General features: G+C 53.1%; 1 protein-coding gene across 1 annotated transcript; it reads left to right on the forward strand.

Annotated features, from left to right (window-relative positions):
* The first annotated feature begins 26,680 nt into the window (after positions 1–26,680).
* LOC142486462 (tau-tubulin kinase 1-like) lies at positions 26,681–34,953 on the forward strand. The gene is made up of 2 exons (XM_075585057.1): positions 26,681–28,302; positions 31,898–34,953. The coding sequence occupies exons 1-2, from the start codon at positions 26,681–26,683 to the stop codon at positions 32,310–32,312; spliced, it is 2,037 nt and encodes a 678-aa protein (XP_075441172.1). The 3' UTR covers positions 32,313–34,953.
* Positions 34,954–70,341: the final 35,388 nt, after the last annotated feature.

A 70,341-nucleotide genomic window follows, 5' to 3' on the forward strand; every position in this document is an offset into this window, starting at 1 on the left:
AGGGAGAGGCTCCGGTAGGGGATTTCCCCTGCTTAGAGCAGGGAGAGGCTCCGGAAGGGGATTTCCCCTGCTTAGAGCAGGGAGAGGCTCCGGTAGGGGATTTCCCCTGCTTAGAGCAGGGAGAGGCTCCGGAAGGGGATTTCCCCTGCTTAGAGCAGGGAGAGGCTCCGGTAGGGGATTTCCCCTGCTTAGAGCAGGGAGAGGCTCCGGAAGGGATTTCCCCTGCTTAGAGCAGGGAGAGGCTCCGGTAGGGGATTTCCCCTGCTTAGAGCAGGGAGAGGCTCCGGAAGGGGATTTCCCCTGCTTAGACCAGGGAGAGGCTCCGGTGAGGGGATTTCCCCTGCTTAGAGCAGGGAGAGGCTCCAGTAGGGGATTTCCCCTGCTTAGAGCAGGGGGGAGAGGCTCCGGTAGGGGATTTCCCCTGCTTAGAGCAGGGAGAGGCTCCGGTGAGGGGATTTCCCCTGCTTAGAGCAGGAGAGGCTCCGGAAGGGGATTTCCCCTGCTTAGAGCAGGGAGAGGCTCCGGTGAGGGGATTTCCCCTGCTTAGAGCAGGGAGAGGCACCGTTAGGGGATTTCCCCTGCTTAGAGCAGGGAGAGGCTCCGGTAGGGGATTTCCCCTGCTTAGAGCAGGGAGAGGCTCCGGAAGGGGATTTCCCTGCTTAGAGCAGGCAGAGGCCCCGGTGAGGGGATTTCCCCTGCTTAGAGCAGGGAGAGGCCCCGGTGAGGGATTTCCCTGCTTAGAGCAGGGACATGCTCCGGTGAGGGGATTTCCCCTGCTTAGAGCAGGGAGAGGCCCCGGTGAGGGGATTTCCCCTGCTTAGAGCAGGGACATGCTCCGGTGAGGGGATTTCCCCTGCTTAGAGCAGGGAGAGGCTCCGGTAGGGGATTTCCCCTGCTTAGAGCAGGGAGAGGCTCCGGAAGGGGATTTCCCCTGCTTAGAGCAGGGAGAGGCTCCGGTAGGGGATTTCCCCTGCTTAGAGCAGGGAGAGGCTCCGGAAGGGGATTTCCCCTGCTTAGAGCAGGGAGAGGCTCCGGTGAGGGGATTTCCCCTGCTTAGAGCAGGGAGAGGCTCCGGTGAGGGATTTCCCCTGCTTAGAGCAGGGAGAGGCTCCGGTGAGGGGATTTCCCTGCTTAGAGCAGGGAGAGGCTCCGGAAGGGGATTTCCCTGCTTAGAGCAGGGAGAGGCTCCGGTGAGGGGATTTCCCCTGCTTAGAGCAGGGAGAGGCTCCAGTAGGGGATTTCCCCTGCTTAGAGCAGGGAGAGGCTCCGGTAGGGGATTTCCCCTGCTTAGAGCAGGGAGAGGCTCCGGTGAGGGGATTTCCCCTGCTTAGAGCAGGGAGAGGCTCCGGAAGGGGATTTCCCCTGCTTAGAGCAGGGAGAGGCTCCGGTGAGGGGATTTCCCCTGCTTAGAGCAGGGAGAGGCACCGTTAGGGGATTTCCCCTGCTTAGAGCAGGGAGAGGCTCCGGTAGGGGATTTCCCCTGCTTAGAGCAGGGAGAGGCTCCGGAAGGGGATTTCCCCTGCTTAGAGCAGGCAGAGGCCCCGGTGAGGGGATTTCCCCTGCTTAGAGCAGGGAGAGGCCCCGGTGAGGGGATTTCCCCTGCTTAGAGCAGGGACATGCTCCGGTGAGGGGATTTCCCCTGCTTAGAGCAGGGAGAGGCCCCGGTGAGGGGATTTCCCCCTGCTTAGAGCAGGGACATGCTCCGGTGAGGGGATTTCCCCTGCTTAGAGCAGGGAGAGGCTCCGGTAGGGGATTTCCCCTGCTTAGAGCAGGGAGAGGCTCCGGAAGGGGATTTCCCCTGCTTAGAGCAGGGAGAGGCTCCGGTAGGGGATTTCCCCTGCTTAGAGCAGGGAGAGGCTCCGAAGGGGATTTCCCCTGCTTAGAGCAGGGAGAGGCTCCGGTAGGGGATTTCCCCTGCTTAGAGCAGGGAGAGGCTCCGGAAGGGGATTTCCCCTGCTTAGAGCAGGGAGAGGCTCCGGAAGGGGATTTCCCCTGCTTAGAGCAGGGAGAGGCTCCGGTGAGGGGATTTCCCCTGCTTAGAGCAGGGAGAGGCTCCAGTAGGGGATTTCCCCTGCTTAGAGCAGGGAGAGGCTCCGGTAGGGGATTTCCCCTGCTTAGAGCAGGGAGAGGCTCCGGAAGGGGATTTCCCCTGCTTAGAGCAGGGAGAGGCTCGGGTTAGGGGATTTCCCCTGCTTAGAGCAGGCAGAGGCTCCGGTAGGGGATTTCCCCTGCTTAGAGCAGGGAGAGGCTCCGGAAGGGGATTTCCCCTGCTTAGAGCAGGGAGAGGCTCCGGTGAGGGGATTTCCCCTGCTTAGAGCAGGGAGAGGCTCCGGTGAGGGGATTTCCCCTGCTTAGAGCAGGGACATGCTCCGTGAGGGGATTTCCCCTGCTTAGAGCAGGGAAAGGCTCCGGTGAGGGGATTTCCCCTGCTTAGAGCAGGGAGAGGCTCCGGTGAGAGGATTTCCCCTGCTTAGAGCAGGGAGAGGCTCCGGAAGGGGATTTCCCTGCTTAGAGCAGGGAGAGGCTCCGGTGAGGGGATTTCCCTGCTTAGAGCAGGGAGAGGCTCCGGAAGGGGATTTCCCTGCTTAGAGCAGGGAGAGGCTCCGGTAGGGGATTTCCCCTGCTTAGAGCAGGGAGAGGCCCCGGTGAGGGGATTTCCCCTGCTTAGAGCAGGGAGAGGCTCGGGTTAGGGATTTCCCTGCTTAGAGCAGGGAGAGGCACCGTTAGGGGATTTCCCCTGCTAACAGCTGAGCTGGCCATCAGGGGTTTCCTTAACAGCTGACAGATCGGCAGACTGTCCGTAGAGGCGGCACACCGACGCCGCGTGGGGTGAGGGGGGGGGGGGTCACGGAGGCCGGGAGAGATTGGTGTGAGGGTGGGGGGGTGGCGGATGGCCCGATGCGAGGGGGGGGGGCGGATGGCCCGGTGCGAGGGGGGGGCGGATGGCCCGGTGCGAGGGGGGGCGGGTGGCCCGGTGCGAGGGGGGGGCGGGTGGCCCGGTGCGAGGGGGGGGCGGGTGGCCCGGTGCGAGGGGGGGGGGGCGGATGGCCCGGTGCGAGGGGGGGGGGCGGATGGCCCGGTGCGAGGGGGGGGGGCGGATGGCCCGGTGCGAGGGGGGGGGGCGGATGGCCCGGTGCGATGGGGGGGCGGGTGGCCCGGTGCGAGGGGGGGGCGGGTGGCCCGGTGTGAGGGGGGGGGGCGGATGGCCCGGTGTGAGGGGGGGGGCGGGTGGCCCGGTGCGAGGGGGGGGGCGGATGGCCCGGTGCGAGGGGGGGCGGGTGGCCCGGTGTGAGGGGGGGCGGGTGGCCCGGTGTGAGGGGGGGCGGGTGGCCCGATGCGAGGGGGGGGCGGATGGCCCGATGGGAGGGAGGGGGGGTGACAGATGCCCTGCAGGGGCCTGAGGCAGACAGGGATGGAAGCTCCTGGCTGCCGGAAGGGGGAGGAGTGGAAGCGCTGAGGAGGGAGGCCACTGCTCAGAGAGCCGGAGGCGGGTAATCTCCCCCAACAACATGAACCCGCCTCCGGCTTTTTTTTTTTTTCTCCAGCGCGAGCGCGGGAAAAGCAGCAGCGCGAGCGCGGGAAATTTAAAAAACACACTTGTGCTGCTTGGGCCAATATTTACTCGCCCGGGGGTTAAATCTACCCGCCCCGGGCGAGTAAATGTATATAATTGTCGAACACTGTATATATATATATATATATATGTAACGGGTATTCCACCCCACCCAATCTCATATATAGTGTGGGTGAGTAGAACATGTAGTGTTACCGGTGTGGTGCGTATACCTGTAGGCTCACAGGAGGTCTGAGCCTCCGCTAATGAGAGCCTGGGGTGAATCCTCTGGAACGTTTCTTGGTTCAGCGCCTCCACCTATGTAGGATTCTAGGGAAGTGTAGAATGACCCTACATAGGAACCCACTCAGAAACCACATACACAGTGATTTATATTATAACTAATGACTTTACTACAAAGAATAATAATAACCTGTGTCCCTCTCACGAGGGGACACTGACAGTGACGTCTCGCAGGACGATTCCCCAACACCAGGTGATCCCACCCAGTGTCCCAAGAACCCCACCCAATGTCCCGCACTCCTACAGAGATAGTCACTGGGTGACTGCGCAGTCACTAAACCTCTAGGCCTGTTGGTGCACATGTGATGACATAATACCTGCGCTCGGGTCAGCAACAAGCTTCTAAAAGGATCAGTCGAGCGATGCATCCGTCTGATCCTCCAACCGAACTCCTGCAGACAGTAACACAGTCTCTGTGGACCCCAACGTGGGTCCAACCGCTTTCCGGGAACAGCAACGTGACACACCCTGCACTATAGGCCGTCCCTATAGCACAGCATCCTTAAGTGGCTTAAGGGTCACTCTCCTAGGGCATTCGCGGTTGCCTATCCTATATAGGTAGGTCTTGTACCCACCCTACTCATAATACGGGCCCTGGGCCATGGATCCCCGGACTGGTTACCGCTATGAACCCCCCCCAGTTGCCTCGTACTACGCGCAACGCCGCCCTGGGCTATGGCTCCCCGGATTGGTTACCGCTATGAAACCCCCCCAGTGGCCTCGCCACTCGCGACACGGACCCTGGGCTATGGCTCCCCGGACTGGTTACCGCTATGAACCCCCCAGCTGTCTCGTGCCACTAATCCACCTAAACGCCTGCCGCAACGCTCTGCAGACTAACCTCAAACCCCTAATCCCTTGCTATTCCCCAGCTCTGACTACCATGAGTGACAGGGAACCTCTCTAGGACTATCCCTGGCAACACTCCCTAACCTGGGGTAATACAGGGTTAACTAGGGCCTTCGTGCAGGGAGTCTCCGGCTCCTGCACCCTACCTCCTTCCTCTGTCTGTCTCCTTGCCCTGCTTCTTCCTGACTGACACGCAGCTCCAGCCCGCCAAATGTATCTATATCCCTCCAGGGCAGTCCTGCAGCCCTATTGGCTCCTATCAGGCACCTGGTGCCTGCCTCGCTATGCCTCATGGGAATTGTAGTCCCGAGGCCCTTACAATAACATTGGGGCCGCGTGCGCTCCTCCCCTCTGCCTACACTAGCTCCCAATGGCCGCCGCAATCTCTCCCTATGCTTCCCTACTCTCGCGCGACCTCCTAAGAGCTGCCTTAGCTCCCTACCCCTATCTGCGCATGCGCGACCTATCTGGGGCTCTCCTGCCCTCGCGCGATCACTGCGCATGCGCGACTTGAAGCGCAATGGCGGCGCCCTGCGGGAGAAGCAGGCAGGCAGGCAGGAGAAGCCGCGCTGCTCCCTGCTTGGCCCCCACCCTCCGGAATGGCCGTCGGGTCTGCCTCTTGCCGCTGGCAGTACCCGACAGCGTCCGTGGCCACGGAGGCGCCCGGGGGGGTCGCAGGGGGAAAAAGATGACCTGGCTACATATATATATATATATATATATATATACAGTGGTTGACAAATCACCAAAAAATCTACTCGCCACACAAAAAAATCTACTCGCCACACAAAAAAATCTACTCGCCACCTAGTACCAAACGTGTGCTTCTTGGGCCAATATTTACCCACAGTGGTGTGTGTGTGTGTGTGTGTGTGTGTGTGTGTGTGTGTGTGTGTGTTTAATACAATGGAAGAAATACTACAGAAACAATCAGAAAGTGGCAGCGTACCCTGTAATATTATCTGTTGTTGTTTTATCAAGGAAATAAAAATACAAAGTTGGGGGGAAAAATTGCTAGTGTAGGACCTGTGGATAGGGTGGCAGCAACGTGACGTGGCAGCAGCTTGACGTGGCCGCACATTGACGTGGCAACAACCGGACGTGGCCGCACCTTGACGTGGCAGCAGCTTGACGTGGCCGCACCTTGACGTGGCAGCAGCTTGACGTGGCCGCACATTGACGTGGCAGCAGGTTGACGTGGCCGCACCTTGATGTGGCAGCAGGTTGACGTGGCCGCACCTTGACGTGGCAGCAGGTTGACGTGGCCGCACCTTGACGTGGCCGCACCTTGACGTGGCAGCAGATTGACGTGGCCGCACCTTGACGTGGCAGCAGCTTGACGTGGCCCCACATTGACGTGGCAGCAGCTTGACGTGGCCCACATTGACGTGGCAGCAGCTTGACGTGGCCGCAGCTTGACGTGGCCGCACCTTGACGTGGCAGCAGCTTGACGTGGCAGCAGCTTGACGTGGCAGCAGCTTGACGTGGCCGCACCTTGACGTGGCAGCAGCTTGACGTGGCCCCACATTGACGTGGCAGCAGCTTGAAATGTTTTCACTAAATGATTGAACTAAATAACCCAAAGTTATGAGAAGAAAAAACATTTAGTAATGAACTAAATAAGCTGTCCCATTGGACGTGCGTTGGGGCGCCTCTGTTTCCTGTTGGGGCACCTCTGTTCCCTGTTGGGGCGCCTCTGTTCCCTGTTGGGGCGCCTCTGTTCCCTGTTGGGGCGCCTCTGTTCCCTGTTGGGGCGCCTCTGTTTCCTGTTGGGGCGCCTCTGTTCCCTGTTGGGGCGCTTCTGTTTCCTGTTGGGGCGCCTCTGTTCCCTGTTGGGGCGCCTCTGTTTCCTGTTGGGGCGCCTCTGTTTCCTGTTGGGGCGCCTCTGTTCCCTGTTGGGGCGCCTCTCTTCCCTGTTGGGGCGCCTCTGTTCCCTGTTGGGGCGCCTCTGTTCCCTGTTGGGGCGCCTCTGTTCCCTGTTGGGGCGCCTCTGTTCCCTGTTGGGGCGCCTCTGTTTCCTGTTGGGGCGCCTCTGTTCCCTGTTGGGGCGCCTCTGTTCCCTGTTGGGGCGCCTGTTTCCTGTTGGGGCGCCTCTGTTTCCTGTTGGGGCGCCTCTGTTCCCTGTTGGGGCGCCTCTGTTCCCTGTTGGGGCGCCTCTGTTCCCTGTTGGGGCGCCTCTGTTCCCTGTTGGGGAGCCTCTGTTTCCTGTTGGGGCGCCTCTGTTTCCTGTTGGGGCGCCTCTGTTCCCTGTTGGGGCGCCTCTGTTCCCTGTTGGGGCGCCTCTGTTCCCTGTTGGGGCGCCTCTGTTCCCTGTTGGGGCGCCTCTGTTCCCTGTTGGGGAGCCTCTGTTTCCTGTTGGGGCACCTCTGTTTCCTGTTGGGGCGCCTCTGTTCCCTGTTGGGGCGCCTCTGTTTCCTGTTGGGGCGCCTCTGTTCCCTGTTGGGGCGCCTCTGTTCCCTGTTGGGGCGCCTCTGTTCCCTGTTGGGGCGCCTCTGTTCCCTGTTGGGGCGCCTCTGTTCCCTGTTGGGGCGCCTGTTTCCTGTTGGGGCGCCTCTGTTTCCTGTTGGGGCGCCTCTGTTTCCTGTTGGGGCGCCTCTGTTTCCTGTTGGGGCGCCTCTGTTTCCTGTTGGGGCGCCTCTGTTTCCTGTTGGGGCGCCTCTGTTCCCTGTTGGGGCGCCTCTGTTTCCTGTTGGGGCGCCTCTGTTCCCTGTTGGGGTGCCTCTGTTCCCTGTTGGGGCGCCTCTGTTTCCTGTTGAGGCGCCTCTGTTCCCTGTTGAGGCGCCTCTGTTTCCTGTTGAGGCGCCTCTGTTTCCTGTTGAGGCGCCTCTGTTCCCTGTTGAGGCGCCTCTGTTTCCTGTTGAGGCGCCTCTGTTTCCTGTTGAGGCGCCTCTGTTCCCTGTTGGGGCGCCTCTGTTTCCTGTTGGGGCGCCTCTGTTTCCTGACAGACTGCTCTCACTGACACTTTCTGATACTCTCTGATTGCTTTACCCACTGATATGATGTGGCATACCCCAGGCTGGGCAGAACTCTCTCTCTGTGCACCGCACTCGCTGACGGTTCCTACAAGTGCTCTGTGGTGTGTTTTATGTGGGTGCTGGCTAGTGTACCGGACATCTCCCTAAGTACGGGCGTCTCCTACTTTTGGCCACTCATAGTGTGGGCCCTCGGCCATGGTCCCTGGACTAGTTAACAGGCTAACACCCCCCCAGTTGCCTCACACTATCTGCCTCAAGGGACTAGGAAACCCATGATAACTACTGGCGGCCTGCCCTTAGCAGGACTTACACCAGTAGGAGAAAGATATATAGTCCCCATTTCTTACCGGGGCTACATGTACATAGCGCGTCACAGCAGTAATACACGTGTATGTATGTATGTATGTCAGTATATAGCGCCATTACTGTACATAACGCGTCACAGCAGTAATACACGTGTATGTATGTCAGTATATAGCGCCATTAATGTACATAGCGCGTCACAGCAGTAATACACGTGTATGTATGTCAGTATATAGCGCCATTACTGTACATAGCGCGTCACAGCAGTAATACACGTGTATGTATGTCAGTATATAGCGCCATTAATGTACACAGCGCGTCACAGCAGTAATACACGTGTATGTATGTATGTCTTTGTTTATATAGCGCCATTTATGTACACAGCGCGTCACAGCAGTAATACACGTGGTAATCATATAAATAACAAATAATACAAATAACAGATCATGAGAAAAAGTGCTTCAGGCTTAATTTTTAACATTTAAGAACTTAACTGTGAGACAAATGAGAACAGTGCGTAAGGAATGAAAAGATGTTCCAGCCATCGTTGTCACTGCGTCACCCTGTGTCAGGAAGTACAGACTTAGTGAGATACAGGTCCTTCCTGTCCGTGGAGCTGTCACCCTGTGCCAGGAAGTACAGACTTAGTGAGATACAGGTCCTTCCTGTCCGTGGATCTGTGTCACCCTGTGTCAGGAAGTACAGACTTAGTGAGATACAGGTCCTTCCTGTCCGTGGATCTGTGTCACCCTGTGTCAGGAAGTACAGACTTAGTGAGATACAGGTCCTTCCTGTCCGTGGAGCTGTCACCCTGTGTCAGGAAGTACAGACTTAGTGAGATACAGGTCCTTCCTGTCCGTGGAGCTGTCACCCTGTGCCAGGAAGTACAGACTTAGTGAGATACAGGTCCTTCCTGTCCGTGGAGCTGTCACCCTGTGTCAGGAAGTACAGACTTAGTGAGATACAGGTCCTTCCTGTCCGTGGAGCTGTCACCCTGTGTCAGGAAGTACAGACTTAGTGAGATACAGGTCCTTCCTGTCCGTGGAGCTATCACCCTGTGCCAGGAAGTACAGACTTAGTGAGATACAGGTCCTTCCTGTCCGTGGAGCTGTCACCCTGTGCCAGGAAGTACAGACTTAGTGAGATACAGGTCCTTCCTGTCCGTGGAGCTGTCACCCTGTGTCAGGAAGTACAGACTTAGTGAGATACAGGTCCTTCCTGTCCGTGGAGCTGTCACCCTGTGTCAGGAAGTACAGACTTAGTGAGATACAGGTCCTTCCTGCCCGTGGAGCTGCGTCACCCTGTGTCAGGAAGTACAGACTTAGTGAGATACAGGTCCTTCCTGTCCGTGGAGCTGCATCACCCTGTGTCAGGAAGTACAGACTTAGTGAGATACAGGTCCTTCCTGTCCGTGGAGCTGTCACCCTGTGCCAGGAAGTACAGACTTAGTGAGATACAGGTCCTTCCTGTCCGTGGAGCTGCGTCACCCTGTGCCAGGAAGTACAGACTTAGTGAGATACAGGTCCTTCCTGTCCGTGGAGCTGTCACCCTGTGCCAGGAAGTACAGACTTAGTGAGATACAGGTCCTTCCTGTCCGTGGAGCTGCGTCACCCTGTGCCAGGAAGTACAGACTTAGTGAGATACAGGTCCTTCCTGTCCGTGGAGCTGCATCACCCTGTGTCAGGAAGTACAGACTTAGTGAGATACAGGTCCTTCCTGTCCGTGGAGCTGTCACCCTGTGCCAGGAAGTACAGACTTAGTGAGATACAGGTCCTTCCTGTCCGTGGAGCTGTCACCCTGTGCCAGGAAGTACAGACTTAGTGAGATACAGGTCCTTCCTGTCCGTGGAGCTGTCACCCTGTGTCAGGAAGTACAGACTTAGTGAGATACAGGTCCTTCCTGTCCGTGGAGCTGTCACCCTGTGCCAGGAAGTACAGACTTAGTGAGATACAGGTCCTTCCTGTCCGTGGAGCTGTCACCCTGTGTCAGGAAGTACAGACTTAGTGAGATACAGGTCCTTCCTGTCCGTGGAGCTGTCACCCTGTGCCAGGAAGTACAGACTTAGTGAGATACAGGTCCTTCCTGTCCGTGGAGCTGTCACCCTGTGTCAGGAAGTACAGACTTAGTGAGATACAGGTCCTTCCTGTCCGTGGAACTGCATCACCCTGTGCCAGGAAATACAGACTTAGTGAGATACAGGTCCTTCCTGTCCGTGGAGCTGTCACCCTGTGCCAGGAAGTACAGACTTAGTGAGATACAGGTCCTTCCTGTCCGTGGAGCTGTCACCCTGTGTCAGGAAGTACAGACTTAGTGAGATACAGGTCCTTCCTGTCCGTGGAGCTGTCAGGAAGTACAGACTTAGTGAGATACAGGTCCTTCCTGTCCGTGGAGCTGTCACCCTGTGCCAGGAAGTACAGACTTAGTGAGATACAGGTCCTTCCTGTCCGTGGAACTGCATCACCCTGTGCCAGGAAGTACAGACTTAGTGAGATACAGGTCCTTCCTGTCCGTGGAGCTGTCACCCTGTGTCAGGAAGTACAGACTTAGTGAGATACAGGTCCTTCCTGCCCGTGGAGCTGTCAGGAAGTACAGACTTAGTGAGATACAGGTCCTTCCTGTCCGTGGAGCTGTCACCCTGTGCCAGGAAGTACAGACTTAGTGAGATACAGGTCCTTCCTGTCCGTGGAGCTGTCACACTGTCAGGAAGTACAGACTTAGTGAGATACAGGTCCTTCCTGTCCGTGGAGCTGTCACCCTGTGTCAGGAAGTACAGACTTAGTGAGATACAGGTCCTTCCTGTCCGTGGAGCTGTCAGGAAGTACAGACTTAGTGAGATACAGGTCCTTCCTGTCCGTGGAGCTGCATCACCCTGTGCCAGGAAGTACAGACTTAGTGAGATACAGGTCCTTCCTGTCCGTGGAGCTGTCACCCTGTGCCAGGAAGTACAGACTTAGTGAGATACAGGTCCTTCCTGTCCGTGGAGCTGTCACCCTGTGCCAGGAAGTACAGACTTAGTGAGATACAGGTCCTTCCTGTCCGTGGAGCTGTCACCCTGTGTCAGGAAGTACAGACTTAGTGAGATACAGGTCCTTCCTGTCCGTGGAGCTGTCACCCTGTGCCAGGAAGTACAGACTTAGTGAGATACAGGTCCTTCCTGTCCGTGGAGCTGTGTCACCCTGTGCCAGGAAGTACAGACTTAGTGAGATACAGGTCCTTCCTGTCCGTGGAGCTGTTACCCTGTGTCAGGAAGTACAGACTTAGTGAGATACAGGTCCTTCCTGTCCGTGGAGCTGTCACCCTGTGCCAGGAAGTACAGACTTAGTGAGATACAGGTCCTTCCTGTCCGTGGAGCTGTTACCCTGTGTCAGGAAGTACAGACTTAGTGAGATACAGGTCCTTCCTGTCCGTGGAGCTGTCACCCTGTGCCAGGAAGTACAGACTTAGTGAGATACAGGTCCTTCCTGTCCGTGGAGCTGTCACCCTGTGTCAGGAAGTACAGACTTAGTGAGATACAGGTCCTTCCTGTCCGTGGAGCTGTCACCCTGTGTCAGGAAGTACAGACTTAGTGAGATACAGGTCCTTCCTGTCCGTGGAGCTGTCACCCTGTGCCAGGAAGTACAGACTTAGTGAGATACAGGTCCTTCCTGTCCGTGGAGCTGTCACCCTGTGTCAGGAAGTACAGACTTAGTGAGATACAGGTCCTTCCTGTCCGTGGAGCTGTCACCCTGTGCCAGGAAGTACAGACTTAGTGAGATACAGGTCCTTCCTGTCCGTGGATCTGTGTCACCCTGTGTCAGGAAGTACAGACTTAGTGAGATACAGGTCCTTCCTGTCCGTGGATCTGTGTCACCCTGTGTCAGGAAGTACAGACTTAGTGAGATACAGGTCCTTCCTGTCCGTGGAGCTGTCACCCTGTGTCAGGAAGTACAGACTTAGTGAGATACAGGTCCTTCCTGTCCGTGGAGCTGTCACCCTGTGCCAGGAAGTACAGACTTAGTGAGATACAGGTCCTTCCTGTCCGTGGAGCTGTCACCCTGTGTCAGGAAGTACAGACTTAGTGAGATACAGGTCCTTCCTGTCCGTGGAGCTGTCACCCTGTGTCAGGAAGTACAGACTTAGTGAGATACAGGTCCTTCCTGTCCGTGGAGCTGTCACCCTGTGCCAGGAAGTACAGACTTAGTGAGATACAGGTCCTTCCTGTCCGTGGAGCTGTCACCCTGTGCCAGGAAGTACAGACTTAGTGAGATACAGGTCCTTCCTGTCCGTGGAGCTGTCACCCTGTGTCAGGAAGTACAGACTTAGTGAGATACAGGTCCTTCCTGTCCGTGGAGCTGTCACCCTGTGTCAGGAAGTACAGACTTAGTGAGATACAGGTCCTTCCTGCCCGTGGAGCTGCGTCACCCTGTGTCAGGAAGTACAGACTTAGTGAGATACAGGTCCTTCCTGTCCGTGGAGCTGCATCACCCTGTGTCAGGAAGTACAGACTTAGTGAGATACAGGTCCTTCCTGTCCGTGGAGCTGTCACCCTGTGCCAGGAAGTACAGACTTAGTGAGATACAGGTCCTTCCTGTCCGTGGAGCTGCGTCACCCTGTGCCAGGAAGTACAGATTTAGTGAGATACAGGTCCTTCCTGTCCGTGGAGCTGTCACCCTGTGCCAGGAAGTACAGACTTAGTGAGATACAGGTCCTTCCTGTCCGTGGAGCTGCGTCACCCTGTGCCAGGAAGTACAGACTTAGTGAGATACAGGTCCTTCCTGTCCGTGGAGCTGCATCACCCTGTGTCAGGAAGTACAGACTTAGTGAGATACAGGTCCTTCCTGTCCGTGGAGCTGTCACCCTGTGCCAGGAAGTACAGACTTAGTGAGATACAGGTCCTTCCTGTCCGTGGAGCTGTCACCCTGTGCCAGGAAGTACAGACTTAGTGAGATACAGGTCCTTCCTGTCCGTGGAGCTGTCACCCTGTGTCAGGAAGTACAGACTTAGTGAGATACAGGTCCTTCCTGTCCGTGGAGCTGTCACCCTGTGCCAGGAAGTACAGACTTAGTGAGATACAGGTCCTTCCTGTCCGTGGAGCTGTCACCCTGTGTCAGGAAGTACAGACTTAGTGAGATACAGGTCCTTCCTGTCCGTGGAGCTGTCACCCTGTGCCAGGAAGTACAGACTTAGTGAGATACAGGTCCTTCCTGTCCGTGGAGCTGTCACCCTGTGTCAGGAAGTACAGACTTAGTGAGATACAGGTCCTTCCTGTCCGTGGAACTGCATCACCCTGTGCCAGGAAATACAGACTTAGTGAGATACAGGTCCTTCCTGTCCGTGGAGCTGTCACCCTGTGTCAGGAAGTACAGACTTAGTGAGATACAGGTCCTTCCTGTCCGTGGAGCTGTCACCCTGTGTCAGGAAGTACAGACTTAGTGAGATACAGGTCCTTCCTGTCCGTGGAGCTGTCCCCCTGTGCCAGGAAGTACAGACTTAGTGAGATACAGGTCCTTCCTGTCCGTGGAGCTGTCACCCTGTGTCAGGAAGTACAGACTTAGTGAGATACAGGTCCTTCCTGTCCGTGGAGCTGTCAGGAAGTACAGACTTAGTGAGATACAGGTCCTTCCTGTCCGTGGAGCTGTCACCCTGTGCCAGGAAGTACAGACTTAGTGAGATACAGGTCCTTCCTGTCCGTGGAACTGCATCACCCTGTGCCAGGAAGTACAGACTTAGTGAGATACAGGTCCTTCCTGTCCGTGGAGCTGTCACCCTGTGTCAGGAAGTACAGACTTAGTGAGATACAGGTCCTTCCTGCCCGTGGAGCTGTCAGGAAGTACAGACTTAGTGAGATACAGGTCCTTCCTGTCCGTGGAGCTGTCACCCTGTGCCAGGAAGTACAGACTTAGTGAGATACAGGTCCTTCCTGTCCGTGGAGCTGTCACACTGTCAGGAAGTACAGACTTAGTGAGATACAGGTCCTTCCTGTCCGTGGAGCTGTCACCCTGTGTCAGGAAGTACAGACTTAGTGAGATACAGGTCCTTCCTGTCCGTGGAGCTGTCAGGAAGTACAGACTTAGTGAGATACAGGTCCTTCCTGTCCGTGGAGCTGCATCACCCTGTGCCAGGAAGTACAGACTTAGTGAGATACAGGTCCTTCCTGTCCGTGGAGCTGTCACCCTGTGCCAGGAAGTACAGACTTAGTGAGATACAGGTCCTTCCTGTCCGTGGAGCTGTCACCCTGTGCCAGGAAGTACAGACTTAGTGAGATACAGGTCCTTCCTGTCCGTGGAGCTGTCACCCTGTGTCAGGAAGTACAGACTTAGTGAGATACAGGTCCTTCCTGTCCGTGGAGCTGTCACCCTGTGCCAGGAAGTACAGACTTAGTGAGATACAGGTCCTTCCTGTCCGTGGAGCTGTGTCACCCTGTGCCAGGAAGTACAGACTTAGTGAGATACAGGTCCTTCCTGTCCGTGGAGCTGTTACCCTGTGTCAGGAAGTACAGACTTAGTGAGATACAGGTCCTTCCTGTCCGTGGAGCTGTCACCCTGTGCCAGGAAGTACAGACTTAGTGAGATACAGGTCCTTCCTGTCCGTGGAGCTGTTACCCTGTGTCAGGAAGTACAGACTTAGTGAGATACAGGTCCTTCCTGTCCGTGGAGCTGTCACCCTGTGCCAGGAAGTACAGACTTAGTGAGATACAGGTCCTTCCTGTCCGTGGAGCTGTCACCCTGTGTCAGGAAGTACAGACTTAGTGAGATACAGGTCCTTCCTGTCCGTGGAGCTGTCACCCTGTGTCAGGAAGTACAGACTTAGTGAGATACAGGTCCTTCCTGTCCGTGGAGCTGTCACCCTGTGCCAGGAAGTACAGATTTAGTGAGATACAGGTCCTTCCTGTCCGTGGAGCTGTGTCACCCTGTGCCAGGAAGTACAGACTTAGTGAGATACAGGTCCTTCCTGTCCGTGGAGCTGTTACCCTGTGTCAGGAAGTACAGACTTAGTGAGATACAGGTCCTTCCTGTCCGTGGAGCTGTCACCCTGTGCCAGGAAGTACAGACTTAGTGAGATACAGGTCCTTCCTGTCCGTGGAGCTGTTACCCTGTGTCAGGAAGTACAGACTTAGTGAGATACAGGTCCTTCCTGTCCGTGGAGCTGTCACCCTGTGCCAGGAAGTACAGACTTAGTGAGATACATGTCCTTCCTGTCCGTGGAGCTGTCACCCTGTGTCAGGAAGTACAGACTTAGTGAGATACAGGTCCTTCCTGTCCGTGGAGCTGTCACCCTGTGTCAGGCAGTACAGACTTAGTGAGATACAGGTCCTTCCTGTCCGTAGAGCTGTCAGGAAGTACAGACTTAGTGAGATACAGGTCCTTCCTGTCCGTGGAGCTGTCAGGAAGTACAGACTTAGTGAGATACAGGTCCTTCCTGTCCGTGGAGCTGTCAGGAAGTACAGACTTAGTGAGATACAGGTCCTTCCTGTCCGTGGAGCTGTCACCCTGTGTCAGGAAGTACAGACTTAGTGAGATACAGGTCCTTCCTGTCCGTGGAGCTGTCACCCTGTGCCAGGAAGTACAGACTTAGTGAGATACAGGTCCTTCCTGTCCGTGGAGCTGTCACCCTGTGTCAGGAAGTACAGACTTAGTGAGATACAGGTCCTTCCTGTCCGTGGAGCTGTCACCCTGTGTCAGGAAGTACAGACTTAGTGAGATACAGGTCCTTCCTGTCCGTGGAGCTGTCACCCTGTGTCAGGAAGTACAGACTTAGTGAGATACAGGTCCTTCCTGTCCGTGGAGCTGTCACCCTGTGCCAGGAAGTACAGACTTAGTGAGATACAGGTCCTTCCTGTCCGTGGAACTGCATCACCCTGTGCCAGGAAATACAGACTTAGTGAGATACAGGTCCTTCCTGTCCGTGGAGCTGTCACCCTGTGCCAGGAAGTACAGACTTAGTGAGATACAGGTCCTTCCTGTCCGTGGAGCTGTCACCCTGTGTCAGGAAGTACAGACTTAGTGAGATACAGGTCCTTCCTGTCCATAGAGCTGTGTCACCCTGTGCCAGGAAGTACAGACTTAGTGAGATACAGGTCCTTCCTGTCCGTGGAACTGCATCACCCTGTGCCAGGAAATACAGACTTAGTGAGATACAGGTCCTTCCTGTCCGTGGAGCTGTCACCCTGTGCCAGGAAGTACAGACTTAGTGAGATGCAGGTCCTTCCTGTCCGTGGAACTGCATCACCCTGTGCCAGGAAATACAGACTTAGTGAGATACAGGTCCTTCCTGTCCGTGGAGCTGTCACCCTGTGTCAGGAAGTACAGACTTAGTGAGATACAGGTCCTTCCTGTCCGTGGAGCTGTCACCCTGTGTCAGGAAGTACAGACTTAGTGAGATACAGGTCCTTCCTGTCCGTGGAGCTGTCCCCCTGTGCCAGGAAGTACAGACTTAGTGAGATACAGGTCCTTCCTGTCCGTGGAGCTGTCACCCTGTGTCAGGAAGTACAGACTTAGTGAGATACAGGTCCTTCCTGTCCGTGGAGCTGTCAGGAAGTACAGACTTAGTGAGATACAGGTCCTTCCTGTCCGTGGAGCTGTCACCCTGTGCCAGGAAGTACAGACTTAGTGAGATACAGGTCCTTCCTGTCCGTGGAACTGCATCACCCTGTGCCAGGAAGTACAGACTTAGTGAGATACAGGTCCTTCCTGTCCGTGGAGCTGTCACCCTGTGTCAGGAAGTACAGACTTAGTGAGATACAGGTCCTTCCTGCCCGTGGAGCTGTCAGGAAGTACAGACTTAGTGAGATACAGGTCCTTCCTGTCCGTGGAGCTGTCACCCTGTGCCAGGAAGTACAGACTTAGTGAGATACAGGTTCTTCCTGTCCGTGGAGCTGTCAGGAAGTACAGACTTAGTGAGATACAGGTCCTTCCTGTCCGTGGAGCTGTGTCACCCTGTGTCAGGAAGTATAGACTTAGTGAGATACAGGTCCTTCCTGTCCGTGGAGCTGTCAGGAAGTACAGACTTAGTGAGATACATGTCCTTCCTGTCCGTGGAGCTGTCAGGAAGTACAGACTTAGTGAGATACAGGTCCTTCCTGTCCGTGGAGCTGTCACCCTGTGTCAGGAAGTACAGACTTAGTGAGATACAGGTCCTTCCTGTCCGTGGAGCTGTCAGGAAGTACAGACTTAGTGAGATGCAGGTCCTTCCTGTCCGTGGAGCTGTCACCCTGTGCCAGGAAGTACAGACTTAGTGAGATACAGGTCCTTCCTGTCCATAGAGCTGTGTCACCCTGTGCCAGGAAGTACAGACTTAGTGAGATACATGTCCTTCCTGTCCATAGAGCTGTGTCACCCTGTGCCAGGAAGTACAGACTTAGTGAGATACAGGTCCTTCCTGTCCGTGGAGCTGCATCACCCTGTGTCAGGAAGTACAGACTTAGTGAGATACAGGTCCTTCCTGTCCGTGGAGCTGTCACCCTGTGTCAGGAAGTACAGACTTAGTGAGATACAGGTCCTTCCTGTCCGTGGAGCTGTCAGGAAGTACAGACTTAGTGAGATACAGGTCCTTCCTGTCCGTGGAGCTGTCACCCTGTGTCAGGAAGTACAGACTTAGTGAGATACAGGTCCTTCCTGTCCGTGGAGCTGTGTCACCCTGTGTCAGGAAGTACAGACTTAGTGAGATACAGGTCCTTCCTGTCCGTGGAGCTGTCACCCTGTGCCAGGAAGTACAGACTTAGTGAGATACAGGTCCTTCCTGTCCGTGGAGCTGTCACCCTGTGCCAGGAAGTACAGACTTAGTGAGATACAGGTCCTTCCTGTCCGTGGAGCTGTCAGGAAGTACAGACTTAGTGAGATACAGGTCCTTCCTGTCCGTGGAGCTGTCACCCTGTGCCAGGAAGTACAGACTTAGTGAGATACAGGTCCTTCCTGTCCGTGGAGCTGTCACCCTGTGCCAGGAAGTACAGACTTAGTGAGATACAGGTCCTTCCTGTCCGTGGAGCTGTCACCCTGTGTCAGGAAGTACAGACTTAGTGAGATACAGGTCCTTCCTGTCCGTGGAGCTGTCACCCTGTGCCAGGAAGTACAGATTTAGTGAGATACAGGTCCTTCCTGTCCGTGGAGCTGTCACCCTGTGCCAGGAAGTACAGACTTAGTGAGATACAGGTCCTTCCTGTCCGTGGAGCTGTCAGGAAGTACAGACTTAGTGAGATACAGGTCCTTCCAGTCCGTGGAGCTGCATCACCCTGTGTCAGGAAGTACAGACTTAGTGAGATACAGGTCCTTCCTGTCCGTGGAGCTGTCACCCTGTGTCAGGAAGTACAGACTTAGTGAGATACAGGTCCTTCTTGTCCGTGGAGCTGTCACCCTGTGCCAGGAAGTACAGACTTAGTGAGATACAGGTCCTTCCTGTCCGTGGATCTGTGTCACCCTGTGCCAGGAAGTACAGACTTAGTGAGATACAGGTCCTTCCTGTCCGTGGAGCTGTCACCCTGTGTCAGGAAGTACAGACTTAGTGAGATACAGGTCCTTCCTGTCCGTGGAGCTGTCACCCTGTGCCAGGAAGTACAGACTTAGTGAGATACAGGTCCTTCCTGCCCGTGGAGCTGCATCACCCTGTGTCAGGAAGTACAGACTTAGTGAGATACAGGTCCTTCCTGTCCGTGGAGCTGTCACCCTGTGTCAGGAAGTACAGACTTAGTGAGATACAGGTCCTTCCTGTCCGTGGAGCTGTCACCCTGTGTCAGGAAGTACAGACTTAGTGAGATACAGGTCCTTCCTGTCCGTGGAGCTGTCAGGAAGTACAGACTTAGTGAGATACAGGTCCTTCCTGTCTGTGGAGCTGTCAGGAAGTACAGACTTAGTGAGATACAGGTCCTTCCTGTCCGTGGAGCTGTCAGGAAGTACAGACTTAGTGAGATACAGGTCCTTCCTGTCCGTGGAGCTGTCAGGAAGTACAGACTTAGTGAGATACAGGTCCTTCCTGTCCGTGGAGCTGTCAGGAAGTACAGACTTAGTGAGATACAGGTCCTTCCTGTCCGTGGAGCTGTCACCCTGTGTCAGGAAGTACAGACTTAGTGAGATACAGGTCCTTCCTGTCCGTGGAGCTGTCACCCTGTGCCAGGAAGTACAAACTTAGTGAGATACAGGTCCTTCCTGTCCGTGGAGCTGTCACCCTGTGTCAGGAAGTACAGATTTAGTGAGATACAGGTCCTTCCTGTCCATAGAGCTGTGTCACCCTGTGCCAGGAAGTACAGATTTAGTGAGATACAGGTCCTTCCTGTCCATAGAGCTGTGTCACCCTGTGCCAGGAAGTACAGACTTAGTGAGATACAGGTCCTTCCTGTCCGTGGAGCTGCATCACCCTGTGTCAGGAAGTACAGACTTAGTGAGATACAGGTCCTTCCTGTCCGTGGAGCTGTCAGGAAGTACAGACTTAGTGAGATACAGGTCCTTCCTGTCCGTGGAGCTGTCACCCTGTGTCAGGAAGTACAGACTTAGTGAGATACAGGTCCTTCCTGTCCGTGGAGCTGTCACCCTGTGCCAGGAAGTACAAACTTAGTGAGATACAGGTCCTTCCTGTCCGTGGAGCTGTCACCCTGTGTCAGGAAGTACAGATTTAGTGAGATACAGGTCCTTCCTGTCCATAGAGCTGTGTCACCCTGTGCCAGGAAGTACAGATTTAGTGAGATACAGGTCCTTCCTGTCCATAGAGCTGTGTCACCCTGTGCCAGGAAGTACAGACTTAGTGAGATACAGGTCCTTCCTGTCCGTGGAGCTGCATCACCCTGTGCCAGGAAGTACAGACTTAGTGAGATACAGGTCCTTCCTGTCCGTGGAGCTGTCACCCTGTGTCAGGAAGTACAGACTTAGTGAGATACATGTTCTTCCTGTCCGTAGAGCTGTGTCACTCTGTGCCAGGAAGTACAGACTTAGTGAGATACAGGTCCTTCCTGTCCGTGGAGCTGTCACCCTGTGTCAGGAAGTACAGACTTAGTGAGATACAGGTCCTTCCTGTCCGTGGAGCTGTCACCCTGTGCCAGGAAGTACAGATTTAGTGAGATCCATGTCCTTCCTTTCCGTAGAGCTGTGTCACCCTGTGCCAGGAAGTACAGATTTAGTGAGATACAGGTCCTTCCTGTCCGTGGAGCTGTCACCCTGTGCCAGGAAGTACAGACTTAGTGAGATACAGGTCCTTCCTGTCCGTGGAGCTGTCACCCTGTGCCAGGAAGTACAGACTTAGTGAGATACAGGTCCTTCCTGTCCATAGAGCTGTGTCACCCTGTGCCAGGAAGTACAGACTTAGTGAGATACATGTTCTTCCTGTCCGTAGAGCTGTGTCACTCTGTGCCAGGAAGTACAGACTTAGTGAGATACAGGTCCTTCCTGTCCGTGGAGCTGTCACCCTGTGTCAGGAAGTACAGACTTAGTGAGATACAGGTCCTTCCTGTCCGTGGAGCTGTTACCCTGTGTCAGGAAGTACAGACTTAGTGAGATACAGGTCCTTCCTGTCCGTGGAGCTGTCACCCTGTGCCAGGAAGTACAGACTTAGTGAGATACAGGTCCTTCCTGTCCGTGGAGCTGTCACCCTGTGTCAGGAAGTACAGACTTAGTGAGATACAGGTCCTTCCTGTCCGTGGAGCTGTCACCCTGTGCCAGGAAGTACAGACTTAGTGAGATACAGGTCCTTCCTGCCCGTGGAGCTGCATCACCCTGTGTCAGGAAGTACAGACTTAGTGAGATACAGGTCCTTCCTGTCCGTGGAGCTGTCACCCTGTGTCAGGAAGTACAGACTTAGTGAGATACAGGTCCTTCCTGTCCGTGGAGCTGTCACCCTGTGTCAGGAAGTACAGACTTAGTGAGATACAGGTCCTTCCTGTCCGTGGAGCTGTCAGGAAGTACAGATTTAGTGAGATACAGGTCCTTCCTGTCCGTGGAGCTGTCACACTGTGTCAGGAAGTACAGACTTAGTGAGATACAGGTCCTTCCTGTCCGTGGAGCTGTCAGGAAGTACAGACTTAGTGAGATACAGGTCCTTCCTGTCTGTGGAGCTGTCAGGAAGTACAGACTTAGTGAGATACAGGTCCTTCCTGTCCGTGGAGCTGTCAGGAAGTACAGACTTAGTGAGATACAGGTCCTTCCTGTCCGTGGAGCTGTCAGGAAGTACAGACTTAGTGAGATACAGGTCCTTCCTGTCCGTGGAGCTGTCAGGAAGTACAGACTTAGTGAGATACAGGTCCTTCCTGTCCGTGGAGCTGTCACCCTGTGTCAGGAAGTACAGACTTAGTGAGATACAGGTCCTTCCTGTCCGTGGAGCTGTCACCCTGTGCCAGGAAGTACAAACTTAGTGAGATACAGGTCCTTCCTGTCCGTGGAGCTGTCACCCTGTGTCAGGAAGTACAGATTTAGTGAGATACAGGTCCTTCCTGTCCATAGAGCTGTGTCACCCTGTGTCAGGAAGTACAGATTTAGTGAGATACAGGTCCTTCCTGTCCATAGAGCTGTGTCACCCTGTGCCAGGAAGTACAGACTTAGTGAGATACAGGTCCTTCCTGTCCGTGGAGCTGCATCACCCTGTGCCAGGAAGTACAGACTTAGTGAGATACAGGTCCTTCCTGTCCGTGGAGCTGTCACCCTGTGTCAGGAAGTACAGACTTAGTGAGATACATGTTCTTCCTGTCCGTAGAGCTGTGTCACTCTGTGCCAGGAAGTACAGACTTAGTGAGATACAGGTCCTTCCTGTCCGTGGAGCTGTCACCCTGTGTCAGGAAGTACAGACTTAGTGAGATACAGGTCCTTCCTGTCCGTGGAGCTGTCACCCTGTGCCAGGAAGTACAGATTTAGTGAGATCCATGTCCTTCCTTTCCGTAGAGCTGTGTCACCCTGTGCCAGGAAGTACAGATTTAGTGAGATACAGGTCCTTCCTGTCCGTGGAGCTGTCACCCTGTGCCAGGAAGTACAGACTTAGTGAGATACAGGTCCTTCCTGTCCGTGGAGCTGTCACCCTGTGCCAGGAAGTACAGACTTAGTGAGATACAGGTCCTTCCTGTCCATAGAGCTGTGTCACCCTGTGCCAGGAAGTACAGACTTAGTGAGATACATGTTCTTCCTGTCCGTAGAGCTGTGTCACTCTGTGCCAGGAAGTACAGACTTAGTGAGATACAGGTCCTTCCTGTCCGTGGAGCTGTCACCCTGTGTCAGGAAGTACAGACTTAGTGAGATACAGGTCCTTCCTGTCCGTGGAGCTGTTACCCTGTGTCAGGAAGTACAGACTTAGTGAGATACAGGTCCTTCCTGTCCGTGGAGCTGTCACCCTGTGCCAGGAAGTACAGACTTAGTGAGATACAGGTCCTTCCTGTCCGTGGAGCTGTCACCCTGTGTCAGGAAGTACAGACTTAGTGAGATACAGGTCCTTCCTGTCCGTGGAGCTGTCACCCTGTGCCAGGAAGTACAGACTTAGTGAGATACAGGTCCTTCCTGCCCGTGGAGCTGCATCACCCTGTGTCAGGAAGTACAGACTTAGTGAGATACAGGTCCTTCCTGTCCGTGGAGCTGTCACCCTGTGTCAGGAAGTACAGACTTAGTGAGATACAGGTCCTTCCTGTCCGTGGAGCTGTCACCCTGTGTCAGGAAGTACAGACTTAGTGAGATACAGGTCCTTCCTGTCCGTGGAGCTGTCAGGAAGTACAGATTTAGTGAGATACAGGTCCTTCCTGTCCGTGGAGCTGTCACACTGTGTCAGGAAGTACAGACTTAGTGAGATACAGGTCCTTCCTGTCCGTGGAGCTGTCAGGAAGTACAGACTTAGTGAGATACAGGTCCTTCCTGTCTGTGGAGCTGTCAGGAAGTACAGACTTAGTGAGATACAGGTCCTTCCTGTCCGTGGAGCTGTCAGGAAGTACAGACTTAGTGAGATACAGGTCCTTCCTGTCCGTGGAGCTGTCAGGAAGTACAGACTTAGTGAGATACAGGTCCTTCCTGTCCGTGGAGCTGTCAGGAAGTACAGACTTAGTGAGATACAGGTCCTTCCTGTCCGTGGAGCTGTCACCCTGTGTCAGGAAGTACAGACTTAGTGAGATACAGGTCCTTCCTGTCCGTGGAGCTGTCACCCTGTGCCAGGAAGTACAAACTTAGTGAGATACAGGTCCTTCCTGTCCGTGGAGCTGTCACCCTGTGTCAGGAAGTACAGATTTAGTGAGATTCAGGTCCTTCCTGTCCATAGAGCTGTGTCACCCTGTGCCAGGAAGTACAGATTTAGTGAGATACAGGTCCTTCCTGTCCATAGAGCTGTGTCACCCTGTGCCAGGAAGTACAGACTTAGTGAGATACAGGTCCTTCCTGTCCGTGGAGCTGCATCACCCTGTGCCAGGAAGTACAGACTTAGTGAGATACAGGTCCTTCCTGTCCGTGGAGCTGTCACCCTGTGTCAGGAAGTACAGACTTAGTGAGATACATGTTCTTCCTGTCCGTAGAGCTGTGTCACTCTGTGCCAGGAAGTACAGACTTAGTGAGATACAGGTCCTTCCTGTCCGTGGAGCTGTCACCCTGTGTCAGGAAGTACAGACTTAGTGAGATACAGGTCCTTCCTGTCCGTGGAGCTGTCACCCTGTGCCAGGAAGTACAGATTTAGTGAGATCCATGTCCTTCCTTTCCGTAGAGCTGTGTCACCCTGTGCCAGGAAGTACAGATTTAGTGAGATACAGGTCCTTCCTGTCCGTGGAGCTGTCACCCTGTGCCAGGAAGTACAGACTTAGTGAGATACAGGTCCTTCCTGTCCGTGGAGCTGTCACCCTGTGCCAGGAAGTACAGACTTAGTGAGATACAGGTCCTTCCTGTCCATAGAGCTGTGTCACCCTGTGCCAGGAAGTACAGACTTAGTGAGATACATGTTCTTCCTGTCCGTAGAGCTGTGTCACTCTGTGCCAGGAAGTACAGACTTAGTGAGATACAGGTCCTTCCTGTCCGTGGAGCTGTCACCCTGTGTCAGGAAGTACAGACTTAGTGAGATACAGGTCCTTCCTGTCCGTGGAGCTGTCACCCTGTGCCAGGAAGTACAGACTTAGTGAGATACAGGTCCTTCCTGTCCGTGGAGCTGTCACCCTGTGCCAGGAAGTACAGACTTAGTGAGATACAGGTCCTTCCTGTCCGTGGAGCTGTCACCCTGTGTCAGGAAGTACAGACTTAGTGAGATACAGGTCCTTCCTGTCCGTGGAGCTGTCACCCTGTGCCAGGAAGTACAGACTTAGTGAGATACAGGTCCTTCCTGTCCGTGGAGCTGTCACCCTGTGCCAGGAAGTACAGACTTAGTGAGATACAGGTCCTTCCTGTCCGTGGAGCTGTCAGGAAGTACAGACTTAGTGAGATACAGGTCCTTCGTGTCCGTGGAGCTGTGTCACCCTGTGTCAGGAAGTATAGACTTAGTGAGATACAGGTCCTTCCTGTCCGTGGAGCTGTCAGGAAGTACAGACTTAGTGAGATACATGTCCTTCCTGTCCGTGGAGCTGTCAGGAAGTACAGACTTAGTGAGATACAGGTCCTTCCTGTCCGTGGAGCTGTCACCCTGTGTCAGGAAGTACAGACTTAGTGAGATACAGGTCCTTCCTGTCCGTGGAGCTGTCAGGAAGTACAGACTTAGTGAGATGCAGGTCCTTCCTGTCCGTGGAGCTGTCACCCTGTGCCAGGAAGTACAGACTTAGTGAGATACAGGTCCTTCCTGTCCGTGGAGCTGTCACCCTGTGTCAGGAAGTACAGACTTAGTGAGATACAGGTCCTTCCTGTCCGTGGAGCTGTCACCCTGTGTCAGGAAGTACAGACTTAGTGAGATACAGGTCCTTCCTGTCCGTGGAGCTGTCACCCTGTGCCAGGAAGTACAGACTTAGTGAGATACAGGTCCTTCCTGTCCGTGGAGCTGCGTCACCCTGTGTCAGGAAGTACAGACTTAGTGAGATACAGGTCCTTCCTGTCCGTGGAGCTGTCACCCTGTGCCAGGAAGTACAGACTTAGTGAGATACAGGTCCTTCCTGTCCGTGGAGCTGTCACCCTGTGTCAGGAAGTACAGACTTAGTGAGATACAGGTCCTTCCTGTCCGTGGAGCTGTCACCCTGTGTCAGGAAGTACAGACTTAGTGAGATACAGGTCCTTCCTGTCCGTGGAGCTGTCACCCTGTGTCAGGAAGTACAGACTTAGTGAGATACAGGTCCTTCCTGTCCGTGGAGCTGTCACCCTGTGCCAGGAAGTACAGACTTAGTGAGATACAGGTCCTTCCTGTCCGTGGAACTGCATCACCCTGTGCCAGGAAGTACAGACTTAGTGAGATACAGGTCCTTCCTGTCCGTGGAGCTGTCACCCTGTGTCAGGAAGTACAGACTTAGTGAGATACAGGTCCTTCCTGCCCGTGGAGCTGTCAGGAAGTACAGACTTAGTGAGATACAGGTCCTTCCTGTCCGTGGAGCTGTCACCCTGTGCCAGGAAGTACAGATTTAGTGAGATACATGTTCTTCCTGTCCGTGGAGCTGTGTCACCCTGTGCCAGGAAGTACAGACTTAGTGAGATACAGGTCCTTCCTGTCCGTGGCGATGTCAGGAAGTACAGACTTAGTGAGATACAGGTCCTTCCTGTCCGTGGAGCTGTCACCCTGTGTCAGGAAGTACAGACTTAGTGAGATACAGGTCCTTCCTGTCCGTGGAGCTGTCACCCTGTGTCAGGAAGTACAGACTTAGTGAGATACAGGTCCTTCCTGTCCGTGGAGCTGTCACCCTGTGTCAGGAAGTACAGACTTAGTGAGATACAGGTCCTTCCTGTCCGTGGAGCTGTCACCCTGTGCCAGGAAGTACAGACTTAGTGAGATACAGGTCCTTCCTGTCCGTGGAACTGCATCACCCTGTGCCAGGAAGTACAGACTTAGTGAGATACAGGTCCTTCCTGTCCGTGGAGCTGTCACCCTGTGTCAGGAAGTACAGACTTAGTGAGATACAGGTCCTTCCTGCCCGTGGAGCTGTCAGGAAGTACAGACTTAGTGAGATACAGGTCCTTCCTGTCCGTGGAGCTGTCACCCTGTGCCAGGAAGTACAGACTTAGTGAGATACAGGTTCTTCCTGTCCGTGGAGCTGTCAGGAAGTACAGACTTAGTGAGATACAGGTCCTTCCTGTCCGTGGAGCTGTCACCCTGTGTCAGGAAGTACAGACTTAGTGAGATACAGGTCCTTCCTGTCCGTGGAGCTGTCAGGAAGTACAGACTTAGTGAGATGCAGGTCCTTCCTGTCCGTGGAGCTGTCACCCTGTGCCAGGAAGTACAGACTTAGTGAGATACAGGTCCTTCCTGTCCATAGAGCTGTGTCACCCTGTGCCAGGAAGTACAGATTTAGTGAGATACAGGTCCTTCCTGTCCGTGGAGCTGCCAGGAAGTACAGACTTAGTGAGATACATGTCCTTCCTGTCCATAGAGCTGTGTCACCCTGTGCCAGGAAGTACAGACTTAGTGAGATACAGGTCCTTCCTGTCCGTGGAGCTGCATCACCCTGTGTCAGGAAGTACAGACTTAGTGAGATACAGGTCCTTCCTGTCCGTGGAGCTGTCACCCTGTGCCAGGAAGTACAGATTTAGTGAGATACATGTTCTTCCTGTCCGTGGAGCTGTCAGGAAGTACAGACTTAGTGAGATACAGGTAAACTCAAGTTAACTCAAGGACATGCATGCTGTCTCCTCCAAGCTCATGCGGTTGGTGCATCATTTGACTCATGCCTGTTTTCTCACATGTCATCTTCTGCTGCTGGCTACTTTATATGAAATGTTCATCCATCTCGTTTCAGGTCCTCAGCCTGAAGCACTTCGAATTAAACGGGATGCCCAGGGCGGTGCCTTTAAATTTGCCTTACCAAGACTTTAAGAAGGACATATCGGACAGCAAGGAAATGCTGCGGGTGCCACACAGGATAAAGAGAGTGGACTTCTCTAGTGTGGTCCTGCCAGCCGTGCACTCGCCAGAGCCTCATATCATTATCAATGGGAGGACCCTGCGGGAGGAAGAGAAGGAAGAGACAGAGGAAGAAGAGGAGGACGAAGAAGAGGAGGAGGACGAGGAAGAGGAAGCAGAGTTTTTAGGAGAGGATATAGACCTGCAGAGCAGGTCCAGCAGCAATGTGAGCCAGAAGAGCACTGAGCGCAGCCAGGAAGGGGCTCCCTCCACTCTACTGGCTGATGACCAGAAGGATTCGAGGGGACGAGCCTCTGCTGCAGAGAACGACCTTGAGCTGGAAGAGGGCTCAAAGACCTTAGTGCTGTTTTCCCCGGGGGACATGAAGAAGTCTCCAGTCACCAATGAGTTGATGCCGGACGTTGACCTGGGGACCCTTGCCGTGCTGACCCCTCAAGGTGAGAGACCCCAACCCACGGGAAGTCAACTGGACGTGTCTGAGCCGGGGACCTTATCTTCCATCCTTAAATCAGAGCCAAAGCTGCCCAGCGTGGCTGCCGCAGCCTCCTCCCCCTTTACCAAAGTCGAACGCACGTTTGTCCACATCGCCGAAAAAACACACATGAACATCATGTCTTCCAGCGGGCAGCTGATGAGGCTGGAGGATCATTACACCTCAGGGCAGTTTGAGGAGCCCATCATGGAGGAGGAACTAGAGGAAGACGAGTTACTGAGAGAGAACGGGAGCATGCACTCCGCTGTGGAAGTGGGGGAGATAGACAGCTGCGCTATGTCCGCCAGTAATGTGGAAGGCAGCGCTGACGGTCAGATGGTCCATAATGCTGTAAAAGGCAACAGCGAGCCTGAAGGCCTTGTTGATAAGGACGCCACGGACAGGATTTTCGAAGAGGACACCAAGCCACCGCAGGAAAAGATTGTGCTTGCCACTGATCGCCTTAAAGAAGCCGAGGGGGGCACCAGCCAGGGAGCTGTCCGACCTGTGGGGCTCCGCTTCAGGAGCCGCATCCCCGTGTTCCTGTCAGAGGAGGACACGGGGTCGGATCAGACCTTGTCGCACTCTGCCAAAGAGAGGTTCCACAAGAGGGCGAAGCAGCTGGACCTTGCGAGGCTGGTGATGGAGAAGAGGCAGATCCGCCTGCAAAGGTTGGCCTCCGCCGGCTCGTCATCTGCCTCCTCCAGTGACGACAGGAGGAGAACATCCGAGACCCTTTCCACCACCGGCTCTGAGGAAGACACCCACGACTCAGACGACTCCGTCCCCAGGAAAGTCGGGAAGGAGAAAGCCACCTCCCTGAGGAAGGAAGATGGGGCTTCCGGCGTGAAGAGCAAAATCCCCCGTCCCATCACACCAGTGAAAAGCTTGCACCCAGTGATCCCACCGACACCATCCGGCAGCCCTCCAAAGCATTGTGCACCTGCCCAGAGGTAAGAGACCACGTGGCACTGCGCCTTCATTAATGTGTGCGCAGTGTGTGCAGTGTGTGCAGTGTGTGCGTCACTGCTGGTGCACTATAGCACACATGGGGGCGATTCACTAAGCAGTGATAACTGCGCTTTATTGGCCGTAAAAGGCATTTTTTCAGCCATTGGAAAAAAAATACGCCCGATCAGGCAAAAAACGGAAAACGCGCCGGTTTTTGCCAGTAAGCGCAATTCACGAAGCTGACGCAAAAGAAATGGAATACTCAGGAAAGAGGGATCCAGCGCTCCACGGTTTTTATAAATAAAGTAATTTATTGTGCCACACAACGTTTCGACCAATAGGTCTTTGTCAAGTGCTAGTCACGTTGTGTGGCACAATAAATTAACTTTAATTATAAAAACCGTGGAGCGCTGGATCCTTCTTTCCTGAGTACACTTTGGAATATACCTGGCAGGTACTTCCTTGAACCAGCAGCACCGGTAAACTGTATACTTTATTTATTTTGTGGGGTGCAGCCTAACCCCCCTTTACATTGCAAAAGAAATGGAGCCATGAAGAAAATCATTGTTTACGTTTTTTGCCCCACACAATTAATACAACAGGCCGGTGGGTGTCCCCGTGTGATGCCCACGGGTGATCCCCGCAGGAGTCCGCGGCCCAGGGGTGATCCTGCGTGAGTCCGGGGCTCAGGGGTGATCCCTTTTTATTAATAGTGTGCGGGAGCAGGGGGTCTCCGGAGCTGAACCTCATTGATTTCTGGCTCAGGGACCCCCTGCTTCCCGAGTTACAGGCCCCGTTATGGGGCATCGGTCGCCGCCATTTTTAAAGCGGGACATTTAAATAATGGAGGAGATACCGGCACCCCATATCTGGGCCTGTAACTCGGGAAGCAGGGGGTCCCTGAGGCTGAAACCAATGCGGTTCAGCTCCGGAGACCCCCTGCACCCGCACACTATTAATACAAATTATATTAAAGCAGCTTCATTACCATGGCGGCTATCCGCTACTGTAATGAATGATTATTTTATTGATAATGTACATGAGCAGGGGGTCTCCTGAGCTGAACCGCATTGGTGTCAGCCTCGGGGACCCCCTACTTCAGGAGATACAGGTCCCGTTATGGGGGTGCCGGTATCCCCTGTGCTTGTAAAGCTCCCCCGTCACGTGACCGGGGGTTTAAATCCTGCGGGGGGTACCGGCACCCCATAACGGGGCCTGTATCCCAGGAAGTAGGGGGTCCCTGCTCATGTACACTATGATCAAAATCAATATTCTTACGGCACGATCGCCTGTAAGAACCGGGCACGGAGACACGGCGATGGCCGGGGGAAGAAATACAGCTCGCGCGCTCGGGCGTGTTTGTGCCCGCACCTAACCAAACGCGCTTCACTTCTTAGTGAATCCCGCGTCTAGCTTAATTTTTTATCGTGGGATTACAAATTTCCCAATCGGGCACAAAAGCGCACTGCTTAGTGAACCGGCCCCCGATCTGCTCACTCACTGGCTATTCCTGAGCCGCGGCTTCCTCACTCCCAGAACAGAAACGCGTTGGTTCCTGCGCCGACTCTGCGTTTGCGTTAGTAAATCAGATGAGGGAGAAGTACACAGTGTGTCTCTGTCTGGGGGTGTCCTGCGCACCCTGAGACTCTTCCTACGGCCCTTTTAATATTGGATTATAACTCTGTGTATATAAGATACTCATTCTCCTGCTCCATCTGATACTTATTTAATACTTCTATGTACAGTATTACTGTTATTTATCTCTCTCATCTTCCCTTCGTCTTTCTCCCCATTTCTTCCCTTGCCCTCTCTCATCTTACCTTGTCCTCTCCCCCCTCCCATCCCCTGCTCCCCCCTTTCCTGTGTATTCTCTCTCCTTCTCTGTGCTATCCTCTCCCCTCCTCCCACCCCCTGCTCCCCCCCTCCCACCCCCTGCTCCCCCGCTCCCACCCCCTGCTCCCCCCCTCCCACCCCCTGCTCCCCCCCCTCCCACCCCCTGCTCCCCCGCTCCCACCCCCTGCTCCCCCCCTCCCACCCCCTGCTCCCCCCCTCCCACCCCCTGCTCCCCCCCTCCCACCCCCTGCTCCCCCCTCCCACCCCCTGCTCCCCCCTCCCACCCTCTGCTCCCCCCTCCCATCCCCTGCTCCCCCCTTTCCTGTGTATTCTCTCTCCTTCTCTGTGCTATCCTCTCCCCCCCTCCCACCCCCTGCTCCCCCCCTCCCACCCCCTGCTCCCCCCCTCCCATCCCCTGCTCCCCCCCTCCCATCCCCTGCTCCCCCCCTCCCATCCCCTGCTCCCCCCTCCCATCCCCTGCTCCCCCCTCCCATCCCCTGCTCCCCCCTCCCATCCCTTGCTGCCCCCTCCCATCCCCTGCTGCCCCCTCCCATCCCCTGCTGCCCCCTCCCATCCCCTGCTCCCCCCTCCAACCCCCTGCTCCCCCCCTCCCACCCCCTGCTCCCCCCTCCCACACCCTGCTCCCCCCCTCCCACCCCCTGCTCCCCCCTCCCATCCCCTGCACCCCCTTTCCTGTGTATTCTCTCTCCTTCTCTGTGCTATCCTCTCCCCCCTCCCATCCCCTGCTCCCCTCCTCCAATCCCCTGCTCCCCCCCCTCCCATCCCCTGCTCCCCCCCTCCCATCCCCTGCTCCCCCCCTCCCATCCCCTGCTCCCCCCTTTCCTGTGTATTCTCTCTCCTTCTCTGTACTATCCTCTCCCCCCCTCCCATCCCCTGCTCCCCCCCTCCCACCCCCTGCTCCCCCCTCCCATCCCCTGCTCCCCCCTCCCATCCCCTGCTCCCCCACTCCCATCACCTGGTCCCCCCCTCCCACCCCCTGCTCCCCCCTTTCCTGTGTATTCTCTCTCTCCTTCTCTGTGCGATTCTCCCCTTCCATCCCCTGCTCCCCCCTCCCATCCCCTGCTCCCCCCTCCCATCCCCTGCTCCCCCTCCCATCCCCTGCTCCCCCCTCCCATCCCCTGCTCCACCCCTCCCCCCTCCCATCCCCTGCTCCCCCCCTCCCATCCCCTGCTCCCCCCCTCCCATCCCCTGCTCCCCCCCCTCCCATCCCCTGCTCCCCCCTTTCCTGTGTATTCTCTCTCCTTCTCTGTGCTATCCTCTCCCCCCCTCCCATCCCCTGGTCCCCCCTCCCATCCCCTGCTCCCCCCCTCCCATCCCCTGCTCCCCCCCTCCCATCCCCTGCTCCCCCCTTTCCTGTGTATTCTCTCTCCTTCTCTGTGCGATTCTCTCCTCCTCTCCCATCCCCTTCTCCCCCCTCCCATCCCCTGCTCCCCCCTCCCATCCCCTGCTCCCCCTCCCATCCCCTGGTCCCCCCTCCCATCCCCTGCTCCACCCCTCCCCCCTCCCATCCCGTGCTCCCCCCCTCCCATCCCCTGCTCCCCCCCTCCCATCCCCTGGTCCCCCCTCCCATCCCCTGCTCCCCCCTCCCACCCTCTGCTCCCCCCTCCCATCCCCTGCTCCCCCCTTTCCTGTGTATTCTCTCTCCTTCTCTGTGCTATCCTCTCCCCCCCTCCCATCCCCTGCTCCCCCCTTTCCTGTGTATCCTCTCCCTCCCTCCGCCACCTTCCTTCTCTGTTTCTCTAGGTACCCGTTCCCACGGCCTGCCGTTAGCGGAGCTGCTGGCCCTGACCTCCGGCCCAAATCACTGCACATGAGGCTGCCGCCCCTGTCCAGCCCGACCCCCGCCCGAAACAGCCTGAGGAGGATCAGCCGTGGCCCCCCTAAGAGCCCCGTGGCTCCGGTGCGAACAGTCAGTGCTCCCCGGAGCCAATCCCTCTCCAGAACCGAGAGCCCGTCCCCTTCCCGGCAGAGGAGACCGGCTGCCGCCACTCCCCGGGTGTACCCCTCTCCCAAACTCCAGCACCGAGCGCATGCCACGGGGGAATGCCCCGCCACCCCAGCTGTGCCCAGGAAGGTACAGAGGCTCAAGGTCCAAGCACCAAGCCCGGCAACCAAAGCCAGACCGGGCGCCAGCGATGGGCGAGGCAACGCCAGATAATGGAGCTGGCCGTGGTACCTGGGCGTGCAGCCCGCGACCACCCTCGTGGGGTCCAGGCGGGGAAGATTGTAGCGCTTCGCCCCCACTGCAAAGACAGGATCCCACCCACGCACACAGGACAGGAGACCACAACTGACCAGGGCGCGACTACTTCATGGCGTTTGGTGGTAGGCCTGCGGCCAACGCACCTCCCAAGGATTAGACCCCCGCAGGCCCACAGATGGTGTTAATGATCCCGGCACTCTGCAGTTCTCAGCTGCAAAACCGGGGTCCTGTGTGTGAGCATAGCACATTTATACCCACATTTCGTGGCTGAGACCTGCTCAGCACTGCCAGAGATGTGAGAATAATCCTGCAGCCCGTGGCCAGCCCGTGGCCAGCCCGTACACAGGGGTTACTATGCATGTAGCTTTGTTTCCTTGATGCAAAGTCCCCCAGGGTAACGGGGATGCCACGGATATGGCCTCCTGATTAGATGCCACGGATAGTGGCCCCATAATTAGATGCCACGGATAGTGGCCTCCTGATTAGATGCCACGGATATGGCCTCCTGATTAGATGCCACGGATAGTGGCCTCCTGATTAGATGCCACGGATAGTGGCCTCCTGATTAGATGCCACGGATAGTGGCCTCCTGATTAGATGCCACGGATAGTGGCCTCCTGATTACACCGCACAAAGTGACTGGTTTTCATGCACTCGGTGTTCCGGCGAAACGTTTAATTAGTGAGATGGTGCGAGATGTTCTCACGTCTCTGGCTGTTATTCATCTATTGTAACACACTGTCTCCACCGGGTGCACTCGCGATGCTATATACACGTGTGTTACACGCAGAGCCCTGTGTTGCCATACACGTGTTACACGCAGAGCCCTGTGTTGCCATACACGTGTTACACGCAGAGCCTTGTGTTACCATACACGTGTGTTAAACGCATAGCCCTGTGTTGCCACACACGTGTGTTACACGCAGAGCCCTGTGTTACCACGTGTGTTACACACAGAGCCCTGTGTTACCATACACGTGTGTTAAACGCATAGCCCTGTGTTGCCACACACGTGTGTTACACGCAGAGCCCTGTGTTACCACGTGTGTTACACACAGAGCCCTGTGTTACCATACACGTGTGTTACACGCATAGCCCTGTGTTGCCACACACGTGTGTTACACGCAGAGCCCTGTGTTACCACGTGTGTTACACGCAGAGCCCTGTGTTGCCATATACGTGTGTTACACGCAGAGCCCTGTGTTGCCATACACGTGTGTTACACGCAGAGCCCTGTGTTACCATACACATGTGTTACACACAGAGCCCTGTGTTGCCATATACGTGTGTTACACGCAGAGCCCTGTGTTGCCATACACGTGTGTTACACGCAGAGCCCTGTGTTACCACGTGTGTTACACGCAGAGCCCTGTGTTGCCATACACGTGTGTTACACGCAGAGCCCTGTGTTGCCACACACGTGTGTTACTCGCAGAGCCCTGTTTTGCCACACACGTGTGTTACACGCAGAGCCCTGTGTTGCCATACACATGTGTTACACGCAGAGCCCTGTGTTGCCATACACGTGTTACACGCAGAGCCCTGTGTTGCCACACACGTGTGTTACTCGCAGAGCCCTGTGTTGCCACACACGTGTGTTACACGCAGAGCCCTGTGTTGCCACACACGTGTGTTACACGCAGAGCCCTGTGTTGCCATACACATGTGTTACACGCAGAGCCCTGTGTTGCCATACACGTGTTACACGCAGAGCCCTGTGTTACCACGTGTGTTACACGCAGAGCCCTGTGTTGCCATACACGTGTGTTACATGCAGAGCCCTGTGTTGCCACACACGTGTGTTACAAGCTGAGCCCTGTGTTACCACGTGTGTTACACGTAGAGTCCTGTGTTGCCACACACGTGTGTTACACGCATAGCCCTGTGTTGCCACACACGTGTGTTACATGCAGAGCCCTGTGTTGCTATACACGTGTTACACGCTGAGCCCTGTGTTGCCACACACATGTTACATGCAGAGCCCTGTGATGCCATACACATGTGTTACACGCTGAGCCCTGTGTTGCCACACACATGTGTTACATGCAGAGACCTGTGTTGCTATACACGTGTTACACGCTGAGCCCTGTGTTGCCACACACATGTGTTACATGCAGAGCCCTGTGATGCCACACACATGTGTTACATGCAGAGCCCTGTATTGCTATACACGTGTTACACGCTGAGCCCTGTGTTGCCACACACATGTTACATGCAGAGCCCTGTGATGCCATACACATGTGTTACACGCAGAGCCCTGTGTTGCTGCCTCCGGTGCACACACGTGTAAGATGAATTCACTCTTATAAACACCTCATGAATGCGGCTCACAGTTTCTCTCCACATCAATAACAGCCCCATGTGTCCCAGACCCGCAGCGGGGCGCATGGATTACACGCTAATAACATCCCAGACCCGCAGCGGGGCGCAGGGATTACACGCTAATAATGATCACATACTGTAGCGCCGGCGAGAATTCAAAAACAAATCTGGGGCTGTCACCAACAAGACCCAGGTACGTGCCGGGTACATGCCGGGTACATGCCGGTGTGTGCTGGGTACATGCCGGATTACGCCGGGTACATGCTGGGTACATGCTGGTGTGTGCTGGGTACATGCCGGGTACACGCCGGGTACATGCTGGTGTGTGCTGGGTACATGCCGGGTACACGCCGGGTACATGCTGGTGCGTGCTGGGTACATGCCGGGTACACGCCGGGTACATGCTGCAGCATTCCGGTGACATTTCTGCAGAGACTAATGGCCCATCGGATTAACATGGGGGTCCCTGGCAGTCCCATTCAAACTGAATGGGACTGCCAGGGACCCCTGCTGTGTTAATCTGATGGGCCATTAGTCTCTGCAGAAATGTCACTGAAATGTTGCAGCATGTACCCAGCCTGTACCCGGCGTGTACCCGGCGTGTACCCGGCATGTTTGTCTTCCAGGTGTGGGAGGAGCGCTCGTCCGTGACTGGTATATAAGAAGAAAGAGAAGAAACCAGTAACAGTATCGCAGTAGAAACAAAGTCCTATCTGATATAAATGCTGCAATGGTTTCACTCGCAATAGACTTCTTCTGCAGTATAGCGTGCTGGAGACCCTTCTCTCTCTGACCGGAGACCCTTCTCTCTCTGACCGGAGACCCTTCTCTCTGTGACCGGAGACCCTTCTCTCTGTGACCGGAGACCCTTCTCTCTGTGACCGGAGACCCTTCTCTCTGTGACCGGAGACCCTTCTCTCTGACCGGAGCCCTGTGAGTGGGGTCTTCGTTGGGTGTAAGGTAAGTGTAATCCCCCTTCTGTTCTATGTTGTAAATCCTCAAACAGTATGCCAATGGATGTGAAAGAGAGAGATACCGCAACAGTATAATACCGTAATAATAGTGTGTTGCACAGATAAGCAAGTGAATTAACACACTCACATTTCAAAAGATTAACATATGATGGGAGAGGGCTGCAGAGGGTTGTGTTCTGGTCTTCCCATCTGCTGTACTCCGCATGCATCCGCTTCTCACTATAGAGAAAGCTGGGTATAAGATTAATAAAGGACAAAAAGACAAATACTAACAATTTAAAAATGTCATTTTTAACACAATATAATAGGGAAGCTTATCAGATAAAAAAATATACTACGTAAACATTGGCATATTTTAAAAAATTATGATATTTTAGAAGATCGTGCACCAGATGTGCCAAGTGTAATTAAAACAAAAAAGCCCCTAATCTGAAAGGAAAATTGGCACCTACCACTTTTAAACCAATAAATATTTAAAAAAATCCACTTGGATGGATAAACCCAAAGACGTTTACGGCTGTTTTATGTGCAAAGCATGCAATTATAAAAATAAGGATAAACTACATTTTTCTTCAAACAAAACAGGAGAATCTTTTAATATTGATAGTTATATAAATTGCAAATCGGACTTTGTTATATACCTTTTAGAGTGCACATGTGGGTTTCAATATACAGGACGTACCTCAAGACCCCTTCGTGTACGGATCTTAGAACATGTAAGGAACATTAAGAGAAGTTTCCTAACACATAATGTTTCCAAACATTTTTTCATGTATCAGAATTCAGATCCAAAGTTTTTACATTGTAAAGGTATAGGACACATTCCGGGGCATTGGAGAGGATGCAACAGACTAAATACCCTCTCCAAAGGAGAGACGTTCTGGATACACAGGATGCAGACCTTAGCACCCAATGGGTTAAATATTGACATTGATATTAATGCGTTTTTAATTTAATCATATTATATCTAGCCCTTTGTGGATTTTATTCAGCATTATGTGTTTATATGTTACTGATATTTTTCTCCTTTTTCCTCTTCTAGTATATTCATTACGTCGTTTTTTTAGATTAATAAATTGTATTCGTATTTATTTATTTATTTATAAAATATTTTACCAGGAAGTAATACACTGAGAGTTACCTCTCGTTATCATGTATGTCCTGGGCACAGAGTAAAACAAATAATACATGGTTACAAGTACAGTTACATAAATGAACAAGGTATACATTATATACAAGACATTGCATGCAGAGTTAAAGAAAATATATATTATGAGCGTATGTAACAGTTACAGACCAGATTAAAATGTGAGACAGCCTTAGATTTGAAAGAACTTAAACTGGTGGTGGATGTGAGAGTCTCCGGTAGGTTGTTCCAGTTTTGGGGTGCACGGAAGAAGAAGGAGGAACGTCCGGATACTTTGTTGAGCCTTGGGACCATGAATAGTCTTTTGGAGTCAGATCTCAGGTGATAAGTGCTGCATGTGTTAGGGGTGAGGAGCTTGTTCAGGTAGCTGGGTAGCTTGCCCATGAAGAATTTAAAGGCAAGACAGGAAAGGTGAACTTTGCGCCTAGACTCTAGTGATGACCAATCTAGTTCTTTGAGCATTTCGCAGTGATGTGTGTTGTAGTTGCATTGGAGAACAAAACGACAAATTGAATTGTAGAGGGTGTCAAGTTTGCTAAGGTGGGTTTGAGGTGCCGAGCCATATACTATGTCTCCATAGTCAATAATTGGCATTAGCTTCTGCTGTGCGATACGCTTTCTGACCAGGTGACTTAGGGAGGATTTGTTCCTGTAAAGTACCCCTAGTTTGGCATAGGTCTTGGTTGTCAGGGTATCAATGTGCATCCCGAATGTTAAGTGGGAGTCAAACCATAAGCCCAGGTATTTAAAACTAGTGACAGGGGTTAGGGTGGTGTTAGCGTTGGTTCTAATCAGGAGCTCAGTCACTGGAAGCTTTACAAATTTAGTCTTGGTCCCAAATACCATTGTTACAGTCTTGTCAGTGTTTAAAAACAGTTTGTTTTGGGAAATCCAGTTTTCGAGTCTCAAAAAGTCAGACTGAAGTATGTGTTGAAGGTCAGAGAGGCTATGGCTGTGTGCATATAGGATTGTGTCATCTGCATACATGTGTATTGAGGCTTCCTTACAAGCTGTGGGAAGATCATTAATGAACACTGAGAAGAGTAGGGGCCCCAGAACAGAGCCTTGCGGGACACCACAGGTGATATCCAGGGGGTTGGAGTTAGAGCCTGAGATGGACACATGTTGGGATCTACCTGATAGGTAGGACTGAAACCAGTTTAAAGCATGTTTCCCTATTCCAGAGCTCTAAAGTTTGTTAAGCAGGATAGCATGATCAACGGTGTCAAAAGCCTTTGCAAAAAACTCACTGCACCAGTGAGTTGTCCCCGTTCCATTCCATTTTGTAATGTATTTTATAATTGGGTCTATATCTGTATTGCTTTTGTAGCCCTCACTGCTATGTTCTGGAGCAGTTGAGGGACTAATTTAGATTTCAAATTAAATTTGCATAATTGATTGGTTGATAGTAACATCTAGGGTTATATATCGCCTCTATGATCATTGAAGGATAGATTCTTGCTAAAGCCCAAGCGAAACGCGTTGAGTCGTTGATCCTGGGAGGACTGGAGAGTGAAGGGACTGGCATTGCTGTGCTGATTCCGTCCGAGAAGCCGCTTCCGCCCTGAGTCGGTGACGTCACCGGAAGTGACGAATGCGGATGCATGCGGAGTACAGCAGATGGGAAGACCAGAACACAACCCTCAGCAGCCCTCTCCCATGATATGTTAATCTTTTGAAATGTGAGTGTATTAATTCACTTGCTTATCTGTGCAACACACTATTATTACGGTATTATACTGTTGCGGTATCTCTCTCTTTCACATCCATTGGCATACTGTTTGAGGATTTACAACATAGAACAGAAGGGGGATTACACTTACCTTACACCCAACGAAGACCCCACTCACAGGGCTCCGGTCAGAGAGAGAAGGGGCTCCGGTCACAGAGAGAAGGGTCTCCAGCACGCTATACTGCAGAAGAAGTCTATTGTGAGTGGAACCATTGCAGCATTTATATCAGATAGGACTTTGTTTCTACTGCGATACTGTTACTGGTTTCTTCTCTTTCTTCTTATATATCAGTCACGGACGAGCGCTCCTCCCTCACCTGGAAGACAAGAATACTGCTACTGGGACAGCGAACCGTCCCATACAAGGGGGTAGAGCAGCTATTACTTCACTTTATATCACATTGTCACTTGGTTGAAGGTGATGGTTTTTTTTCACTTACTGAAGTGTTGTATTTCACATTACAATATATATATATCACATTTTTGTTTAGATTTGACACAGTTCACTATTCACTATTATTTTTTTTTAGAAGCGCTCGGTCCACATTTTGTTTTGTACCCGGCATGTACCCAGCATGTACCCAGCCTGTACCCGGCATGTACCCAGCCTGTACCCGGCATGTACCTGGGTCATGTTGGTGACTGCCCCAGATTTTCCAAGGCAAGTTTTAGGATACCAGTCGGCGCTCCTGTTTGGGGCTTAAATATGAAAACAGATAAAAAAGTAACGCCCCAGACTGTGAGAGAAACAGATATTTGAATAAAATGTGTTTTATTTAAACTATTATTGACCCCGGTTTGCAGCTCAGACTATAACGGAGGAGTGTTGGGGGGTTTGTGAAGGGGTTATGTGGGCGTCAGTAACAGGGAACGTAGCGGTCAGCTGTCCTGTAACACCGGCCTCAGAATAAGAAACGCGCTTAGCATTGCAATCTTCCGCAGTCCGGCAAGTGGCCGTGTCCAGCACATATCCATATTATTCTTCTGTTTAAGTCATAGGGCACCACAATATACCATAGCGCAGTACAGTGTGTGAGGCAGGGGGCAGGGACCAGCGCGGAGAGAAGAGGAATGAGGAGGTGTTACTATCTGTAATCGGCGGAACTCACACCGGTGGTCCCGCCGGTATCCCAGGGCTGGACACTGTATGTGGGACACGTGGACGTTACACTGTATGGGGAGCTCACACTCCGTGGTCCCGCCGGTATCTCAGGGCTGGACACTGTATGTGGGACACGTGGACATTGTACTGTATGGGGAGCTCACACTCCGTGGTCCCGGTGGTATCCCAGGGCTGGACACTGTATGTGGGACACGTGGACGTTACACTGTATGGGGAGCTCACACTCCGTGGTCCCGGTGGTATCCCAGGGCTGGACACTGTACGTGGGACACGTGGACATTGTACTGTATGGGGAGCTCACACTCCGTGGCCTCACCATGTGGATCACACCGCAGATGACACTGGCTGAGGACATGCCCGTAATGTTTACACACTGAAACCAGAATGTAAAACTCTCCTCCTGCAGAGACACCAGGTCTGTCCGGCTGATTGCACACGCATGACATGGACTGGCACCGTCACAGAGAGACTGGGGGACACGCACAGTACCACTGCTCTCACTGGGAGGAGAAGACCACGGATATGTGATGCGTATTATTACATGGAAACACCATATCATACCATTAAATAAAGCCTGCTGTCAATACTCCTCTTCTCCAGTCTGAGTGAGAGGTGTGTGATGGGTGCTGTACATTGGGTGTCAGTGAGAGGTGTGGGATGGGTGCTGTACATTGTGTGTCAGGGAGAGGTGTGTGATGGGTGCTGTACATTGGGTGTCAGTGAGAGGTGCGTGTGATGGGTGCTGTACATTGGGTGTCAGTAAGAGGTGTGTGATGGGTGCTGTACATTGGGTGTCAGTGAGAGGTGTGGGTGATGGGTGCGGTACATTGTGTGTCAGTGAGAGGTGTGGGATGGGTGCGGTACATTGGGTGTCAGTGAGAGGTGTGGGATGGGTGCGGTACATTGTGTGTCAGTGAGAGGTGTGTGATGGATGCGCTACATTGGGTGTCAGTGAGAGGCGTGTGATGGGTGCGGTACATTGGGTGTCAGTGAGAGGTGTGTGATGGGTGCTGTACATTGGGTATCAGTGAGAGGTGTGGGATGGGTGCTGTACATTGGGTGTCAGTGAGAGGTGTGGGATGGGTGCTGTACATTGGGTGTCAGTGAGAGGTGTGTGATGGGTGCTGTACATTGGGTGTCAGTGAGAGATATGTGTGTGGTGGGTGCTATACATTGGGTGTCAATGAGAGGTGCGGGATGGGTGCTGTACATTGGGTGTCAGTGAGAGATATGTGTGTTATGGGTGCTGTACATTAGGTGTCAGTGAGAGGTGCGTGTGATTGATGCTGTACATTGGGTGTCAGTGAGAGTTGTGTGTGGTGGGTGCTGTACATTGGGTGTCAGTGAGAGGTGTTTGATGGGTGCTGTACATTGGGTGCCAGTGAGCGTTGTGTGTGATCGGTGCTGTTCATTGGGTATCACTGAGAGGTGTGTGATGGGTGCTGTACATTGGATGTCAGTGAGAGGTGTGTGATGGGTGCTGTACATTGGGTGTCAGTGAGATGTGTGTGATGGGTGCTGTACATTGGGTGTCAGTGAGAGGTGTGTGATGGATGCGGTACATTGGGTGTCAGTGAGAGGAGTGTGATGGGTGCTGTACTTTGGGTGTCAGTGAGAGGTGTGGGATGGGTGCTGTACATTTGGTGTCAGTGAGAGGTGTGGGATGGGTGCGGTACATTGGGTGTCAGTGAGAGGTGTGGGATGGTTGCTGTACATTGGGTGTCAGTGAGAGGTGTGTGATGGTTGCTGTACATTGGGTGTCAGTGAGAGGTGTGGGATGGGTGCTGTACTTTGGGTGTCAGTGAGAGGTGTGTGATGGGTGCTGTACATTGGGTGTCAGTGAGAGGTGTGTGATGGGTGCTGTACATTGGGTGTCAGTGAGAGGTGTGTGATGGGTGTGGTACGTTGGGTGTCAGTGAGAGGTGTGTGATGGGTGCTGTACATTGGGTGTCAGTGAGAGGTGTGGGATGGGTGCTGTACATTGGGTGTCAGTGAGAGGTGTGTGATGGGTGCTGTACATTGGGTGTTAGTGAGAGGTGTGTGATGGGTGTGGTACGTTGGGTGTCAGTGAGAGGTGTGTGATGGGTGCGGTACATTGTGTGTCAGTGAGGTGTGGGATGGGTGCTGTACATTGGGTGTCAGTGAGAGGTGTGTGATGGGTGTGGTACGTTGGGTGTCAGTGAGAGGTGTGTGATGGGTGCTGTACATTGGGTGTCAGTGAGAGGTGTGTGATGGGTGTGGTACGTTGGGTGTCAGTGAGAGGTGTGTGATGGGTGCTGTACATTGGGTGTCAGTGAGAGGTGTGGGATGGGTGCTGTACATTGGGTGTCAGTGAGAGGTGTGTGATGGGTGCTGTACATTGGGTGTTAGTGAGAGGTGTGTGATGGGTGTGGTACGTTGGGTGTCAGTGAGAGGTGTGTGATGGGTGCGGTACATTGTGTGTCAGTGAGGTGTGGGATGGGTGCGGTACATTGTGTGTCAGTGAGAGGTGTGGGAAGGGTGCGGTATATTGGGTGTCAGTGAGAGGTGTGTGATGGGTGCTGTACATTGGGTACATGTACATGCTGCACACGCATGACATGGACTGGCACCGTCACAGAGAGACTGGGGGACACGCACAGTACCACTGCTCTCACTGGGAGGAGAAGACCACGGATATGTGATGCGTTTTATTACATGGAAACACCATTTCATACCATTAAATAAAGCCTGCTGTCAATACTCCTCTTCTCCAGTCTGAGTGAGAGGTGTGTGATGGGTGCTGTACATTGTGTGTCAGGGAGAGGTGTGTGATGGGTGCTGTACATTGGGTGTCAGTGAGAGGTGCGTGTGATGGGTGCTGTACATTGGGTGTCAGTAAGAGGTGTGTGATGGGTGCTGTACATTGGGTGTCAGTGAGAGGTGTGGGTGATGGGTGCGGTACATTGTGTGTCAGTGAGAGGTGTGGGATGGGTGCGGTACATTGGGTGTCAGTGAGAGGTGTGGGATGGGTGCGGTACATTGTGTGTCAGTGAGAGGTGTGGGATGGGTGCTGTACATTGGGTGTCAGTGAGAGGTGTGTGATGGGTGCTGTACATTGGGTGTCAGTGAGAGATATGTGTGTGGTGGGTGCTATACATTGGGTGTCAATGAGAGGTGCGGGATGGGTGCTGTACATTGGGTGTCAGTGAGAGATATGTGTGTTATGGGTGCTGTACATTAGGTGTCAGTGAGAGGTGCGTGTGATTGATGCTGTACATTGGGTGTCAGTGAGAGTTGTGTGTGGTGGGTGCTGTACATTGGGTGTCAGTGAGAGGTGTTTGATGGGTGCTGTACATTGGGTGCCAGTGAGCGTTGTGTGTGATCGGTGCTGTTCATTGGGTATCACTGAGAGGTGTGTGATGGGTGCTGTACATTGGATGTCAGTGAGAGGTGTGTGATGGGTGCTGTACATTGGGTGTCAGTGAGATGTGTGTGATGGGTGCTGTACATTGGGTGTCAGTGAGAGGTGTGTGATGGATGCGGTACATTGGGTGTCAGTGAGAGGAGTGTGATGGGTGCTGTACTTTGGGTGTCAGTGAGAGGTGTGGGATGGGTGCTGTACATTTGGTGTCAGTGAGAGGTGTGGGATGGGTGCGGTACATTGGGTGTCAGTGAGAGGTGTGGGATGGTTGCTGTACATTGGGTGTCAGTGAGAGGTGTGTGATGGTTGCTGTACATTGGGTGTCAGTGAGAGGTGTGGGATGGGTGCTGTACTTTGGGTGTCAGTGAGAGGTGTGTGATGGGTGCTGTACATTGGGTGTCAGTGAGAGGTGTGTGATGGGTGTGGTACGTTGGGTGTCAGTGAGAGGTGTGTGATGGGTGCTGTACATTGGGTGTCAGTGAGAGGTGTGGGATGGGTGCTGTACATTGGGTGTCAGTGAGAGGTGTGTGATGGGTGCTGTACATTGGGTGTTAGTGAGAGGTGTGTGATGGGTGTGGTACGTTGGGTGTCAGTGAGAGGTGTGTGATGGGTGCGGTACATTGTGTGTCAGTGAGGTGTGGGATGGGTGCGGTACATTGTGTGTCAGTGAGAGGTGTGGGAAGGGTGCGGTATATTGGGTGTCAGTGAGAGGTGTGTGATGGGTGCTGTACATTGGGTACATGTACATGCTGCACACGCATGACATGGACTGGCACCGTCACAGAGAGACTGGGGGACACTCACAGTACCACTGCTCTCACTGGGAGGAGAAGACCACGGATATGTGATGCGTATTATTACATGGAAACACCATATCATACCATTAAATAAAGCCTGCTGTCAATACTCCTCTTCTCCAGTCTGAGTGAGAGGTGTGTGATGGGTGCTGTACATTGTGTGTCAGGGAGAGGTGTGTGATGGGTGCTGTACATTGGGTGTCAGTGAGAGGTGCGTGTGATGGGTGCTGTACATTGGGTGTCAGTAAGAGGTGTGTGATGGGTGCTGTACATTGGGTGTCAGTGAGAGGTGTGGGTGATGGGTGCGGTACATTGTGTGTCAGTGAGAGGTGTGGGATGGGTGCGGTACATTGGGTGTCAGTGAGAGGTGTGGGATGGGTGCGGTACATTGTGTGTCAGTGAGAGGTGTGTGATGGATGCGCTACATTGGGTGTCAGTGAGAGGCGTGTGATGGGTGCGGTACATTGGGTGTCAGTGAGAGGTGTGTGATGGGTGCTGTACATTGGGTATCAGTGAGAGGTGTGGGATGGGTGCTGTACATTGGGTGTCAGTGAGAGGTGTGGGATGGGTGCTGTACATTGGGTGTCAGTGAGAGGTGTGTGATGGGTGCTGTACATTGGGTGTCAGTGAGAGATATGTGTGTGGTGGGTGCTATACATTGGGTGTCAATGAGAGGTGCGGGATGGGTGCTGTACATTGGGTGTCAGTGAGAGATATGTGTGTTATGGGTGCTGTACATTAGGTGTCAGTGAGAGGTGCGTGTGATTGATGCTGTACATTGGGTGTCAGTGAGAGTTGTGTGTGGTGGGTGCTGTACATTGGGTGTCAGTGAGAGGTGTTTGATGGGTGCTGTACATTGGGTGCCAGTGAGCGTTGTGTGTGATCGGTGCTGTTCATTGGGTATCACTGAGAGGTGTGTGATGGGTGCTGTACATTGGATGTCAGTGAGAGGTGTGTGATGGGTGCTGTACATTGGGTGTCAGTGAGATGTGTGTGATGGGTGCTGTACATTGGGTGTCAGTGAGAGGTGTGTGATGGATGCGGTACATTGGGTGTCAGTGAGAGGAGTGTGATGGGTGCTGTACTTTGGGTGTCAGTGAGAGGTGTGGGATGGGTGCTGTACATTTGGTGTCAGTGAGAGGTGTGGGATGGGTGCGGTACATTGGGTGTCAGTGAGAGGTGTGGGATGGTTGCTGTACATTGGGTGTCAGTGAGAGGTGTGTGATGGTTGCTGTACATTGGGTGTCAGTGAGAGGTGTGGGATGGGTGCTGTACTTTGGGTGTCAGTGAGAGGTGTGTGATGGGTGTGGTACGTTGGGTGTCAGTGAGAGGTGTGTGATGGGTGCTGTACATTGGGTGTCAGTGAGAGGTGTGTGATGGGTGTGGTACGTTGGGTGTCAGTGAGAGGTGTGTGATGGGTGCTGTACATTGGGTGTCAGTGAGAGGTGTGGGATGGGTGCTGTACATTGGGTGTCAGTGAGAGGTGTGTGATGGGTGCTGTACATTGGGTGTTAGTGAGAGGTGTGTGATGGGTGTGGTACGTTGGGTGTCAGTGAGAGGTGTGTGATGGGTGCGGTACATTGTGTGTCAGTGAGGTGTGGGATGGGTGCGGTACATTGTGTGTCAGTGAGAGGTGTGGGAAGGTTGCGGTATATTGGGTGTCAGTGAGAGGTGTGTGATGGGTGCGCTACATTGGTTGTCAGTGAGAGGTGTGTGATGGGTGCTGTACATTGGGTGTCAGTGAGAGGTGCGTGTGATGGGTGCTGTACATTGGGTGTCACTGAGAGGTGTGTGATGGGTGCTGTACATTGGGTGTCAGTGAGAGGTGTGTGATGGGTGCTGTACATTGGGTGTCAGTGAGATGTGTGTGATGGGTGCTGTACATTGGGTGTCAGTGAGAGGTGTGTGATGGATGCGGTACATTGGGTGTCAGTGAGAGGAGTGTGATGGGTGCTGTAATTTGGGTGTCAGTGAGAGGTGTGGGATGGGTGCTGTACATTTGGTGTCAGTGAGAGGTGTGGGATGGGTGCGGTACATTGGGTGTCAGTGAGAGGTGTGGGATGGTTGCTGTACATTGGGTGTCAGTGAGAGGTGTGTGATGGTTGCTGTACATTGGGTGTCAGTGAGAGGTGTGGGATGGGTGCTGTACTTTGGGTGTCAGTGAGAGGTGTGTGATGGGTGCTGTACATTGGGTGTCAGTGAGAGGTGTGTGATGGGTGTGGTACGTTGGGTGTCAGTGAGAGGTGTGTGATGGGTGCTGTACATTGGGTGTCAGTGAGAGGTGTGGGATGGGTGCTGTACATTGGGTGTCAGTGAGAGGTGTGTGATGGGTGCTGTACATTGGGTGTTAGTGAGAGGTGTGTGATGGGTGTGGTACGTTGGGTGTCAGTGAGAGGTGTGTGATGGGTGCGGTACATTGTGTGTCAGTGAGGTGTGGGATGGGTGCGGTACATTGTGTGTCAGTGAGAGGTGTGGGAAGGGTGCGGTATATTGGGTGTCAGTGAGAGGTGTGTGATGGGTGCTGTACATTGGGTACATGTACATGCTGCACACGCATGACATGGACTGGCACCGTCACAGAGAGACTGGGGGACACGCACAGTACCACTGCTCTCACTGGGAGGAGAAGACCACGGATATGTGATGCGTATTATTACATGGAAACACCATATCATACCATTAAATAAAGCCTGCTGTCAATACTCCTCTTCTCCAGTCTGAGTGAGAGGTGTGTGATGGGTGCTGTACATTGTGTGTCAGGGAGAGGTGTGTGATGGGTGCTGTACATTGGGTGTCAGTGAGAGGTGCGTGTGATGGGTGCTGTACATTGGGTGTCAGTAAGAGGTGTGTGATGGGTGCTGTACATTGGGTGTCAGTGAGAGGTGTGGGTGATGGGTGCGGTACATTGTGTGTCAGTGAGAGGTGTGGGATGGGTGCGGTACATTGGGTGTCAGTGAGAGGTGTGGGATGGGTGCGGTACATTGTGTGTCAGTGAGAGGTGTGTGATGGATGCGCTACATTGGGTGTCAGTGAGAGGCGTGTGATGGGTGCGGTACATTGGGTGTCAGTGAGAGGTGTGTGATGGGTGCTGTACATTGGGTATCAGTGAGAGGTGTGGGATGGGTGCTGTACATTGGGTGTCAGTGAGAGGTGTGGGATGGGTGCTGTACATTGGGTGTCAGTGAGAGGTGTGTGATGGGTGCTGTACATTGGGTGTCAGTGAGAGATATGTGTGTGGTGGGTGCTATACATTGGGTGTCAATGAGAGGTGCGGGATGGGTGCTGTACATTGGGTGTCAGTGAGAGATATGTGTGTTATGGGTGCTGTACATTAGGTGTCAGTGAGAGGTGCGTGTGATTGATGCTGTACATTGGGTGTCAGTGAGAGTTGTGTGTGGTGGGTGCTGTACATTGGGTGTCAGTGAGAGGTGTTTGATGGGTGCTGTACATTGGGTGCCAGTGAGCGTTGTGTGTGATCGGTGCTGTTCATTGGGTATCACTGAGAGGTGTGTGATGGGTGCTGTACATTGGATGTCAGTGAGAGGTGTGTGATGGGTGCTGTACATTGGGTGTCAGTGAGATGTGTGTGATGGGTGCTGTACATTGGGTGTCAGTGAGAGGTGTGTGATGGATGCGGTACATTGGGTGTCAGTGAGAGGAGTGTGATGGGTGCTGTACTTTGGGTGTCAGTGAGAGGTGTGGGATGGGTGCTGTACATTTGGTGTCAGTGAGAGGTGTGGGATGGGTGCGGTACATTGGGTGTCAGTGAGAGGTGTGGGATGGTTGCTGTACATTGGGTGTCAGTGAGAGGTGTGTGATGGTTGCTGTACATTGGGTGTCAGTGAGAGGTGTGGGATGGGTGCTGTACTTTGGGTGTCAGTGAGAGGTGTGTGATGGGTGTGGTACGTTGGGTGTCAGTGAGAGGTGTGTGATGGGTGCTGTACATTGGGTGTCAGTGAGAGGTGTGTGATGGGTGTGGTACGTTGGGTGTCAGTGAGAGGTGTGTGATGGGTGCTGTACATTGGGTGTCAGTGAGAGGTGTGGGATGGGTGCTGTACATTGGGTGTCAGTGAGAGGTGTGTGATGGGTGCTGTACATTGGGTGTTAGTGAGAGGTGTGTGATGGGTGTGGTACGTTGGGTGTCAGTGAGAGGTGTGTGATGGGTGCGGTACATTGTGTGTCAGTGAGGTGTGGGATGGGTGCGGTACATTGTGTGTCAGTGAGAGGTGTGGGAAGGTTGCGGTATATTGGGTGTCAGTGAGAGGTGTGTGATGGGTGCGCTACATTGGGTGTCAGTGAGAGGTGTGTGATGGGTGCTGTACATTGGGTGTCAGTGAGAGGTGCGTGTGATGGGTGCTGTACATTGGGTGTCACTGAGAGGTGTGTGATGGGTGCTGTACATTGGGTGTCAGTGAGAGGTGTGTGATGGGTGCTGTACATTGGGTGTCAGTGAGATGTGTGTGATGGGTGCTGTACATTGGGTGTCAGTGAGAGGTGTGTGATGGATGCGGTACATTGGGTGTCAGTGAGAGGAGTGTGATGGGTGCTGTACTTTGGGTGTCAGTGAGAGGTGTGGGATGGGTGCTGTACATTTGGTGTCAGTGAGAGGTGTGGGATGGGTGCGGTACATTGGGTGTCAGTGAGAGGTGTGGGATGGTTGCTGTACATTGGGTGTCAGTGAGAGGTGTGTGATGGTTGCTGTACATTGGGTGTCAGTGAGAGGTGTGGGATGGGTGCTGTACTTTGGGTGTCAGTGAGAGGTGTGTGATGGGTGCTGTACATTGGGTGTCAGTGAGAGGTGTGTGATGGGTGTGGTACGTTGGGTGTCAGTGAGAGGTGTGTGATGGGTGCTGTACATTGGGTGTCAGTGAGAGGTGTGGGATGGGTGCTGTACATTGGGTGTCAGTGAGAGGTGTGTGATGGGTGCTGTACATTGGGTGTTAGTGAGAGGTGTGTGATGGGTGTGGTACGTTGGGTGTCAGTGAGAGGTGTGTGATGGGTGCGGTACATTGTGTGTCAGTGAGGTGTGGGATGGGTGCGGTACATTGTGTGTCAGTGAGAGGTGTGGGAAGGGTGCGGTATATTGGGTGTCAGTGAGAGGTGTGTGATGGGTGCTGTACATTGGGTACATGTACATGCTGCACACGCATGACATGGACTGGCACCGTCACAGAGAGACTGGGGGACACGCACAGTACCACTGCTCTCACTGGGAGGAGAAGACCACGGATATGTGATGCGTATTATTACATGGAAACACCATATCATACCATTAAATAAAGCCTGCTGTCAATACTCCTCTTCTCCAGTCTGAGTGAGAGGTGTGTGATGGGTGCTGTACATTGTGTGTCAGGGAGAGGTGTGTGATGGGTGCTGTACATTGGGTGTCAGTGAGAGGTGCGTGTGATGGGTGCTGTACATTGGGTGTCAGTGAGAGGTGTGTGATGGGTGCTGTACATTGGGTGTCAGTGAGAGGTGTGGGTGATGGGTGTGGTACATTGTGTGTCAGTGAGAGGTGTGGGATGGGTGCTGTACATTGTGTGTCAGTGAGAGGTGTGGGAAGGGTGCGGTACATTGTGTGTCAGTGAGAGGTGTGGGAAGGGTGCGGTATATTGGGTGTCAGTGAGAGGTGTGTGATGGGTGCGCTACATTGGGTGTCAGTGAGAGGCGTGTGATGGGTGCGGTACATTGGGTGTCAGTGAGAGGTGTGTGATGGGTGCTGTACATTGGGTATCAGTGAGAGGTGTGGGATGGGTGCTGTACATTGGGTGTCAGTGAGAGGTGTGGGATGGGTGCTATATATTGGGTGTCAGTGAGAGGTGTGTGATGGGTGCTGTACATTGGGTGTCAGTGAGAGATATGTGTGTGATGGGTGCTATACATTGGGTATCAATGAGAGGTGCGGGATGGGTGCTGTACATTGGGTGTCAGTGAGAGATATGTGTGTTATGGGTGCTGTACATTAGGTGTCAGTGAGAGGTGCGTGTGATTGGTGCTGTACATTGGGTGTCAGTGAGAGTTGTGTGTGGTGGGTGCTGTACATTGGGTGTCAGTGAGAGGTGTTTGATGGGTGCTGTACATTGGGTGCCAGTGAGCGTTGTGTGTGATCGGTGCTGTTCATTGGGTATCACTGAGAGGTGTGTGATGGGTGCTGTACATTGGATGTCAGTGAGAGGTGTGTGATGGGTGCTGTACATTGGGTGTCAGTGAGAGGTGTGTGATGGATGCGGTACATTGGGTGTCAGTGAGAGGTGTGTGATGGATGCGGTACATTGGGTGTCAGTGAGAGGAGTGTGATGGGTGCTGTACATTTGGTGTCAGTGAGAGGTGTGGGATGGGTGCGGTACATTGGGTGTCAGTGAGAGGTGTGGGATGGTTGCTGTACATTGGGTGTCAGTGAGAGGTGTGTGATGGTTGCTGTACATTGGGTGTCAGTGAGAGGTGTGGGATGGGTGCTGTACTTTGGGTGTCAGTGAGAGGTGTGTGATGGGTGTGGTACGTTGGGTGTCAGTGAGAGGTGTGTGATGGGTGCTGTACATTGGGTGTCAGTGAGAGGTGTGTGATGGGTGTGGTACGTTGGGTGTCAGTGAGAGGTGTGTGATGGGTGCTGTACGTTGGGTGTCAGTGAGAGGTGTGGGATGGGTGCTGTACATTGGGTGTCAGTGAGAGGTGTGTGATGGGTGCTGTACATTGGGTGTTAGTGAGAGGTGTGTGATGGGTGTGGTACGTTGGGTGTCAGTGAGAGGTGTGTGATGGGTGCGGTACATTGTGTGTCAGTGAGAGGTGTGGGATGGGTGCAGTACATTGGGTGTCAGTGAGAGGTGTGGGATGGGTGCGGTACATTGTGTGTCAGTGAGAGGTGTGGGAAGGGTGCGGTATATTGGGTGTCAGTGAGAGGTGTGTGATGGGTGCGCTACATTGGGTGTCAGTGAGAGGCGTGTGATGGGTGCGGTACATTGGGTGTCAGTGAGAGGTGTGTGATGGGTGCTGTACATTGGGTACATGTACATGCTGCACACGCATGACATGGACTGGCACCGTCACAGAGAGACTGGGGGACACGCACAGTACCACTGCTCTCACTGGGAGGAGAAGACCACGGATATATGATGCGTATTATTACATGGAAACACCATATCATACCATTAAATAAAGCCTGCTGTCAATACTCCTCTTCTCCAGTCTGAGTGAGAGGTGTGTGATGGGTGCTGTACATTGTGTGTCAGGGAGAGGTGTGTGATGGGTGCTGTAGATTAGGTGTCAGTGAGAGGTGCGTGTGATGGGTGCTGTACATTGGGTGTCAGTGAGAGGTGTGTGTGATGGGTGCTGTAGATTAGGTGTCAGTGAGAGGTGTGTGATGGGTGCTGTACATTGGGTGTCAGTGAGAGGTGTGGGTGATGGGTGCGGTACATTGTGTGTCAGTGAGAGGTGTGGGATGGGTGCTGTACATTGGGTGTCAGTGAGAGGTGTGGGATGGGTGCGGTACATTGTGTGTCAGGGAGAGGTGTGGGAAGGGTGCGGTGTATTGGGTGTCAGTGAGAGGTGTGTGATGGGTGCGCTACATTGGGTGTCAGTGAGAGGCGTGTGATGGGTGCGGTACATTGGGTGTCAGTGAGAGGTGTGTGATGGGTGCTGTACATTGGGTATCAGTGAGAGGTGTGGGATGGGTGCTGTACATTGGGTGTCAGTGAGAGGTGTGGGATGGGTGCTGTACATTGGGTGTCAGTGAGAGGTGTGTGATGGGTGCTGTACATTGGGTGTCAGTGAGAGGTGCGTGTGATTGGTGCTGTACATTGGGTGTCAGTGAGAGTTGTGTGTGGTGGGTGCTGTACATTGGGTGTCAGTGAGAGGTGTTTGATGGGTGCTGTACATTGGGTGCCAGTGAGCGTTGTGTGTGATCGGTGCTGTTCATTGGGTATCACTGAGAGGTGTGTGATGGGTGCTGTACATTGGATGTCAGTGAGAGGTGTGTGATGGGTGCTGTACATTGGGTGTCAGTGAGAGGTGTGTGATGGGTGCTGTACATTGGGTGTCAGTGAGAGGTGTGTGATGGATGCGGTACATTGGGTGTCAGTGAGAGGTGTGTGATGGATGCGGTACATTGGGTGTCAGTGAGAGGAGTGTGATGGGTGCTGTACTTTGGGTGTCAGTGAGGTGTGGGATGGGTGCTGTACATTTGGTGTCAGTGAGAGGTGTGGGATGGGTGCGGTACATTGGGTGTCAGTGAGAGGTGTGGGATGGTTGCTGTACATTGGGTGTCAGTGAGAGGTGTGTGATGCTTGCTGTACATTGGGTGTCAGTGAGAGGTGTGGGATGGGTGCTGTACTTTGGGTGTCAGTGAGAGGTGTGTGATGGGTGTGGTACGTTGAGTGTCAGTGAGAGGTGTGTGATGGGTGCTGTACATTGGGTGTCAGTGAGAGGTGTGTGATGGGTGTGGTACGTTGGGTGTCAGTGAGAGGTGTGTGATGGGTGCTGTACGTTGGGTGTCAGTGAGAGGTGTGGGATGGGTGCTGTACATTGGGTGTCAGTGAGAGGTGTGTGATGGGTGCTGTACATTGGGTGTTAGTGAGAGGTGTGTGATGGGTGTGGTACGTTGGGTGTCAGTGAGAGGTGTGTGATGGGTGCGGTACATTGTGTGTCAGTGAGAGGTGTGGGATGGGTGCGGTACATTGGGTGTCAGTGAGAGGTGTGGGATGGGTGCGGTACATTGTGTGTCAGTGAGAGGTGTGGGAAGGGTGCGGTATATTGGGTGTCAGTGAGAGGTGTGTGATGGGTGCGCTACATTGGGTGTCAGTGAGAGGCGTGTGATGGGTGCAGTACATTGGGTGTCAGTGAGAGGTGTGTGATGGGTGCTGTACATTGGGTGTCAGTGAGAGGTGTGGGATGGGTGCGGTACTTTGGGTGTCAGTGAGGTGTGTGTGATGGGTGCTGTACTTTGGGTGTCAATGAGTGGTGTGGGATGGGTGCTGTACATTGGGTGTCAGTGAGAGGTGTGTGTGATGGGTGCTGTACATTGTGTGTTAGTGAGAGGTGTGGGATTGGTGCTGTACATTGGGTGTCAGTGAGAGGTGTGTTATGGGTGCTGTACATTGGGTGTCAGTGAGAGGTGTGGGATGGGTGCGGTACATTGGGTGTCAGTGAAAGGTGTGTGATGGCTGCAGTACATTGGGTGTCAGTGAGAGGTGTGAGATGGGTGCTGTACATTTGGTGTCTGAGAGGTGTGGGATGGGTGCTGTACATTTGGTGTCAGTGAGAGGTGTGGGATGGGTGCGGTACTTTGCGTGTCTGTGAGATGTGTGTGATGGGTGCTGTACATTGGGTGTCAGTGAGAGGTGTGTGATGGGTGTGGTACGTTGGGTGTCAGTGAGAGGTGTGTGATGGGTGCTGTACGTTGGGTGTCAGTGAGAGGTGTGGGATGGGTGCTGTACATTGGGTGTCAGTGAGAGGTGTGTGATGGGTGCTGTACATTGGGTGTTAGTGAGAGGTGTGTGATGGGTGTGGTACGTTGGGTGTCAGTGAGAGGTGTGTAATGGGTGCGGTACATTGTGTGTCAGTGAGAGGTGTGGGATGGGTGCGGTACATTGGGTGTCAGTGAGAGGTGTGGGATGGGTGCGGTACATTGTGTGTCAGTGAGAGGTGTGGGAAGGGTGCGGTATATTGGGTGTCAGTGAGAGGTGTGTGATGGGTGCGCTACATTGGGTGTCAGTGAGAGGCGTGTGATGGGTGCAGTACATTGGGTGTCAGTGAGAGGTGTGTGATGGGTGCTGTACATTGGGTGTCAGTGAGAGGTGTGGGATGGGTGCGGTACTTTGGGTGTCAGTGAGGTGTGTGTGATGGGTGCTGTACTTTGGGTGTCAATGAGTGGTGTGGGATGGGTGCTGTACATTGGGTGTCAGTGAGAGGTGTGTGTGATGGGTGCTGTACATTGTGTGTTAGTGAGAGGTGTGGGATTGGTGCTGTACATTGGGTGTCAGTGAGAGGTGTGTTATGGGTGCTGTACATTGGGTGTCAGTGAGAGGTGTGGGATGGGTGCGGTACATTGGGTGTCAGTGAAAGGTGTGTGATGGCTGCAGTACATTGGGTGTCAGTGAGAGGTGTGAGATGGGTGCTGTACATTTGGTGTCTGAGAGGTGTGGGATGGGTGCTGTACATTTGGTGTCAGTGAGAGGTGTGGGATGGGTGCGGTACTTTGCGTGTCTGTGAGATGTGTGTGATGGGTGCTGTACATTGGGTGTCAGTGAGAGGTGTGTGATGGGTGCTGTACATTTGGTGTCTGTGAGAGGTGTATGATTGGTGCTGTAGATTGGGTGTCAGTGAAAGGTATGATGGGTGCAGTTCATTGGGTGTCAGTGAGAGGTGTGGGATGGGTGCTGTACATTGGGTGTCAGTGAGAGGTGTGTGTGTGATGGGTGCTGTACATTGGGTTTCAGTGAGAGGTGTGTGATGGGTTGCAGTGAGGTGTGTGATGGGTGCTCTACATTGGGTGTCAGTGAGAGGTGTGGGATGGGTGCTGTACATTGGGTGTCAGTGAGAGGTGTGTGTGATGTTTGCTGTACATTGGGTGTCAGTGAGAGGTGTGTAATGGGTGCTGTACATTGGGTGTCAGTGAGAGGCGTGTGATTGTTGCGGTATATTGGGTGTCAGTGGGAAGTGTGTAATGGGTGTTGTACATTGGGTGTCAGTGAGAGGTGTGTGATGGGTGCTGTACAATGGGTGTCAGTGAGTGGTGTGGGATGGGTGCTGTACATTGGGTGTCAGTGAGAGGTGTGTGATTGATGCTGTACATTGGGTGTCAGTGAAAGGTATGATGGGTGCGGTTCATTGGGTGTCAGTGAGAGGTGTGGGATGGGTGCTGTACATTGGGTGTCAGTGAGAGGTGTGTGTGATGGGTGCTGTACATTGGGTGTCAGTGAGAGGTGTGTGATGGGTGCTGTACATTGGGTGTCAGTGAGAGGTGTTTCATGGGTGCTGTATATTGTGTGTCAGTGAGAGGTGTGGGATGGGTGCTGTACGTTGGGTGTCAGTGAGATGTGTGTGTGGGATGGGTGCGGTACATTGGGTGTCAGTGAGGTGTGTAATGGGTGCTGTACATTGGGTGTCAGTGAGAGGTGTGTGATTGGTGCTGTACGTTGGGTGTCAGTGAGAGGTATGATGGGCGCTGTTCATTGGGTGTCAGTGAGAGGTGTGGGATGGGTGCTGTAGATTGGGTGTCAGTGAGAGTTTTGTGATTGGGGCGGTACATTGGGTGTCAGTGAGAGGTGTGGGATGGGTGCTGTAGATTGGGTGTCAGTGAGAGGTGTGTGATGGGTGCTGTACATTGGGTGTCAGTGAGAGGTGTGTGATGGGTGCTCTACATTGGGTGTCAGTGAGGTGTGTGTGATGGGTGCTGTACATTGGGTGTCAATGAGTGGTGTGGGATGGGTGCTGTACATTGGGTGTCAGTGAGAGGTGTGTGATGGGTGCGGTACATTGGGTGTCAGTAAGAGGAGTGTGATGGGTGCTGTACATTGGGTGTCAGTGAGAGGTGTGGGATGGGTGCGGTACATTGGGTGTCAGTGAAAGGTGTGTGATGGCTGCAGTACATTGGGTGTCAGTGAGAGGTGTGTGATGGGTGCTGTACATTGGGTGTCAGTGAGAGGTGTGAGATGGGTGCTGTACATTTGGTGTCTGTGAGAGGTGTGGGATGGGTGCTGTACATTTGGTGTCAGTGAGAGGTGTGGGGTGGGTGCGGTACTTTGGGTGTCTGTGAGATGTGTGTGATGGGTGCTGTACATTGGGTGTCAGTGAGAGGTGTGTGATGGGTGCTGTACATTTGGTGTCTGTGAGAGGTGTGTGATTGGTGCTGTACATTGGGTGTCAGTAAAAGGTGTGTGATGGTTGCGGTACATTGGGTGTCAGTAGAGGTGTGGGATGGGTGCGGTACATTGGGTGTCACTGAGGTGTGGGATGGCTGTAGTACATTAGGTGTCAGTGAGAGGTGTGTGATGGGTGCTGTACATTGGGTATCAGTGAGAGGTGTGTGATGGGTGCTGTGCATTTGGTGTCTGTGAGAGGTGTGTGATGGGTGCTGTACATTGGGTGTCAGTGAGAGGTGTGTGATGAGTGCTGTACATTGGGTGTTAGTGAGAGGTGTGTGATGGGTGCTGTACATTGGGTGTCAGTGAGAGGTGTGTGGGATGGGTTCTGTACTTTGGGTGTCTGTGAGATGTGTGTGATTGGTGCTGTACATTGGGTGTTAGTGAGAGGTGTGTGATGGGTGCTCTATATTGGATATCAGTGAGAGGAATTTGGGTGCGGTAAATTTGGTGTCAGTGAGAGGTTTGGGATGGGTGCTGTACATTGGGTGTTAGTGAGAGGTGTGTGATGGGTGCTGTGCATTTGGTGTCTGTGAGAGGTGTGTGATGGGTGCTGTACATTGGGTGTCAGTGAGAGGTGTGTGATGGGTGCTGTACATTGGGTGTTAGTGAGAGGTGTGTGATGGGTGCTGTACATTGGGTATCAGTGAGAGGTGTGTGATGGGTGCTGTACATTGGGTGTCAGTGAGAGGTGTGTGATCGGTGCTGTACATTGGGTGTCAGTGAGAGGTGTGTGTGATGGGTGCTGTACATTGGGTGTTAGTGAGAGGTGTGTGATGGGTGCTCTATATTGGATATCAGTGAGAGGAGTTTGTGTGCGGTACATTTGGTGTCAGTGAGAGGTTTGGGATGGGTGCTGTACATTGGGTGTTAGTGAGAGTTGTGTGATGGGTGCTGTGCATTTGGTGTCTGTGAGAGGTGTGTGATGGGTGCTGTACATTGGGTGTCAGTGAGAGGTGTGTGATGGGTGCTGTACATTGGGTGTTAGTGAGAGGTGTGTGATGGGTACTGTACATTGGGTATCAGTGAGAGGTGTGTGATGTGTGCTGTATATTGGGTGTCAGTGGGATGTGTGTGTGGGTGCGGTACATTGGGTGTCAGTGAGGTGTGTAATGGGTGCTGTACATTGGGTGTCAGTGAGAGGTGTGTGATTGGTGCTGTACGTTGGGTGTCAGTGAGAGGTGTGGGATGGGTGCTGTACATTGGGTGTCAGTGAGAGGTGTGTGTGTGATGGATGCTGTACATTGGGTTTCAGTGAAACGTGTGTGATGGGTCCAGTGGGGAGTGTAATGGGTGCTGTACATTGGGTGTCAGTGAGAGGTGCGTGTGATGGGTGCTGTACATTGGGTGTCAGTGAGAGGTGTGGGATGGGTGCTGTACATTGGGTGTCAGTGAGAGTTGTGTGATTGGGGTGGTACATTGGGTGTCAGTGAGAGGTGTGGGATGGGTGCTGTAGATTGGGTGTCAGTGAGAGGTGTGTGATTGGTGCTGTACATTGGGTGTCAGTGAGGTGTGTGTGATGGGTGCTGTACATTGGGTGTCAATGAGTGGTGTGGGATGGGTGCTGTACATTGGGTGTCAGTGAGAGGTGTGTGTGATGGGTGCTGTACATTGTGTGTTAGTGAGAGGTGTGGGATTGGTGCTGTACATTGGGTGTCAGTGAGAGGTGTGTTATGGGTGCTGTACATTGGGTGTCAGTGAGAGGTGTGGGATGGGTGCGGTACATTGGGTGTCAGTGAAAGGTATGTGATGGCTGCAGTACATTGGGTGTCAGTGAGAGGTGTGAGATGGGTGCTATATATTTGGTGTCTGTGAGAGATGTGGGATGGGTGCTGTACATTTGGTGTCAATGAGAGGTATGGGATGGGTGCGATACTTTGGGTGTCTGTGAGATGTGTGTGATGGGTGCTGTACATTGGGTGTCAGTGAGAAGTGTGTTATGGGTGCTGTACATTTGGTGTCTGTGAGAGGTGTGGGATGGGTGCTGTACATTGGGTGTCAGTGAGAGGTGTGTGTGGGATGGGTGCGGTACATTGGGTGTCAGTGACGTGTGTAATGGGTGCTGTACATTGGGTGTCAGTGAGAGATGTGTGATTGGTGCTGTACGTTGGGTGTCAGTGAGAGGTATGATGGTTCATTGGGTGTCAGTGAGAGGTGTGGGATGGGTGCTGTACATTGGGTGTCAGTGAGAGGTGTGTGTGTGTGATGGGTGCTGTACATTGGGTTTCAGTGAAACGTGTGTGATGGGTCCAGTGGGGAGTGTAATGGGTGCTGTACATTGGGTGTCAGTGAGAGGTGCGTGTGATGGGTGCTGTACATTGGGTGTCAGTGATAGGTTTGTGTGATGGGTGCTGTACATTGAGTGTCAGTGAGAGGTGTGGGATGGGTGCTGTACATTGGGTGTCAGTGAGAGTTGTGTGATTGGGGCGGTACATTGGGTGTCATTGAGAGGTGTGGGATGGGTGCTGTAGATTGGGTGTCAGTGAGAGGTGTGTGATGGGTGCTGTACATTGGGTGTCAGTGAGGTGTGTGTGATGGGTGCTGTACATTGGGTGTCAATGAGTGGTGTGGGATGGGTGCTGTACATTGGGTTTCAGTGAGAGGTGTGTGTGATGGGTGCTGTACATTGTGTGTTAGTGAGAGGTGTGGGATTGGTGCTGTACATTGGGTGTCAGTGAGAAGTGTGTTATGGGTGCTGTACATTGGGTGTCAGTGAGAGGTGTGGGATGGGTGCTGTACATTGGGTGTCAGTGAAAGGTGTGTGTGTGATGGGTGCTGTACATTGGGTTTCAGTGAGAGGTGTGTGATGGGTGCTCTACATTGGGTGTCAGTGAGAGATGTGGGATGGGTGCTGTACATTGGGTGTCAGTGAGAGGTGTGTGTGATGTTTGCTGTACATTGGGTGTCAGTGAGAGGTGTGTAATGGGTGCTGTACATTGGGTGTCAGTGAATGGTGTGTGATGGCTGCAGTACATTGGGTGTCAGTGAGAGGTGTGAGATGGGTGCTATACATTTGGTGTCAGTGAGAGGTGTGGGATGGGTGCGATACTTTGGGTGTCTGTGAGATGTGTGTGATGGGTGCTGTACATTGGGTGTCAGTGAGAGGTGTGTTATGGGTGCTGTACATTTGGTGTCAGTGAGAGGTGTGGGATGGGTGCGGTACATTGGGTGTCAGTGATTGTGTGTCATGGTTGCAGTACATTGGGTGTCAGTGAGAGGTGTGGGATGGGTGCTGTACATTGGGTGTCAGTGAAAGGTGTGTCATGGCTGCAGTACATTGGGTGTCAGGGAGAGGTGTGTGATGGGTGCGGTACATTGGGTGTCTGTGAGATGTGTGTGATGGGTGCTGTACATTGGGTGTCAGTGAGAGGTGTGTTATGGGTGCTGTACATTTGGTGTCTGTGAGAGGTGTGGGATGGGTGCGATACTTTGGGTGTCTGTGAGAAGTGTGTGATGGGTGCTGTACATTGGGTGTCAGTGAGAGGTGTGTGATGGGTGCGGTACATTGGGTGTCAGTGAAAGGTGTGTCATGGCTGCAGTACATTGGGTGTCAGTGAGAGGTGTGGGCTGGGTGCTGTACATTAGGTGTCAGTGAGAGGTGTGTGATGGGTGCAGTACATTGGGTGTCAGTGAGAGGTGTGGGATGGGTGCTGTACATTGGGTGTCAGTGAAAGGTGTGTCATGGCTGCAGTACATTGGGTGTCAGGGAGAGGTGTGTGATGGGTGCGGTACATTGGGTGTCAGGGAGAGGTGTGTGATGGGTGCGGTACATTGGGTGTCAGTGAAAGGTGTGTCATGGCTGCAGTACATTGGGTGTCAGTGAGAGGTGTAGGATGGGTGCTGTACATTGGGTGTCAGTGAGGTGTGGGATGGCTGCAGTACATTGGGTGTCAGTGAGAGGTGTGTGATGGGTGCTGTACATTGGGTATCAGTGAGAGGTGTGTGATGGGTGCTGTACATTGGGTGTTAGTGAGAGGTGTGTGATGGGTGCTGTGCATTTGGTGTCTGTGAGAGGTGTGTGATGGGTGCTGTACATTGGGTGTCAGTGAGAGGTGTGTGATGGGTGCTGTACATTGGGTGTTAGTGAGAGGTGTGTGATGGGTGCTGTACATTGGGTATCAGTGAGAGGTGTGTGATGGGTGCTGTACATTGGGTGTCAGTGAGAATTCTGTGATGAGTGCTGTACATTGGGTATCAGTGAGAGGTGTGTGATGGGTGCTGTACATTGGGTGTCAGTGAGAATTCTGTGATGAGTGCTGTACATTGGGTGTCAGTGAGAGGTGTGTGGGATGTGTGCTGTATATTGGGTGTCAGTGGGATGTGTGTGTGGGATGGGTGCGGTACGTTGGGTGTCAGTGACGTGTGTAATGGGTGCTGTGCATTGGGTGTCAGTGAGAGGTGTGTGATTGGTGCTGTACGTTGGGTGTCAGTGAGAGGTATGATGGTTCATTGGGTGTCAGTGAGAGGTGTGGGATGGGTGCTGTACATTGGGTGTCAGTGAGAGGTGTGTGTGATGGATGCTGTACATTGGGTTTCAGTGAAACGTGTGTGATGGGTCCAGTGGGGAGTGTAATGGGTGCTGTACATTGGGTGTCAGTGAGAGGTGCGTGTGATGGGTGCTGTACATTGGGTGTCAGTGAGAGGTGTGGGATGGGTGCTGTACATTGGGTGTCAGTGAGAGTTGTGTGATTGGGGCGGTACATTGGGTGTCAGTGAGAGGTGTGGGATGGGTGCTGTAGATTGGGTGTCAGTGAGGTGTGTGTGATGGGTGCTGTACATTGGGTGTCAATGAGTGGTGTGGGATGGGTGCTGTACATTGGGTTTCAGTGAGAGGTGTGTGTGATGGGTGCTGTACATTGTGTGTTAGTGAGAGGTGTGGGATTGGTGCTGTACATTGGGTGTCAGTGAGAAGTGTGTTATGGGTGCTGTACATTGGGTGTCAGTGAGAGGTGTGGGATGGGTGCTGTACATTGGGTGTCAGTGAGAGGTGTGTGATGGGTGCTCTACATTGGGTGTCAGTGAGAGATGTGGGATGGGTGCTGTACATTGGGTGTCAGTGAGAGGTGTGTGTGATGTTTGCTGTACATTGGGTGTCAGTGAGAGGTGTGTAATGGGTGCTGTACATTGGGTGTCAGTGAATGGTGTGTGATGGCTGCAGTACATTGGGTGTCAGTGAGAGGTGTGAGATGGGTGCTATACATTTGGTGTCAGTGAGAGGTGTGGGATGGGTGCGATACTTTGGGTGTCTGTGAGATGTGTGTGATGGGTGCTGTACATTGGGTGTCAGTGAGTGGTGTGGGATGGGTGCTGTACATTGGGTTTCAGTGAGAGGTGTGTGTGATGGGTGCTGTACATTGTGTGTTAGTGAGAGGTGTGGGATTGGTGCTGTACATTGGGTGTCAGTGAGAAGTGTGTTATGGGTGCTGTACATTGGGTGTCAGTGAGAGGTGTGGGATGGGTGCTGTACATTGGGTGTCAGTGAGAGGTGTGTGTGTGATGGGTGCTGTACATTGGGTTTCAGTGAGAGGTGTGTGATGGGTGCTCTACATTGGGTGTCAGTGAGAGATGTGGGATGGGTGCTGTACATTGGGTGTCAGTGAGAGGTGTGTGTGATGTTTGCTGTACATTGGGTGTCAGTGAGAGGTGTGTAATGGGTGCTGTACATTGGGTGTCAGTGAATGGTGTGTGATGGCTGCAGTACATTGGGTGTCAGTGAGAGGTGTGAGATGGGTGCTATACATTTGGTGTCAGTGAGAGGTGTGGGATGGGTGCGATACTTTGGGTGTCTGTGAGATGTGTGTGATGGGTGCTGTACATTGGGTGTCAGTGAGAGGTGTGTTATGGGTGCTGTACATTTGGTGTCAGTGAGAGGTGTGGGATGGGTGCGGTACATTGGGTGTCAGTGAGAGGTGTGTTATGGGTGCTGTACATTGGGTGTCAGTGAGAGGTGTGGGATGGGTGCGGTACATTGGGTGTCAGTGAAAGGTATGTGATGGCTGCAGTACATTGGGTGTCAGTGAGAGGTGTGAGATGGGTGCTATATATTTGGTGTCTGTGAGAGATGTGGGATGGGTGCTGTACATTTGGTGTCAATGAGAGGTATGGGATGGGTGCGATACTTTGGGTGTCTGTGAGATGTGTGTGATGGGTGCTGTACATTGGGTGTCAGTGAGAAGTGTGTTATGGGTGCTGTACATTTGGTGTCTGTGAGAGGTGTGGGATGGGTGCTGTACATTGGGTGTCAGTGAGAGGTGTGTGTGGGATGGGTGCGGTACATTGGGTGTCAGTGACGTGTGTAATGGGTGCTGTACATTGGGTGTCAGTGAGAGATGTGTGATTGGTGCTGTACGTTGGGTGTCAGTGAGAGGTATGATGGTTCATTGGGTGTCAGTGAGAGGTGTGGGATGGGTGCTGTACATTGGGTGTCAGTGAGAGGTGTGTGTGTGTGATGGGTGCTGTACATTGGGTTTCAGTGAAACGTGTGTGATGGGTCCAGTGGGGAGTGTAATGGGTGCTGTACATTGGGTGTCAGTGAGAGGTGCGTGTGATGGGTGCTGTACATTGGGTGTCAGTGATAGGTTTGTGTGATGGGTGCTGTACATTGAGTGTCAGTGAGAGGTGTGGGATGGGTGCTGTACATTGGGTGTCAGTGAGAGTTGTGTGATTGGGGCGGTACATTGGGTGTCATTGAGAGGTGTGGGATGGGTGCTGTAGATTGGGTGTCAGTGAGAGGTGTGTGATGGGTGCTGTACATTGGGTGTCAGTGAGGTGTGTGTGATGGGTGCTGTACATTGGGTGTCAATGAGTGGTGTGGGATGGGTGCTGTACATTGGGTTTCAGTGAGAGGTGTGTGTGATGGGTGCTGTACATTGTGTGTTAGTGAGAGGTGTGGGATTGGTGCTGTACATTGGGTGTCAGTGAGAAGTGTGTTATGGGTGCTGTACATTGGGTGTCAGTGAGAGGTGTGGGATGGGTGCTGTACATTGGGTGTCAGTGAAAGGTGTGTGTGTGATGGGTGCTGTACATTGGGTTTCAGTGAGAGGTGTGTGATGGGTGCTCTACATTGGGTGTCAGTGAGAGATGTGGGATGGGTGCTGTACATTGGGTGTCAGTGAGAGGTGTGTGTGATGTTTGCTGTACATTGGGTGTCAGTGAGAGGTGTGTAATGGGTGCTGTACATTGGGTGTCAGTGAATGGTGTGTGATGGCTGCAGTACATTGGGTGTCAGTGAGAGGTGTGAGATGGGTGCTATACATTTGGTGTCAGTGAGAGGTGTGGGATGGGTGCGATACTTTGGGTGTCTGTGAGATGTGTGTGATGGGTGCTGTACATTGGGTGTCAGTGAGAGGTGTGTTATGGGTGCTGTACATTTGGTGTCAGTGAGAGGTGTGGGATGGGTGCGGTACATTGGGTGTCAGTGAAAGGTGTGTCATGGTTGCAGTACATTGGGTGTCAGTGAGAGGTGTGGGATGGGTGCTGTACATTGGGTGTCAGTGAAAGGTGTGTCATGGCTGCAGTACATTGGGTGTCAGGGAGAGGTGTGTGATGGGTGCGGTACATTGGGTGTCTGTGAGATGTGTGTGATGGGTGCTGTACATTGGGTGTCAGTGAGAGGTGTGTTATGGGTGCTGTACATTTGGTGTCTGTGAGAGGTGTGGGATGGGTGCGATACTTTGGGTGTCTGTGAGAAGTGTGTGATGGGTGCTGTACATTGGGTGTCAGTGAGAGGTGTGTGATGGGTGCGGTACATTGGGTGTCAGTGAAAGGTGTGTCATGGCTGCAGTACATTGGGTGTCAGTGAGAGGTGTGGGCTGGGTGCTGTACATTAGGTGTCAGTGAGAGGTGTGTGATGGGTGCAGTACATTGGGTGTCAGTGAGAGGTGTGGGATGGGTGCTGTACATTGGGTGTCAGTGAAAGGTGTGTCATGGCTGCAGTACATTGGGTGTCAGGGAGAGGTGTGTGATGGGTGCGGTACATTGGGTGTCAGGGAGAGGTGTGTGATGGGTGCGGTACATTGGGTGTCAGTGAAAGGTGTGTCATGGCTGCAGTACATTGGGTGTCAGTGAGAGGTGTAGGATGGGTGCTGTACATTGGGTGTCAGTGAGGTGTGGGATGGCTGCAGTACATTGGGTGTCAGTGAGAGGTGTGTGATGGGTGCTGTACATTGGGTATCAGTGAGAGGTGTGTGATGGGTGCTGTACATTGGGTGTTAGTGAGAGGTGTGTGATGGGTGCTGTGCATTTGGTGTCTGTGAGAGGTGTGTGATGGGTGCTGTACATTGGGTGTCAGTGAGAGGTGTGTGATGGGTGCTGTACATTGGGTGTTAGTGAGAGGTGTGTGATGGGTGCTGTACATTGGGTATCAGTGAGAGGTGTGTGATGGGTGCTGTACATTGGGTGTCAGTGAGAATTCTGTGATGAGTGCTGTACATTGGGTGTCAGTGAGAGGTGTGTGGGATGTGTGCTGTATATTGGGTGTCAGTGGGATGTGTGTGTGGGATGGGTGCGGTACGTTGGGTGTCAGTGACGTGTGTAATGGGTGCTGTGCATTGGGTGTCAGTGAGAGGTGTGTGATTGGTGCTGTACGTTGGGTGTCAGTGAGAGGTATGATGGTTCATTGGGTGTCAGTGAGAGGTGTGGGATGGGTGCTGTACATTGGGTGTCAGTGAGAGGTGTGTGTGATGGATGCTGTACATTGGGTTTCAGTGAAACGTGTGTGATGGGTCCAGTGGGGAGTGTAATGGGTGCTGTACATTGGGTGTCAGTGAGAGGTGCGTGTGATGGGTGCTGTACATTGGGTGTCAGTGAGAGGTGTGGGATGGGTGCTGTACATTGGGTGTCAGTGAGAGTTGTGTGATTGGGGCGGTACATTGGGTGTCAGTGAGAGGTGTGGGATGGGTGCTGTAGATTGGGTGTCAGTGAGGTGTGTGTGATGGGTGCTGTACATTGGGTGTCAATGAGTGGTGTGGGATGGGTGCTGTACATTGGGTTTCAGTGAGAGGTGTGTGTGATGGGTGCTGTACATTGTGTGTTAGTGAGAGGTGTGGGATTGGTGCTGTACATTGGGTGTCAGTGAGAAGTGTGTTATGGGTGCTGTACATTGGGTGTCAGTGAGAGGTGTGGGATGGGTGCTGTACATTGGGTGTCAGTGAGAGGTGTGTGATGGGTGCTCTACATTGGGTGTCAGTGAGAGATGTGGGATGGGTGCTGTACATTGGGTGTCAGTGAGAGGTGTGTGTGATGTTTGCTGTACATTGGGTGTCAGTGAGAGGTGTGTAATGGGTGCTGTACATTGGGTGTCAGTGAATGGTGTGTGATGGCTGCAGTACATTGGGTGTCAGTGAGAGGTGTGAGATGGGTGCTATACATTTGGTGTCAGTGAGAGGTGTGGGATGGGTGCGATACTTTGGGTGTCTGTGAGATGTGTGTGATGGGTGCTGTACATTGGGTGTCAGTGAGTGGTGTGGGATGGGTGCTGTACATTGGGTTTCAGTGAGAGGTGTGTGTGATGGGTGCTGTACATTGTGTGTTAGTGAGAGGTGTGGGATTGGTGCTGTACATTGGGTGTCAGTGAGAAGTGTGTTATGGGTGCTGTACATTGGGTGTCAGTGAGAGGTGTGGGATGGGTGCTGTACATTGGGTGTCAGTGAGAGGTGTGTGTGTGATGGGTGCTGTACATTGGGTTTCAGTGAGAGGTGTGTGATGGGTGCTCTACATTGGGTGTCAGTGAGAGATGTGGGATGGGTGCTGTACATTGGGTGTCAGTGAGAGGTGTGTGTGATGTTTGCTGTACATTGGGTGTCAGTGAGAGGTGTGTAATGGGTGCTGTACATTGGGTGTCAGTGAATGGTGTGTGATGGCTGCAGTACATTGGGTGTCAGTGAGAGGTGTGAGATGGGTGCTATACATTTGGTGTCAGTGAGAGGTGTGGGATGGGTGCGATACTTTGGGTGTCTGTGAGATGTGTGTGATGGGTGCTGTACATTGGGTGTCAGTGAGAGGTGTGTTATGGGTGCTGTACATTTGGTGTCAGTGAGAGGTGTGGGATGGGTGCGGTACATTGGGTGTCAGTGAAAGGTGTGTCATGGTTGCAGTACATTGGGTGTCAGTGAGAGGTGTGGGATGGGTGCTGTACATTGGGTGTCAGTGAAAGGTGTGTCATGGCTGCAGTACATTGGGTGTCAGGGAGAGGTGTGTGATGGGTGCGGTACATTGGGTGTCTGTGAGATGTGTGTGATGGGTGCTGTACATTGGGTGTCAGTGAGAGGTGTGTTATGGGTGCTGTACATTTGGTGTCTGTGAGAGGTGTGGGATGGGTGCGATACTTTGGGTGTCTGTGAGAAGTGTGTGATGGGTGCTGTACATTGGGTGTCAGTGAGAGGTGTGTGATGGGTGCGGTACATTGGGTGTCAGTGAAAGGTGTGTCATGGCTGCAGTACATTGGGTGTCAGTGAGAGGTGTGGGCTGGGTGCTGTACATTAGGTGTCAGTGAGAGGTGTGTGATGGGTGCAGTACATTGGGTGTCAGTGAGAGGTGTGGGATGGGTGCTGTACATTGGGTGTCAGTGAAAGGTGTGTCATGGCTGCAGTACATTGGGTGTCAGGGAGAGGTGTGTGATGGGTGCGGTACATTGGGTGTCAGGGAGAGGTGTGTGATGGGTGCGGTACATTGGGTGTCAGTGAAAGGTGTGTCATGGCTGCAGTACATTGGGTGTCAGTGAGAGGTGTAGGATGGGTGCTGTACATTGGGTGTCAGTGAGGTGTGGGATGGCTGCAGTACATTGGGTGTCAGTGAGAGGTGTGTGATGGGTGCTGTACATTGGGTATCAGTGAGAGGTGTGTGATGGGTGCTGTACATTGGGTGTTAGTGAGAGGTGTGTGATGGGTGCTGTGCATTTGGTGTCTGTGAGAGGTGTGTGATGGGTGCTGTACATTGGGTGTCAGTGAGAGGTGTGTGATGGGTGCTGTACATTGGGTGTTAGTGAGAGGTGTGTGATGGGTGCTGTGCATTTGGTGTCTGTGAGAGGTGTGTGATGGGTGCTGTACATTGGGTGTCAGTGAGAGGTGTGTGATGGGTGCTGTACATTGGGTATCAGTGAGAGGTGTGTGATGGGTGCTGTACATTGGGTGTCAGTGAGAATTCTGTGATGAGTGCTGTACATTGGGTGTCAGTGAGAGGTGTGTGGGATGTGTGCTGTATATTGGGTGTCAGTGGGATGTGTGTGTGGGATGGGTGCGGTACGTTGGGTGTCAGTGACGTGTGTAATGGGTGCTGTGCATTGGGTGTCAGTGAGAGGTGTGTGATTGGTGCTGTACGTTGGGTGTCAGTGAGAGGTATGATGGTTCATTGGGTGTCAGTGAGAGGTGTGGGATGGGTGCTGTACATTGGGTGTCAGTGAGAGGTGTGTGTGTGATGGGTGCTGTACATTGGGTTTCAGTGAAACGTGTGTGATGGGTCCAGTGGGGAGTGTAATGGGTGCTGTACATTGGGTGTCAGTGAGAGGTGCGTGTGATGGGTGCTGTACATTGGGTGTCAGTGAGAGGTGTGGGATGGGTGCTGTACATTGGGTGTCAGTGAGAGTTGTGTGATTGGGGCGGTACATTGGGTGTCAGTGAGAGGTGTGGGATGGGTGCTGTAGATTGGGTGTCAGTGAGGTGTGTGTGATGGGTGCTGTACATTGGGTGTCAATGAGTGGTGTGGGATGGGTGCTGTACATTGGGTTTCAGTGAGAGGTGTGTGTGATGGGTGCTGTACATTGTGTGTTAGTGAGAGGTGTGGGATTGGTGCTGTACATTGGGTGTCAGTGAGAAGTGTGTTATGGGTGCTGTACATTGGGTGTCAGTGAGAGGTGTGGGATGGGTGCTGTACATTGGGTGTCAGTGAGAGGTGTGTGATGGGTGCTCTACATTGGGTGTCAGTGAGAGATGTGGGATGGGTGCTGTACATTGGGTGTCAGTGAGAGGTGTGTGTGATGTTTGCTGTACATTGGGTGTCAGTGAGAGGTGTGTAATGGGTGCTGTACATTGGGTGTCAGTGAATGGTGTGTGATGGCTGCAGTACATTGGGTGTCAGTGAGAGGTGTGAGATGGGTGCTATACATTTGGTGTCAGTGAGAGGTGTGGGATGGGTGCGATACTTTGGGTGTCTGTGAGATGTGTGTGATGGGTGCTGTACATTGGGTGTCAGTGAGAGGTGTGTTATGGGTGCTGTACATTTGGTGTCAGTGAGAGGTGTGGGATGGGTGCGGTACATTGGGTGTCAGTGAAAGGTGTGTCATGGTTGCAGTACATTGGGTGTCAGTGAGAGGTGTGGGATGGGTGCGGTACATTGGGTGTCAGTGAAAGGTGTGTCATGGCTGCAGTACATTGGGTGTCAGGGAGAGGTGTGTGATGGGTGCGGTACATTGGGTGTCTGTGAGATGTGTGTGATGGGTGCTGTACATTGGGTGTCAGTGAGAGGTGTGTTATGGGTGCTGTACATTTGGTGTCTGTGAGAGGTGTGGGATGGGTGCGATACTTTGGGTGTCTGTGAGAAGTGTGTGATGGGTGCTGTACATTGGGTGTCAGTGAGAGGTGTGTGATGGGTGCGGTACATTGGGTGTCAGTGAAAGGTGTGTCATGGCTGCAGTACATTGGGTGTCAGTGAGAGGTGTGGGCTGGGTGCTGTACATTAGGTGTCAGTGAGAGGTGTATGATGGGTGCAGTACATTGGGTGTCAGTGAGAGGTGTGGGATGGGTGCTGTACATTGGGTGTCAGTGAAAGGTGTGTCATGGCTGCAGTACATTGGGTGTCAGGGAGAGGTGTGTGATGGGTGCGGTACATTGGGTGTCAGGGAGAGGTGTGTGATGGGTGCGGTACATTGGGTGTCAGTGAAAGGTGTGTCATGGCTGCAGTACATTGGGTGTCAGTGAGAGGTGTGGGATGGGTGCTGTACATTGGGTTTCAGTGAGGTGTGGGATGGCTGCAGTACATTGGGTGTCAGTGAGAGGTGTGTGATGGGTGCTGTACATTGGGTATCAGTGAGAGGTGTGTGATGGGTGCTGTACATTGGGTGTTAGTGAGAGGTGTGTGATGGGTGCTGTGCATTTGGTGTCTGTGAGAGGTGTGTGATGGGTGCTGTACATTGGGTGTCAGTGAGAGGTGTGTGATGGGTGCTGTACATTGGGTGTTAGTGAGAGGTGTGTGATGGGTGCTGTACATTGGGTATCAGTGAGAGGTGTGTGATGGGTGCTGTACATTGGGTGTCAGTGAGAATTCTGTGATGAGTGCTGTACATTGGGTGTCAGTGAGAGGTGTGTGGGATGGGTGCTGTATATTGGGTGTCAGTGGGATGTGTGTGTGGGATGGGTGCGGTACGTTGGGTGTCAGTGACGTGTGTAATGGGTGCTGTGCATTGGGTGTCAGTGAGAGGTGTGTGATTGGTGCTGTACGTTGGGTGTCAGTGAGAGGTGTGTGATTGGTGCTGTACGTTGGGTGTCAGTGAGAGGTATGATGGTTCATTGGGTGTCAGTGAGAGGTGTGGGATGGGTGCTGTACATTGGGTGTCAGTGAGAGGTGTGTGTGTGATGGGTGCTGTACATTGGGTGTCAGTGAGAGGTGTGTGTGTGATGGGTGCTGTACATTAGGTTTCAGTGAAACGTGTGTGATGGGTCCAGTGGGGAGTGTAATGGGTGCTGTACATTGGGTGTCAGTGAGAGGTGCGTGTGATGGGTGCTGTACATTGGGTGTCAGTGAGAGGTGTGGGATGGGTGCTGTACATTGGGTGTCAGTGAGAGTTGTGTGATTGGGGCGGTACATTGGGTGTCAGTGAGAGGTGTGGGATGGGTGCTGTAGATTGGGTGTCAGTGAGGTGTGTGTGATGGGTGCTGTACATTGGGTGTCAATGAGTGGTGTGGGATGGGTGCTGTACATTGGGTTTCAGTGAGAGGTGTGTGTGATGGGTGCTGTACATTGTGTGTTAGTGAGAGGTGTGGGATTGGTGCTGTACATTGGGTGTCAGTGAGAGGTGTGTTATGGGTGCTGTCCATTGGGTGTCAGTGAGAGGTGTGGGATGGGTGCGGTACATTGGGTGTCAGTGAAAGGTGTGTGATGGCTGCAGTACATTGGGTGTCAGTGAGAGGTGTGAGATGGGTGCTATACATTTGGTGTCTGTGAGAGGTGTGGGATGGGTGCTGTACATTTGGTGTCAGTGAGAGGTGTGGGATGGGTGCGGTACTATGGGTGTCTGTGAGATGTGTGTGTGATGGGTGCTGTACATTGGGTGTCAGTGAGAGGTGTGTGATGGGTGCTGTACATTTGGTGTCTGTGAGAGGTGTATGATTGGTGCTGTACATTGGGTGTCAGTGAAAGGTATGATGGGTGCGGTTCATTGGGTGTCAGTGAGAGGTGTGGGATGGGTGCTGTACATTGGGTGTCAGTGAGAGGTGTGTGTGTGATGGGTGCTGTACATTGGGTTTCAGTGAGAGGTGTGTGATGGGTTGCAGTGAGGTGTGTGATGGGTGCTCTACATTGGGTGTCAGTGAGAGGTGTGGGATGGGTGCTGTACATTGGGTGTCAGTGAGAGGTGTGTGTGATGTTTGCTGTACATTGGGTGTCAGTGAGAGGTGTGTAATGGGTGCTGTACATTGGGTGTCAGTGAGAGGCGTGTGATTG

Source organism: Ascaphus truei, unplaced genomic scaffold, assembly GCF_040206685.1.
Source record: "Ascaphus truei isolate aAscTru1 unplaced genomic scaffold, aAscTru1.hap1 HAP1_SCAFFOLD_883, whole genome shotgun sequence".
Classification (NCBI taxonomy): domain Eukaryota; kingdom Metazoa; phylum Chordata; class Amphibia; order Anura; family Ascaphidae; genus Ascaphus; species Ascaphus truei.

Excerpts from the sequence above, each read along its gene's own strand:
- LOC142486462 (XM_075585057.1), top strand. The coding sequence starts at position 26,681 with ATGCCTGTTTTCTCACATGTCATCTTCTGCTGCTGGCTACTTTATATG. Across the intron at positions 28,303-31,897 it reads CATTGTGCACCTGCCCAGAG|GTACCCGTTCCCACGGCCTG; the intron begins GTAAGAGACCAC and ends CTGTTTCTCTAG.